At 36.6% G+C, this 72089-nt stretch overlaps 2 protein-coding genes and 1 pseudogene across 2 annotated transcripts; 2 read left to right on the top strand and 1 right to left on the bottom strand.

Moving 5' to 3' along the window:
* The first annotated feature begins 5745 nt into the window (after window positions 1-5745).
* LOC121493353 (proteasome subunit alpha type-3-like) lies at window positions 5746-6598 on the top strand. Its single transcript, XM_041759137.1, has one exon. It carries the CDS (start codon window positions 5801-5803, stop codon window positions 6485-6487), a length of 687 nt encoding a protein of 228 aa, XP_041615071.1. The 5' UTR covers window positions 5746-5800; the 3' UTR covers window positions 6488-6598.
* Window positions 6599-37510: 30912 nt separating this feature from the next.
* LOC121492679 (ferritin heavy chain-like) lies at window positions 37511-39718 on the bottom strand. The gene is made up of 2 exons (XM_041757864.1): window positions 39651-39718; window positions 37511-38107 (listed from the first exon to the last, which is right to left on the bottom strand). Exons 1-2 carry the CDS (start codon window positions 39716-39718, stop codon window positions 37666-37668), a joined length of 510 nt encoding a protein of 169 aa, XP_041613798.1. The 3' UTR covers window positions 37511-37665.
* A 30605-nt stretch (window positions 39719-70323) lies between these two features.
* Window positions 70324-71324, top strand: LOC121492678 (annotated as a pseudogene).
* Window positions 71325-72089: the final 765 nt, after the last annotated feature.

The raw sequence follows: 72089 nt of genomic DNA, 5'->3' as shown, positions 1-72089 counted from the left end.
TAATGTCATACAGTTAATACATAAATAAATACCTTCCATATATTTCATCATCTTTTAATATTGGGGACAGGAAAAGGATTCAAATCTAAAATTCAAAGGATGGTCCTTCTGAAAGGAGACCACAATCTAGTAAAGAGAACTTACGGAAAGTAAATTACAACTCTATACACAGTTCTTCAAAAGTAGTTTGAGGAACAATAAAAATGCCTCAATTAACTGACCCAAGAAGACTAAAAGGAGAATTCAGAGAAGAGGAGGCACTTTTGTTATTTTATATAGCAAGTTGAAGTTTTAAAGGGAATAGCATTTCTTACTTAGGAAATGGTGGAGAGTTTGGAGTAGCCAGAGCATATGGTTGAGTTGGACTCTCCAAAAAATTAAGCTCATTTATTTTTTATGAACTTTATATAACAGGTTAAGAATTTGAAGCCTTTTTCTATAGATGTCCTTGATTTAGGAAAAAGATACACCCAAGAACATTTAGGAAAAATAATAAACTAGACTTTGGAACTAATTATTTTTGGACAATGAAAGAAAAAGAGATAAATACAAATTTAAATTTCTATCTTGGGTGACTAAGCAGATAGTACTATAATAAATAAGATTATGAAATTATGGAAGAGTAGTAAATTTGAGGAATATATGGAGCTTGAGCTATTCAAGAAAATAATATGTAATGCAGTATATCCAGCAGCCACTTGTCAAAGAAGTTCTTGGGCTCAGAAGAGACTGTAGCTATAAATACAAATTTTATATTCTATTTGTACCATTGTCATTTTGTTATGCTTATATAAATCATACAATATTATGGAAAACATACATATATTTATAAAATATATAAATAGGAAATAAAAGTTTCTCCTAATCCTATCTGTTAATAAGTACAGGGATAATCTTGACATATATCCTTTCAAAATTGGGGTTATAATGTTTATTCTTTTTTTGTTTAGCTTTATGTTATAAGCATATTTCCATGCCTCTACATATTAATTTAAAAATAATTAAATGCTACATTGTATTAGACAGAGGTTAGAATTATTTAATTCCATTCTATTAGATATTTTAGGTGTTCCAGTTTGTTATGGTAAGATATTGTTATATTTACTATCTTTTTCGTAAATATCTTCATACATCTCTGATTTTCCCCTATTAGTTACATTTATAGAAGTGAAATTAATTTATAAAATACATGAAAATTTAAGGGGATAAGTGGAGGGTTTTAAATTGCCCTCCAGAAAGTTGGTCCTATACTGCATTTACTTTTTCAAGCTGTGTATAGGATCCATTTTACTAGATTTAATTGTAATTGTAAAGTTGAACTTCATATTTTCTAACTCTCTTTGAAAACAATAGGCTTTTGAATGATACTGAAAAAAATGTATGACTATGTAGCAATAGTCTCAAGTTTTACAATTATATTAACACTAAAAACAGATTTCTCTTAGAACCTTGAATAAATTAGGAATATTTACTGACTTACTGGGTTACTATGAGTCAGTGAGAGAGTTGGAAATACAGAGATAGTATACATGTCTATAAAATATACCATTTATCAAAATACTATTATTTTTTAAATAAAAGGAAAAATATAATAATAATGTTAACAATTTAATTATACTTAAATTTATTTTTCAAAGAAATTCCACAAGTTGTTGAATAGGTAAAGCTGAAAAGATAAGTAAGCTTTTAAGTAGTGGAAGAATTTTCATAATAATACCTGATACAAATGTTAAACTTGATATCTGAAATCTGAATTTCAAGAGAGTTTAGAAATTTTATGCTAAGCAACTGCTAATACAAAATTTTGTACCTTAAGAGAATGTACTCTCTTATCACATTGAATTTTATACTGCGTATGCCTTTAGTAATTTTACATATTTTTTGAATGCTTGTAATTGTGATCTCTAAATTCAAGGGACTGATGTCACTCTTCTATATTTGTAATGAGTATTTATCTTGAATTACAAGATTGCAGATCTTTTGTCATCAGTCTCCTGGATAACTCAAACCTCAGGAAACGAAGGTCATTTGTACAAATTAGAGAAATTATAACCAGAAATAATAAAAAGAGTTCTGTGCATGATATAGGAGCATGTTGTCATTGATTCATTTCTCTTGAGATTTCTAATTTATTAGGAAATTGTAAGGTTTTCCTTCTTTTCTTTTTTTTTTAGCTTCTAGCTTCATTTTTAAATTAGAATTAATGCCTTATCTGCTTTCATTCAATGTATCAAAATAAACACTGAGCAAGAAACTTTAAAGCAAAACAGAAATTCTTTTATCTTTTTATTAACTTTATGTCATTTTATTTTTAACTTACATCCCCAAAGAAAGCTCATAGTCTTAGTACATTTCATTAATTGGATACTATGTGTCATTTAGGAATCTAAGCGATATACATACATTAAATCACACACACACACACACACACACACACACACACACATTCAAAGAGTTTAACCAAATTGTCCAAAGTCACATAGTGATAGTAAACCTGAGGTTTGATTTGAGTTTTTCTTACCCCAAAGCCCATGCGATAGCCATGAAGTGAGAGCAGGATTAACTCACTGGAATCTGAGGTACTGGGCTGAGAACAATGTCGATCTAAATGAAAGGTTTGGGATTGCTAGGAATCAAGCATCTCCTCAAGGCATCCAGCCTCTACCACGTTAAGAAAAAAGCAGAGAGGGCTAGACAGCCAATCCAAATAATCAGTGCTTTCTTACAGAATTTATTTAGTTTGGCTTTCTGGTCTACCTTTTACTCCATTGCCAATTTCTATCCAGTTTAATCTGTCCTCTGCCCCTGCTTCTTTCCTGACTCATGCTTTCATCTGTCCTTATCAGCTACATTCTGCTGCACCCCCCTCCTTCTCTGGAATATCATGAGTTACCTGGATTATAATACTGAGTCCTAGTGCTGTTACCAGGGTTTTGGAAATTTGGATTATTTTATAATACCCCTATTTTTTAATGAAGAATTTCCTATAAATGAGAATTTATTTAAAACTTTTGTTGCTTCTCCATGTAGAGTTTCTCTTCTTTTAGGCACCGTTAATTAAAAACAGGGATTCCTGGACTTGGAGTGGAGATAAAGCAACTGAGAAGCCCTCTTCTGGACTCTAATCAACAATAGAAAGGGTTCCTTTTAGAATTATCCCTTAATGTCTCAAATATCCCATGGAATCTTACATTTGTTTTTTCAGAAATCAAAGAATTGGGTGAAATTAAAATCAGTAAATATCTATGTAGTGATCCATGAAGGAGAAGCATAATATACTATGAAAGTCCAAAGACCTGGTTTTTAGTTTTACTACAGCCAATCTTAATTCAAACACTCAACTTATGGAAGCCATTAATGTTATTTGAAAAATAAAGGAGGTAAATCATCCCCAAAGTATGTAAGAGTCATAATATTATATAGCAATATGATTCCAACTAGCAAGGAGGGAATCTAAAGATTACAAGTATAAAGGAGTGGGCTGATTAGCCAGGCTTCTAGTGAAGTAAATGCACCAAGTTAATATAACAAGACAGTGTGCTTATAACTAGATCAATTTTATTTCGTTTACCCCTGAAGTTTCAACTTGGTGTTCTAAAATTGTTTTTGTAATCTTAATGACTGTGTGTGGAAAATATTGAGAAATGCTAGCAAAGCTCTCTTAAAGCTCTAGATGAAAAATTTTTCAAGGAGTCTCAAACTTGAGTCCCCAAGCACATTTGATCATGCGTATCTCATTTTTTAGTTTAAGCAGTTTAAGGTAGACTTTTTATTGATTAGAAGTATAAATTTGATTAAGCAAATTTAAATCTTTTTAATAGAAATAAAATACCATAAAATATAAATATAAATGGCAAACTAAAGTGTACTTTATAATATGCACAGCAAATAATTTAACAAAAAATAATGAGAAAATATTAAAAAATGCTAGTTCATAAAATACTAGTATGTCCAAATTCATTAGTAATTGAAGAAATGAAAATTTTAAAGAATAATACACTATATTTTCTCAGTTTGGGAAAATTTAAAAGTCTAATAATAATGGATCTTAGCAAGGATATGAGAAAACTAATACTTTCATATTCTGTTGGAAGTAATGTAATTTAGTACCATCTTTCTGGTAGACATTTTGATATGTATTACTCTGAATTAGCATTCTCTCTGAATTAAGAATTTCACTTCTAGAAAATTGTGGTGTGTGTATATGTGACATTTATGTGCAATATTTTTGCTATAATATTGTCTAGCATCTGGAAAATTTGGGGAAAAAAACCAAGATCCAAAAAATGGGTGGATTAAGTATTCCATCATATATTAGAATACTAGGCACACAGAGGGGTGCCTGGCTGGCTCAGACAGTAAAGCATGAAACTCTTGATCTCAGGACTGTGAGCTGAAACTGCACATTGAGTATGGGGCCTACTTTAAAAAAACAAACAAAAACAAACAAACAAACAAACAAAAACTAGCCTTGGGGATTTTGGGGGAAGGATATTGTAGTTCAGCAGATAAAAGAGTAAGTACAAAGGCTTGCAAAAAAGGATGTGTTGGTGTCTTCAAAAATGGCAAGGAGGCCAGCGTACAAAAGAATAAGCAAGAGGACAAGTGGTAGGGAATGATAAGAAAAATGAAATAAGCTATATACATCATAAGGCCTTCTAGGACAAAATTTAAGGATTTTTACTATCTTGACTAAGAGGCAAATCAGTTGAAGGTTCTGAGCAAAGAGGTTACATAAACTGAAATGCATTTAAAAGGATGGTCCTGCCTGCTGTGTAGACAGTTGACTGTAAGGATCAAGGGAGGAAGAAAAGACACCAGTCAGGAGAAGTGATGGTGGATTGAACTAGAGCAGTAGCAGTGGATGTGAAGGGAAGTATCTGGACTCTGGACATATTTTGAGGGTTGAATATGAGGTGTATGAAAAAGAAAAAATTCAAGGATGACTGAAACAAGTAAATATTATTGCATGCATTTATATATATATATTTGGATAAAAAAAGGATAAAGAGTTGTAATAAAATGTCTTAGCGGTTATTTGATAGCAGAATTTTTGATTTGCTATCTTTTTCTTCATAAATACAAAATATTTTTAATATCTTGAATCAAATATTTTGAACATTAATATTTTTATTAATATAATTCACTATTTAAATTATTAATAATTAATTGAATTATTAATTTAGTAATTAAATTATTAATAAATATAATTTGATATTTATATTAAATATAAAAATATTGTGAAGTCACTTTCCTTCAGATTGTACAGTTAGTTCATCCAAGTTGCTGGTTATGCATCCCCTTTCTTTATGTTCTTGAATATTCCCTAAAAGGACTTATAAACTCCAGAAAAGATAAGCATTTGACAACTTTAGTGATATTTCACTATAGCAAAAATGATGACAAAATAATTGAGAGGTAGGTATGACCTTCCTTTGCATTCATTTAACAAAAAGAAAAAAAGAAAAAATATTTTAGAAGTAGATTTTTAGAAGGAGAAGGTTTGTAGTGGCATCATCTTCAAATAGTCATTTCCATGCTGAAATATTTTGTCTCACTGAAGATTAAAATAAATTGATAACCACAAATAAATAATTTTATATTCAGCTGCCTTGGATATTGGAAAATACTTCATTCTCTTGAACAAGACATATCCAAATTCATGTAGGTTGACTACTTTTTGAGACAGGTAAGTCATTATAGCTTAATTGTGCATGGACACTGTATCTCATTTTTTTCGTGTGCCCTGTCAGCCTCTACATTCTCTCCTGATGGGAGAGTTTTTCAAGTTGAATATGCTATGAAGGCTGTGGAAAACAGTAGTACAGCTATTGGAATCAGATGTAAAGATGGCGTGGTCTTTGGGGTAGAAAAGTTAGTCCTTTCTAAACTTTATGAAGAAGGTTCTAACAAACGACTTTTTAATGTTGATCGGCATGTTGGAATGGCAGTAGCGGGTTTGTTGGCTGATGCTCGTTCTTTAGCAGACATTGCAAGAGAAGAAGCTTCCAACTTTAGATCTAATTTTGGCTATAACATTCCATTAAAACATCTTGCAGACAGAGTGGCCATGTATGTACACGCATATACACTTTACAGTGCTGTTAGACCTTTTGGCTGCAGTTTCATGTTAGGGTCTTACAGTGTGAATGACGGTGCACAGCTCTACATGATTGACCCATCAGGAGTTTCATATGGTTATTGGGGTTGTGCCATTGGCAAAGCCAGGCAAGCTGCAAAGACAGAAATTGAAAAACTTCAGATGAAAGAAATGACCTGCCGTGATGTTGTTAAAGAAGTTGCAAAAATAATTTACATAGTACATGATGAAGTTAAGGATAAAGCTTTTGAACTAGAGCTCAGCTGGGTTGGTGAAATAACTAAAGGAAGACATGAAATTGTTCCAAAAGATATAAGGGAAGAGGCAGAGAAATATGCTAAGGAATCCTTAAAGGAAGAAGATGAATCAGATGATGATAATATGTAACATTTACTTCAGCATCTATTTTAAATTTCTACTATATTCCCATGTAACTCTTTAGCCCTGTGGATTCTTACCTACCCAGAGACCAGTTTTCATTAAACTTTTGTCTTCTAACAATTGAAAAAAAAAAAAAAAAAAAGGGCACCTGGGTGGCTCAGTGGTTGAACGCCTGCCTTTGGCTCAGGTCATGATCCCAGGATACTGGGATTGAGTACCACATCAGGCTTCCTGTGAAAAGCCTGCTTCTCCCTCTGCCTATGTCTCTGCCACTCTCTATGTGTCATTCATGCATAAGTAAATAAAATCTTTAAAATAACAAAACAAGGGGATCCCTGGGTGGCGCAGCGGTTTGGCGCCTGCCTTTGGCCCAGGGCGAGATCCTGGAGACCCGGGATCGAATCCCACGTCGGGCTCCCGGTGCATGGAGCCTGCTTCTCCCTCTGCCTGTGTCTCTGCCTCTCTCTCTATCTCTCTGTGACTATAATAAATAAATAAAAAAAAAATTAAAAAAAAAAAAATAAAATAAAATAAAATAAAATAACAAAACAAAACAAAAAAGAAACTTATTCTATATGGACTTTTTTTTTATATATATATATGGATTGTTTTTGAGAAGACTTTTTTCCTGAAAGGACTTTTAGATACTGTTAAAATTCCCCCCAAATGACTTCCTTTTTCTGATTTCTTCCTCCAATTATTTAATTTTCCACCTTGAAATATGTTACCTACTTTAAGCACCTCTAGAATATGTTCCATAAGTACATAGCTCAAAAATATTTGTTGTGGTGGGCTGACCCTAAGACGTTTTTCAATGATCTCTGCCACCTGATATTTAAGCCTCTGTGTATCCTTTTACTCTTGGATATGGGCAAAACTAGCAACTGGCATATGGCCAATAGAATTCAGGAAAAATAATAGAATACCATTTGTGTGATTAAGTCACATAAGAGAATAACTTCTGTCTTGCCAGCAGAGTTTCATTTGTTGGCTTTGATAGAGCTATATGGAGAAGTCCACATAGCAAGAGACTAAGAACCATTTTGGCAATGTCTAGAAAACAACTGAGGCCCTAAGTCCAACAACCTACAAGAAACCTTGCCAACACCCATGTAAGCTGGTAAGTAGATCCTTCCCCAAGAGCTTTTGGATGAAACCCTACCCCTAGGTGACATCTTGATTGAAACCTTGTAAGATTTTAAATCAAAGGCCCAGCTAAGTCAGGTCCAGATTTCTTTCTTTCTTTCTTTTTTAATATTTTATTTATTTATTCATGAGAGATACACAAAGAGAGAGAGAGAGAGGCAGAGACACAGGCAGAGGGAGAAGCAGGCTCCACGCAAGGAGCCCGACGTGGGACTCGATCTGGGGTCCCCAGGATCACGCCCCAGGCTGAAGGCGGCGCTAAACCGCTGAGCCACCCGGGGCTGCCCAGGTCCAGATTTCTGAAACTGAGATAATAAATGTGTGCTGTTCTAAGCTGCTAACTTTGTGATAATTTGCTACACTGCAGTAGATACTAATACATTTGTGAAATAAATTAACATGCCCCACTTTCCCATCTGTAAAGTAAGGCAAAATTAAAATAATTATATTATGGACTTCGGTCAGAATAAAATAAAACATTTGAATGTCTGTCATGTAGCAAGGGCTCAATAAATATTTGTTATTATAATGGGGTGAGTAACATTTTTTCTGTTTTGATTGCTATCTGAAATGTCTAGAGCTGTCATTTCAGGGGAGTGAAGATTAAACCAAAAGTAGAATAAAAGGCATCACACTCCCTGATTTTAAAGCTATAGCAATCAAAACAGTATTGACACAAAAATAGATCAATTGAATAAAATAAAATAGAGATTCTAGAAATGAACCCATGTATGCATGGTCAATTAATTTATGACAAAGGAGCCAAGAATATACAATAGAGAAGGGACAGTCTCTTCAATTAATGATATAGGAAAATTGGACAGCCAACATGCAAAAGAATGAAGCTGGACCACTATCTTACATCATACACAAAAATTAACTCAAAATGGGTTAAAGATTTGAATGTAAAATTTAAGCCATGAAACTCATAGAAGAAAACAGGCCACAAGCTCCTCATCACCTCATATCTGCAGGTTAGCTATTATCCAAAAGACAAGAAATAACAAGTGTTGGTGAAAATGTGGAGAAAATGTGCACTGTTGGTGGGGATGTAAATTAGTGCAGCCACTATGGAAAATAGTATGGAAGTTCCTCAAGAAGTTAAAAATACCACATGATCCAGCAATTCGATTTCTGGGTATTTATACAAAGAAAACAAAAACACTGACTCGAAAAGATATATGCACACCCATGTTCATTGCAGCATTATTTACAATAGCCAAGACATGAAAACAACCTGTGTCCATCTATGGATGAATAAATAAAGAAATTAAAATACACACACACACACACACATACAGAAATACTATTCAGCCAGAAAAAAAGAAGGAAGTCCTGCTATTTGTATCAACATAGATGGAGCTTGAGGGCATTATGCTAAGTGAAATAAGTCAGACAGAGAAAGACCAATTCTGTTTGATTTCACTAAATGTGGAATCTAAAATACTAAGTTTATAAATACAGAGAACAGATTGGTTCATACCAGAAGTGGGGGAGGGCAGGCAAAATGGGTGAATAGCATCAAAAGGTAGAAATTTTCAGTTATAAAATAAATAAGTAATGGATGTAAAAGATACAGCATAATAACTATAGTGAATAATACTGTATTGCATATTCAAAAATTTCTGAGAGTAAATATTAAAAAGCCTCACCATAAGATAAAAATGCTAACTATGTATGATGACAGATGTTAACTAGATTTATTGTACTGATCATTTTGCAATATGTATATACGAATACGAATCATTATTTTGTACACCTGAAACTAATGGAATGCTATATATTAATTATACCTCAATAAAAAGAAAAAGTAGAATATATTTCTGTACCAACTAAATTTTCTCCTGTATTAGTTATGTAGCAATATACCAGACAGCAAGAGTAGTAATGGAGAACGTTACAAGATTCAAATCCTGGTCCTGCATTTGTGAACTATATGAATTTAAGGAAACCACTCCATCTCACCAAGCCTCAGTAAATGATGGGAGTAACTCTCTGTACTTGCCTCACAGGTAGGACTGAATTGAATAAACTATGTAAGCACTTCTAATTTCTAATTCAGAGTTAGCACTCAATAAAGAGCAGCACATTTTCTCATTGTTTTCCTGAATATCTTTGGTTAAAAATTTTTGTAATTCTGGAACTCAAAATTTTCAAAAAAAAAAAAAAATCTAATGTGGAGAACTGGGACCATGTTACTGTGTAGCCTTCACAGTCACTTAGAGCTGACACACCTTGCCCTATCTCCTCTGCATTCTATTTCTTTGCACCTAGCAGTCATCCTTCCCTAAAAGATAGGGCCTCTTTGAGTCCATTTGTCACCATCCAATATGATGTCAACCCATCTTAGATGCAGGTGGCCTTTTGTATAGTTAATCTTAGCAACTTATTTAACACAGTGAGTCCCAGTTTGAAGAGTATGTGTGAGTTCTATGGTTTACCCTTGTGTGAAAATAAAAACATTGCCTTCAGGGTTAAGATTTCATATCCAGTGATCCCTGGGTGGCTCAGTGGTTTAGCTCCTGCCTTTGGCCCAAGATGTGATCCTGGAGACCCAGGATCAAGTTCCACATCGGGCTCCCCTTGCGGAGCCTGCTTCTCCCTCTGCCTATGTCTCTGCCTCTCTCTGTGTCTCTCATGAATAAGTAAATAAAATCTTTAAAAAAAAGGAATTGATAACTTATGTTTAAAAAAAATTTCCATATCCATAAAAATGAGATTATATCTATCTCAAAGAATTTTGGGAATAATTAAATGATGTCAAATGCTATGCCTGCCATAAAACAGTCATTCAATGAATGACACTGGTTGTTTAGTTGTTGATATCAATATTATTATCATGATTGCTATTATTATTTTTACAGTCACAGTACTTAAAAGTGGTAGAAAAATATTTGCAAATGAATGAATGTATATAGTCTTATTGCTGTTCAGGAAGTGTCATCTGGGTTTCTTGAGAGAGAACAATATTTTTACTGGAAATGTGAATGTGTACATTGGTAGCATTCATAGAACATATGGATGGTTTCAAATGGCACCTATTTGTAGCTTTGATGACTATGTAACTCAGCCATGTGGCTGAGCATAGTGGTGAGCCCTTGAAAATGCAGCTGGTTCAGCCCCTTTAAATACAAATGGCAAGAGAAAAATAGAAAACAGATTTATTTATAAACCATCCTACATAGACACAAGGTGCAGTTTTGTTTTTGTAACACACCCGCAACTCCTTAAATATTTATTGTCAACCTGGGGAATCCATGTGTAGACTGGAGACGTATTTAGGCCTTTAATATGCCACCGCAACAGGACCTGCTTGAGGCTGCCCATCTGGAAGATGAAAGTTTAGAGCCAATTTTAAAACTTTTTTTTTTTTTTTTTTTTAGGATGGATATAATTGTTTCTAGCTGATTTTTACCATGACATATAAAAGTGAACCTGGGACTTTTTTATTTGGGTGTTAACATTTAAACCAGGAAGATAATTTTTTTCCAGAACACCTATAGTAAACTCCTGTACAGCCAAGCCCAATTTAAATTCAATTCTATAAAGTCAACCAGGGAACACTGTATAAATCAAATTGAAGAGACATATTTCCCTATTTTGGCACCAAAAGCAGAAAAAAAATTATGTATATAATAGTTAAATTTTTATTCTCATTTCTTCTCTTTAGACTTAATAGATTGGTTTAATGTGTTGAGTCTCTGCCAATTGAGTGAAATTCCTCAGAATTTTACCAAATGAATTTCTAAATGTAATGAGGCAGTGTTACACTTCTCTTTAAATCATTGTTTTAAAATGTCTTTTAAAGAAGTTAAACACATATTATAGAATTCAAATGCCATAGCACTCATCAGAACCAGTCCATTCCTTTAGTCTATCACAAACACATCTACTATGATTTGAAGGATTAGTCTTCCTTCCCTCCCTCATTCTTTGCTTTCTTACTCCCTTCTTCCTTCTCTACCTCTAATCTTATCTCCCTCCTCACCCCCTTCTTTCCTTCCTGCCTCCTTTCCTTTTTTTTAAAGAAAAATTTTCATGAGCTAGTATAAAGTTGATGTTTAAGTGTGTACAATGTCTAAATATTCAATCCCTTTCCTCTCAATAGTTCAAATTATATTCTTCCAGAGATATTATTTAGGTGATTTCTCCCTCAAATAAAATTATCCAAAAAAATATTGTACAGTATTTAATATGAGGTGAAGAAACATTTATGGAATAGGGAAGTGGGGAGAGGAAGAGAATGAGAGCAGAAGTGAGAATAGCAACTAGATTGAGACAGAGACAGAGACTGAGAAAAAGAGATCATGAAAGCTCTAATAGGGACATTTTAAGTCACTGACAAAATCCCAACCACGTTTTAGAGCGCAACCGCAATGTTTAAGTGCCCTTTACCACCTTGAGAGTCCGTGCAAAAATACTAATAAGCAAAATTAGTCTCTAAAATGATTTTCAACAATCTGAATTTTTAAAAAGCAGTTTTACTTGCTTCAGAATCAGCTTTCCAAGAAATGAAAAGAAACATGTGACATAGTTCACGCTCTCTCTCTCAATCCTAGGGTAGTCACTTTCTTGAAGTTAATGCTGGAATTGTTACAGGATTTCTTTCCTGTAAGTGCCCATGGTTCTTGGTCACACCACTTCAAAGAATGAAGAGGTAGGCCTGACAGAGTGGTGGGTAGCAAAGCAAGGTTTAACTGAGTGATGGCAAAGTGATAGAACAAAGCATCTGGAAGGGAAGAGACCCAAGAGGAGTGCCACTTTCTAAGTCTAGAGGTTTTTATGGGTTTGTTGGCCAGCTGTTTTAATCTGATTAACCCTCCCTGTGCCTGTCGCACAATCAGGTTTTTGTCACCTATCTATCATGTAGGAAAGGGTGGAGGGCTCCTTCCAGGGTGGTGTAAAATCCTTTTAAGGGTGACTTCCTCTTAGGGTGGGGGCCCCTTGTCCCTGCCTGCCTGCCTTCCAACTATCCTTCATCAGACTCAAGCAGTCAATATTGCCTGGTAAAATCTATAGCAGTAACAGTAGATGGCAGGAATGTTGCTCTGAATGTTACCTCTTTTTGAATGAAGCCTGATGTTAATAGAATGAAGAACAGGAGCTAATCAATATCTGGTTGCAGATGTGTACAGCCTCTCTGTGTACTTGGCAGCTAGGACAATTACCCAGAAGAATCGAGTAAACAGGTCTCCATTCAACTATCATCCCAGCTTTCACATAGTTTAAAGACATTGACCATCATTAGCATAACTCTTCATAGAACTCTGTGCTAGTTCCTGAAATGTACCTGCAATTGGAGAACCATATAGAAGGGCAATGATTACCCTTACTGGAGAGAAAATTATTAGGAAAACTATTTTCAAAGAATTCACGTGGCTAGATTCCTCTCTCACTGCATTCCTTGTGTAATCTTGAAAGAAATATGTTTGCACCATGTCTCAAGTCTTTTTCTCCCATCATCATTCTGTTTTTCTTTTCATTTTTTTTAAAGATTTTATTTATTTATTCATGAGAGACCCAGAGAGAGAGAGGCGCAGAGACACAGGCAGAGGGAGAAGCAGGCTCCATGCAAGGAGCCTGATGTGGGACTCGATCCTCGGTCTCCAGGATCACACCCCGGGCTGCAGGCGGCGCTAAACCACTGCGCCACCGGGGCTGCCCTTTCTTTTCATTTTAAAATATAAAATGGTGCACTGTAGTTCAGTGTTTTGGATGATTCTTTGGGCATTACTACAAAACTATAGAAGTTAGTATCTTTCCATCTTAGAATTGTGAGCTGGTAATTATAAACTTTGTAGACCACCTCTCATTGGCCTGAGGCTCCTAGTACACAGGATAAATTCATTAATTTTCTATAGGGCAGTTTCTAGAGATTTGGAGTTTTCCTAGTAGATCTAATTTATATGTGTAACAAATAAACATTTATAATCTTTAAGCCACTCTTTTATTGGGTATTCTGCTTTATTCAGCTGGTCCTGTCTGATTCAGCTGGTTATCAGGACCAGACACAAATAGTCCCTACCTTCCCAGGGAGGCAACACTTGATTTGTGTCTTGAACTAGATCTTTGGCCAGATGGAGCTTGGTTAGGGGCAGAGAGGTTATTGTGACTATGAAGAATAAAGAGGCATTTTAGGCAGAATAAACACTATGTTTAAATGTACTACAAGTATATTCAGACTCAAATCATTAAGGTTTGCTGAGGATGCACCTTAAAAGGGGTTGTGGTAGACACCTCTCCCTGCTTCTCCATCTGGCACTATGTCACAGAAGGCTGACCTCCATGAACCAAACCAACAAACTGCCTTCTGGTTTCTGGTTGGGCTTAGTCAATAGGAAGCACCAACAGAACATCAGAGTAAAGAAAAGAGAGTAAGGTTAACATATTTATTCAGTTTTTTTTTTTTTTTTCTTCTTCAGGCCCACTCAAGGTTGGCTGAGATCCTCTATCACAGCTCCTGTCAGGTGGCCCTCTCTCTTTGGGATCTAGTGACTGCTCTGTTTCCTATGTCCCTTTAAACTTAGAGGGGGTAACAGTATATCTTGTTACTAGCCCAAAGAATTTATACTCTTGTGACATCCTTGCTTCTCATCAATGCTTCTGTAAATGGTGTCTTTAATGAAGGATAGTTGGAAGAAAGGCAGGTAGGGACAAGGGCCCCCACCATAAGAGGAAACCACCCTTAAAAGGATTTTATACCACCCTGGAAGGAACCCTCTACCCTTTTCCATGTGAGAGATAGGTGACAAAAATCTCATTGAGTGATAGGCATATGGAGGGTTAATTAGATAAGACGGTCCACCAAGAAGGCCATAAAAACTCCAAGATCTAAACACCAAATCGACAACCATTTCAGGTCCCCTCCCTTTTCAAGAGCTTTGTACTATTGCTCAATAAACTTTACTATATTACTCAATAGATTTTTGCTGCCCATCACTCTGTCTGGTCTACCTCTTCATTATTTGAAGTGGCGTGACCAAGAACCATGGGCACTGAAGGAAAAGAAATCCTGTAATATCTTTATTAAACATTCCTCACAACCTCAATTTCGAGTATGCAGTTTGTTTCATTTCCTGATAGAACTCTGACCAATAAAGAGTTCTACTTGCTTTATTTTCCTAATTTAGAGCACTTACTAAAAACAGTAGGAACAAGCTACTCATAAAGGTACTTATATCTCAAAATACCTGGAGGGATTTTTTGTAAACACAACAAGAATTTTTTGAAAATGACTGAAATCATCATAAGAAAACTGTGAGAATCTTATCCTCTGGGTACTTTCTCTGTTGGTGTGTGCCCAGGGCCAAATGCACACTGTGAGGGAATGTCACATGTCATGTTGGAGAACTTATTATTGAGTCCCTGCAAATCGCATCATTCAGTTTGTTTCAAGAGATAAGTCTTACCAAATGATTTCTATGGAAGACTTTCTTGTTATACTTTACTTGTTATACTTGTTATACTATATACTTTCCTTGTTAACCCCTGAAATGGCCTTCTTGGTTTTGCTCAGAACTAGAGCCATATTCTGTTTGCCTCCTTTACCATGTTGCTGGAAAGAAGGGATTTTCTTCTCTTATTTTAGAAAGAATGATTACATTCTTGCAATCAGAGATGACAAGAGATTTTCTATTGCTCAGCATTCCACAGTTCTCATGAACACCATTTGGATGCTCCATTCACTGACAGTAGCAGCAGAGGTAAGTTAGGCTTATACCATGTACATACACGATGGCACTGGTGTGTGAGAGTACCTCAGTGTCAAAGAAAGGTTATATGTAGCTGAAGATCAAAATAAGCATGATTCAGGAGTCACAAAAGATGAAGATGGAGATAGAAAGGTGCTTTGAGGAACATACCTGATTTACTGGGTTTTTTTGTTTTTGTTTTTGTTTTTTTCTTTTTTGTTCTTTTTTTACTAAAGTCAAGCAGTAGAGATTTAAGTCAGGAACCTGATCATGATGGAGCAGGAGCTTCATGCATTTACAAGAATCCAGGTATAGTGATTTTTAAACAAAAAGGATGGACAAGAATCCAAATAATTATTGAAATATTGAGAGCCTATTATATGCCAAAAATGTTGAAGAAATTTATCAACTTGCCTTGTTCTGCCATTGTGCAGTTTCTTTTAATCTTTAAAACCATTTGAAAATTCCTTTTCTATGTCTATGTCTAAGTTTATCAAGATTTCTGCCCTGGGCAGGAGCCAGTCTTCCCTGAAGCATGGATTCACATGCAGGAATACTGACAACTGGGTTTAAAAAAAAAAAAAAAGTTCACCCAGAAAGAAGAGGAAAATAGCAATTAAGTAGATAATCACCAATGTCTGGAAGAATAATTAAAAATCTAAAAGACCATGAAAATATAAAGGATTATGCCTGAGAAAAGAAAATACTAGAAGAAGAGGCAAGATTTCAAATAATAATTTGGTAGAGTGTAAAAAAATTTCCTGGATAATTCCCTAGAGCTCTCTATTCAAGTAGCATGTTATCTTCTTTGGTAGAAAGAAAGAAGATGGTGGCTAGGGAATATTTATGTCCCACATCAAAGAAGAATTGAATTTATTTTTATTTAATTTCTTGTCCTGAAAGATACTCTGCAACTCATCCAACCATGGGTCAAAGTGTAATCCAATTTTCTCACTGAGCTCATTGACAAATCTTAACAAGATTAAGACTTTAAGGCAGAAACTTCTCTGATGTTTCAAAAGGCAATAGCTTCTGACTGATTTTCTTGCACATTTGGCCATTCCCTGTCTTGTTAAGTTGCCATTTGTTTTTAAAAAAATTTTATAACTTGTACATTCTCGGTCTTTTTCCTTTTCAGAGGCAATGGTGCATTCTATTTGCCCTTTAGCTGACTGAAAGGCCAGGTGGCTGGATATGTGAAACTATATTCTGAAAAGTCTCAAAGATACTATAAATATTACAAGGAAAATATGTAGCATAGATCTGCCTAACAGCAGAATCATGGATTGTTAAATCTAAATTCATGAGTATAGTATAGTATACTGTGAGTACAGGAAATATAGGAAGAACATACACGTGAGTTGAAAAGTTCATAAATAACAGAAATAAAAGAGGGCAGCCTGGGTGGCCCAGCTATTTAGCGCTGCCTTCAGCCCAGGGCATGATCCTGGGATTGAGTCCCATATCAGGCACTCTGCAGGGAGCCTGCTTCTGTCTCTGCCACACACACACACACACACACACACACACACTCTCTCTCTGTCTCTCTCATGAATAAATAAATAAAATCTTAAAAAAAAAAAAAAAAACAAGTAAAACAAATGAATCACCAAAGTAATAATTAGTAAAAGTTATACATATGAAAAAGGGAAACTAAAGGGATCTCATGAAAAAACTGAGTTTTTTTCCTCTTTTTTTCTGCTTCTGTACTTGCTCAGACCTGCACCCTTGCCCAACTATGGCTTATAGTTAGTTGGTAAGATCAAGGAGTTCATGATTTCTTTGGAGTCTTACAGCACAAGAGATAGCATCTAAGGAGTGACTGGGAGAGTCCTTCATGTATGTTTTCCAAGACCACTGACTCCAGACACTTTAACACCAAGACCCCGGGATCTAGTGCTTATGTAACTTTTGGAGGACACCTGAGCATTTATTCTTGTTTCATCAGTTCCTGGATGCCTGAGAGGACATGTACACTAGACCACCATCCTCAATAAAAACCTCAGACCTCAAGTAAAGATGTGACTCATTCTCCTTCCCTTTCTGAGTCTTCCAGACACTCTGTCGGTATCTGCTTTCTCTCTATCTTCAATAAACTCTGCTCTCACTTCCTCTCAGCATACATTTGGATTTTTTTTTTATTTTTATTTTTATTTTATTTTATTTTTTTTTTTTTAAAGTTAAGGAACTTTTTTTTTTTTTAATTTTTATTTATTTATGATAGTCACAGAGAGATAGAGAGAGAGGCAGAGACACAGGCAGAGGGAGAAGCAGGCTCCATGCACCGAGAGCCCGATGTGGGATTCGATCCCGGATCTCCAGGATCGCGCCCTGGGCCAAAGGCAGGCGCCAAACCGCTGCGCCACCCAGGGATCCCTGGATTTTTTTTTTAAAGATTCATTTATTTATTTATGATAGAGAGAGAGAAAGAGAGAGAGAGAGAGAGGCAGAGACACATGAGGAGGGAGAAGCAGGCTCCATGTCTGGAGCCCAACATGGGACTCAATCCTGGGACTCCAGGATCGTGCCCTGGGCCAAAGGCAGCGCCAAACCGCTGAGCCACCCAGGGATCCCCCCTCTCAGCAGCATACATTTGATTTCCATTCTACACAGCCAAGGGCTTTCATGGCTGCTCCTGTGGGACCCCCTCTGGGTCCCTGGACCCAGCCAGCCTGCATCACATACACTAAAAAGATAGTTTGCAAGTTGGGAACTACTTAAATCAAAACTTGGGTATAAAGCTCAGGGGTATACTATTATAAAGCAGATGATATGGTGGGCTAGCAGTGACTGTTTATTCTTCACAGGGATTGCTTATAATATCAGAATTTTCTTAAATGATAGGAAATTGTTTAGTAGTTATCTCACATCAGTTTTTAGGTAACCAGTTTGAGTTTTGCTTATAATTTCCAGAGACATAAGCAAGAAATGACCTAGGCTACGCTAGTCTTAGAAATTAAGCTTTATTTGTACAACTAAACTCATTTTGCCTACTCAAGGAATTTTCAAGGCTGATCTCTGTTGTTGTTGTTGTTGTTGTTTTTTAACAGCATCCTGTGAGTATAGAATGATCCTATATGCAAGTATGAACGTATACTTTCATCTAGGAAAGTAAATATCTTGTAAAAGCTGTCTTCTGTCATTATCTTTCAGTGAGTGGCATGTGGGAAGATCAACCTTCTCAAAGGCTTCCCAAAAGCCTTTTGGTATGTGTGAGTATCAGTCAATTTATAGATCCATCTCCAAATAAGGAAGCCTGGGTTCTCTGGAGACGTGGCCCAGTTCTAGAAGGATAGCTTCAAGTAGCCTGTCTGCCTAGGAGTAGAGGTTATCTAATATTAGCTTCTGCCTAATGAAAAACAAATTGCCCTAGCTGTTAATCACTACATAAAAGACTGGCCTCATGATGCAGAAAGGATTTTAAATTAGTGGTAGTTTTATTTGAGGGAAGTATACAATTGTATTTCATCCAGATTAATCAGAATTTCAAATATGATTAAATTATTCTTTTCAACTTTTCTAGAAGAATTTGTTTTTCAAATCTTTTGATTTTATAGAAGTTTGAGAAATGTGAATGACTGTGTGGTCTGTAATTACAGATGGTCCCCAGCTTACAATGGTTTGACTTATGATTTTTCAACTTAGCAATGGTATGAAAGCAATATGCATGATACAGTAGAAACCATAGTTGGAATTGTGATCTTTCCCTGGGCTAGTGATATGTGATAGATACTCTCTCATGATGCTGGGCAGCAGCAGTGAACCACAGCTCCCAGTCAGCCACATAGTCATGAAGGTAAACACTGATATGCTTAGAACCATTCTATGTTCATACAACCAATCTGTCATTCATTTTCAGTATAGTATTTAATAAGTCACATGAGATATTCAATACTTTATTATAAAATAGCTTTGTATTGAATGCTATTGCCCAATTGTAGACTAGTAAAAGTGTTCTAAGTGCGTTTAAGGTGGGCTAGGCTAAGCTATAATGTTCGGTAGGTTAGGTATAGTAAATTCATTTCAACTTATGCTGTTTTCAACTTCCAAGAGGTTTAATCAGGATGCAGCCTTATCATAAGTAGAGGAAGACCTGTATTTTAATATTATTAGGTAGTAAAAATGAGTGCTATACAAAAATATAAGGAAATATCTCTCTTCCTAATCAGAAATAACCCTATTAGGGCACCTGGATGGCTCAGTGGGCTAAGTATCTGCCTTTGACTCAGATCATAATCCCAGGGTCCTGGGATAGAGCCACACATCAAACTCCTAGCTGAGTGGGGAGTCTGCTTCTATCTCTCCCTCTGCCTATCCCCTCACTTCTCTCTCTCTTGCTTTCTCTCTCATCTTTTAGCAGGATGGTCCTTAGCCTCAATGTGCTTGAAATCCTTCCAAACTTCTTGTTGTGATTTAGTTCTAATTTCAAAGTATTGTGGTCTGAAAACATGCAGGGGATGATCCCAATTTTTTGGTATCGGTTAAGACCTGATTTGTGACCCAGTATGTGGTCTATTCTGGAGAAAGTTCCATATGTACTTGAGAAGAATGTGTGTTCAGTTGCGTTTGGATGGAAAGTTCTGTAAATATATGTGAAATCCATCTGGTCCAGTGTATCATTTAAAGCTCTTGTTTCTTTGGAGATGTTGTGCTTAGAAAACCTGTCGATTGTAGAAAGTGCTACATTCAAGTCACCAAGTATAAGTGTATTATTATCTAAGTATGTCTTAACTTTGGTTATTAATTGATTGATATACTTGGCAGCTACCACATTCGGGGCATAAATATTCATGATTGTTAGGTCCTCTTGTTGGATAGATCCTTTAAGTATGATATAGTGTCCCTCTTCATCTCTCACTACAGTCTTCGGGATAAACTTTAGTTTATCTGATAAAAGGATGGCTACCCCTGCTTTCTTTTGAGGGCCATTTGAATGGTAAATGGTTCTACAACCTTTTATTTTCAGGTTGTAGATGTCCTTATGTCTAAAATGAGTCTCTTGTAGACAGAAAATAGATGGGTCCTGCTTTTTTATCCAGCCTGAAACCCTGTGCCTTTTGATGGGGTCATTAAGCCCATTCACGTTCAGAGTTACTATTGAAAGATATGAATTTAGTGTCATCATGATACCTATTCAGTCCCTGTTTTTGTGGATTGTTCCCTTGGACTTATTTCTTTTACAGAGTCCTTCTTAATATTTCTTGGAGAACTGGTTTGGTGGTCACATATTCTTTCAGTTTCTGCCTATCTTGGAAGCTCTTTATCTCTCCTATTCTGAATGAGAGCCTTGCTGGATAAAGTATTCTTGGCTGCATGTTCTTCTCATTTAGGACCCTGAATATATCCTGCCAGCCCTTTCTGGCCTGCCAGGTCTCTGTGGAGAGGTCTGCTGTTAATCTAATATTTCTCCCCATAAAAGTTAGAGATTTCTTGTCTCTTGCTGCTTTAAGGATCTTCTCTTTATCTTTGGAATTTGCAAGCTTCACTATTAAATGTCGAGGTGTTGAGTGGTTTTTATTGATTTTGGGGTGGGGGGGGGATCTCTCTATTTCCTGGATCTGAATGCCTGTTTCCCTTCTCAGATCAGGAAAGTTTTCAGCTATGATTTATTCAAATACATATTCTGGACCTCTGTCCCTTTTGGCGCCCTTGGGAACACCAATTAAACGTAAATTTTTCTTTCTGAGGCTGTAATTTATTTCCCTTAACCTATCCTCGTGATCTTTTAATTGTTTTTCTCTTTTTTCCTCAGTTTCCCTCTATGCCATCAACTTGTCTTCTATGTCACTCACTCATTCTTCTACCTCGTTAACCCTCATCGTTAGGACATCTAGTTTGGATTGCATCTCTTTCTCTCTCTCAAATAAATAAATACAATATTTGAAAAAGAAAGAAAGAGGGGATTCCTGGGTGGCTCAGTGGTTTAGCTCCTGCCTTCATCTGGGGCATGATCCTGGAGTCCCGGGATAGAGCCTACTTCTCCCTCTGCCTGTGTCTCTGCCTCTCTGTGTGTGTGTGTGTCTGACATTAATAAATAAATAAAATCTTTTTTAAAAAAGAATAAAAAAAGAAAAAAAGAAGAGAAAGAAAGAAGAAAAAGAAGAAAGAAAGAAAGAAAGAAAGAAAGAAAGAAAGAAAGAAAGAAAGAAAGAAAGAAAGAAAGAAAAGAAAGAAAGAAAACCTTCTTGCCCAAAAGAAAGTAAATTGGGAGGAAAAAATAGGGCCTGAAAAGATGTTTTGGTCTGCTAGCTGGGACCTGAAGGAGACTGGTGAAAGATTCTAGTAATTTGATTAAATGTATACATCTAAGAATGACTGCCTGGGTTAAAATCCCAGCTCTATAATTTTTGGGATGTGTGATTTTGAAAGATGTTTTAACATCTCTGCACTTTAGGTTCCTCTTCTGCAAAACAGTAATGATAGAATTGGGTGACTGTGATCATTAAATTAGATAATATAGATGAAAACACATGACTCAGTGTTAAGTATTATTGTATTACATCTCTCTTCAAGTCCAAAAATTTCCTTCCAACTTAGTTTTTGTAATTTCTAATAGAGATATTTTAATTCAGAAAGTGCTTTACATTTTCTGCTTGGTATGGCCATGCATTTACTGTTTTACAGGAAATAGGAAGCAATAGATTAGCCCCATTCCATCAGTAAATTTTATTAAGGTCCTGGTATGAGACAAATTCTGTATTTGACAGTAAGCAGAAAAGAGAGAAGTCACAAAGGAAACCAAATAAGCACTGTATGTGTCTAGAGTTTGCATTATAGCTTGATCAATACAATGAATACACATGAAAAAAATAGGCAATAAACTAGAATTACAATCTGTGACTACATTATACCTCTAATATTTCACCTTCCTATTGAAACCATGCCCCATAGGGTTAGTGAAGTTGAAACTAGTAGGAAGTTTAAAGCTTGTTTTGCAGAAAATTGTTTCCTTCTAATCTAATTGTGTCTTTTCAGACCCTACTAACAAATCTGTTACTGGTCTCTACAGAAGCTTGAACTCAAAGTCAACTGATATATCTCCAGCCTATGAAGAAGCAAGGCCCTGCATTCCAAGATGCCATCCAGTTTATGCTGGTTCAGCTCCTTGAGCATGCCTATAGCCTTTTCTCCTTGTCCTAAGATAAACTCCCCATGTCAGGGGCCAGATTTTGCCTCTTTCTGATGGTAGGTCTTCACTTCAAAGTGAACATGGGATATATGTTACATATATGTTTGTTTGCTCAATATGCATGCTCCGTCTGTCCTCATGAATAATCATAAGTTTCCCTGCCCTTTTCATCAATATGCATGTAATTCAACCCCTTATAATTTAAAAGAAAAAACAACTTATTCTCTCTTCCTTTGGGGAGGCAGATTTCAGGCTGTGTCCTTCAGTCTCTTCATTTGGTTGCCCCTTAAATAAACTCCTTTCTGGCTGCAAGGAGGCAGGAATCTTGATATCCTTGATATCTGAGAATCTTGATATCTCAGATTGACTTTGCTGTGCATCAGGCAGGTGGATTTGGGTTCAGTTACACTATGATCAAAAAATTACCTATTGGTGTCTGTCTTCCCTTGAGATTAAAAGTTCTTTGAGGGCAGCCATGAGGTCCTGCTTATCAGAGGTCTAGATATAAGAAATGTACTCTGTACACATTGAGTGAGAACAAAGGAACTGTAGTAGTCAGAGAAATATTCATAGACACAGTGGAAGAATGCTGGAGTGTAAAGGAAAGAAATTGAGATTCCTGACTTTAATTCTTTCACTGTTTATGAAAATGAGCTTTCTCCATGTATAAAATGAAAGGATTAGCCTAGATTAGTGACATTGGTGTGTGTGTGTGTGTGTGTGTGTGTGTGTGTGTGTGTGTGTTTTAATAGGGCAAAAACATTCTTCATATGAAATCTTATGAACTAAACTAGAGTTGAAAACCACAAACAGCCTTTGTATTGTCAAGATCGGCTGGCTGAATCATTGTTAGAGCTGAATCCTGAAGGACAAATGGTAGTTAACCAGGAGTAGAGTTTAGAAATGAGAGAAGATTGTTTCAAAGCCTAGAAAGAGCTTTGAATTGAATCCATTAACTCTGGTCAGATTTAAAAGTGAAAAGAGGGAGTGAAAAGAAACAGGGCCTATGAAAGTAAGCAATGCCAGATCATCATCAATCCATAGATCATGTGAAAAGCTTTGGATTTTATCCTTAAGGCAGCAGGTATCCATTAAAGAGATTTAAACAAGACAGTGATCTCAAATTTGTTCTTCAGAAAAACCACTCTGGTTATACTGCAGAAAAGGAATTTGAGAGAAGCAGATTTAAGGCAAGGATGTTATTTAGGAGATAGTTGCAGCAATGTGCTAATACTACAGCCATGGCTAAATCCAATTCTTTGCCAACTCCATTTCTGTACTCAAGATGTCAAATGTGACTGGGGATAAATACAGCTAAGATAACTGATCTCCCTCTAAATTCATGAAGATAGTTTCCAATGGGCTGTTAAAATGCTGCTTGGAATTATATCCATTATCCTTTATGTCCACTTACCTTTTCATTGTCCTAAAAAGCCAATATCCTTCTTTTTCCCCCCTCTCTTCAAACTCCCCATACCTCCTTCCCCATTTTCACTCTCAGCTAATGAGAGCTATTTTCTTCTTACTTCAACAAGAAATTGAAACAGTGGGAATCTTCCATATTCCTGCAACTGCACCAAACCTCTTACCTGCTACTATCCTTTCTTCTATCCAGTTACTAGAAGTGTTTCTTTGCTCCTATCTAAAGCCAATCTCTCTAGTAGACCCCTTCTCTTCTCACTCCCTTTAGGACATCACTTGAGCAATTCTCCCATCTCTTTCCTCATTAGCTTTCATTTTTACTAAATCATTTTTATCATCATTCAAATATAGTGTTATTTCTTCAAAATTAGAGAAATCCTTTCATGACTCCACTTTCTTTGCCAGCTACTACTCTGATTTTTTTGAAATTCCTTTTTGCAGAAAATTCCTTGAAAGACTTGTCTCTTCTACCTTTTCCCAGTTTCTCATAGCCCTTTTTTCAATAAACCCACTCTAATCAAACTTTTGCTCCCACCACACCCCTAAAATCATCATTATCAACATCATTAATCAATTTTTCATTGCTTCTCAGGTACCGGTCTTGCTCTTGCTTAATTTATCAATAAAAGTTGACTCAGGGAATCATTATTTCCTTCTAGAAAAAGTAAAGATTATTAACTTGGTTTTTGGAATAACATGTTCTCTTGATTTTCACCCTACCTCATTTGCTTGCTCCACACTGGCATCCTTTTTTGATTCTTCTTTCTCAACCACTTAATATTAAAGCACTTTAATGCTCAAATCCTAGGCCTCCTCTCTATCTATAATCTCTTGGTGATTGTATACAATCCTATGAGTTTAAATATCTTCCATATGCTAACAACTCCAAAATGTATACCTTCAGCTCAGTTCTTTCTTAAGAACTTAATGGCTAAAGCCAGAGTACCTCATTTGGCTATAGTAATTGATTTAGGGATGAGCATGTAAAATAAGCTATCAATAAACAAGCCTTAGTACTTGTTCTGAGAATTCATGTGAATAAATTCACATGTTTTCCACTGGGTATATGGATTTGGGGCTTAAAACTACAGTAGTCCACATTTGCCAAAAGCCTACTCTGTGCCTATTTTTGGAGACAAAATAAAAAGAAACCAGATCCTAAAGATGGATCTTGATGACCTTGTTTGAATTCCAAGTGAAGTCAAATCTCAAGCCAGATCTGCTCTTGGAACATTCAAACCCATGAGTATAAAATTCCCTTTTGAGTTGGGATTTCTATTGCTTGAAAACAGATGCATTCAATCTGGCACACATACATTTTCTGTGAATTAGATATTCTTATCTCTATTTTATATAAGAGGAAAAACCATGCTATGATACCTACATGATTTTTCCAAAGTCACTCATAAAGTAAGTGGTGCCACCCAGACATGATCCAGAGAGTCAAACTTGGGACTTCACGTTCATAATTATAACTCCCTATGAATAAGAGTTTGAAGATATTGGAATTTAACATTCTATGTGAAGTATCATTTTAAAGTGTGTGTGTGTGTGTGTGTGTGTGTGTGTGTGTACTCTAACTGTAATCACTGCTTTAGAACATCTAACAGATAACCATATTTTCTAAAAAAAAATACCAAAGAACTGATTCTCATTCATTATTTAGCTTAATTTCCATTGAAATATCCTAGTGTCGAAATCAACTTTACTCTTTGATCCATATCAACTTTAATTCTATTATACACAGAAAAATGGACACAAATATCACCTATGGGTTTTGTGTTCTTCTTTTTTCAAATATGCAAAAACAAAGAAGCTAGTTTCATAATGTGTAAATTTTATGAGGTAAATTTATCTTCTTGCCACTGAAATGATGTAGTATAAGTGAAGAAGTCACTTAAATAAGCACAGAACAAGGAATCCAGGAAACCTAGGTTCACACACTGGTTCTTTCTTTCTAGTATGTGACAGCATGCAAATTCTTTAGTGCACTGCAGACCTTTCTCCTCGGTAAAGGACTGTGATGAAATGATTAAATAAGAAAATAGACACCTAAAATATAATGCCCACCCTAAACAAATCAGAGTATTTTTCCCCTTTGTTTTTCAAAATTCTATCAGAATATAAATTTCTTTCAAAAAAAGATTACCAAAGATTTCCCTATTTATTTCAATAAATGTTGATTTTTTAAAAGATTTTTAAAAATGTATTTGACAGAGAAAGAGAGAGAGCCAGAGAGCACAAGCAGGGTGAGCAGCAGGCAGGGGGAGAGTGAGAAGCAGACTCTCTGCTGAGCAGGAAGCTGGACTTGGGGCTTGATCCCAGGACCCATGGATTATGACCTGAGCCACAGGCAGATAGATGCTCAACTGACTGACCCATCCAGGCACCCCAATAAGTGTTGATTTTAACAAACAATATGATTCATCACAAGATATACCCTTTTCCCAGTCCTTTTTAAGAAGATGTTAGTCTTATTGACAGAAAGCATTGGAGTGTGTGGATGTTGAGCCATGAGGAAAGGCTCAGAAAAGTCCTGGACAGAAAAAGAAGTCAGTCTGGCACTCAAAAGTGACCAGAGATATAACAAGAAAGAATTTGCAAAATTGCCTCCATTGGCTAAAAAATCCACTCCAAACCTTGCACTACAAAGAATTCAATCTGACATTGTTTAATATCCTATGGAGCGAATGGGAAACTTATTGCATCTGCTAGCTTATCTCGGAATGGGAGTGTTTTTCTTTAAGAATTCTCAGAAGGGAGTCATTCTTTGATAATTGAACACCCTGTGGTGTTGGTCAAGTGGAAACAGTATGCAGAGGCTTCAAAGAAATGAAAGCTCTGAAAACAGAACCAAAGCTTTTCTGGCAGTGATGAGAAAAGGCATCTCTATGACCTTTTAAATAATGAAAACCAATAGTTTAGAGTGAGTTCAGGCAGAAATCCCTGAACAGAGTGTAGAGGAGCAAAATTTGCCACCCTAAGTTGTGTCTCTTTGGCATGTGGGTTATTTTAGGTTGATTATTTTTAAGAAACAGAAGGTGCAAGAACTTTTGACCTCCCTAAGTGCCGAAAAAATTTTAGATAGAGAACCTGCTCCAGGAAGGGAGCTATCACTATAGATAACTACAGTATAATTTGAACTAGGTGTGCTAGACAGAGAGGAGCTTAGCAAGTTCTATTTATTAAAATTCCTTTCTATGTCCCATTGTTTCTATATGGCCCAGCAAACATTTGTTTACCAAACATTTACTACATTTTTATCTTCCTGTGAATTGATTTTCTTCTCTTTGAAGTCCCTCACTCCCACCCCCTCTTCCTTAGTTCAGGATGACAGAATACCTCATTTTGCCAGACTATCTTTGGAATCTCTCATGTTTATGTGACTTCCCCATATGTACATAATTAAATGTATTTTTCTCTTCTAGTCAGACTTATCAAAAAAAAAAAAAAGTGAGGAAGGAGCAAAGAAAATCAGAACTGCAAGAGAAGTTACAAATGATACCAGAAATATAAAGGATTCTAAGAGACTACCATGAAAAATTATGCACCAACAAATTGGACGGCCTAAAAAAATTGATAAATTCTAAGAAATATACAACCTTCCAAGACTGAACCACAAATAAATCTAAGTAGACTAATTACAAATAATTAGATTGAATCAGTAATTTAAAAACTCCCTAAAAACAAAAGCCTAGGACCAGATGGCTTCATAGCTGAATTCTACCGAACATTTAAAGAATAGTGAATATCCATTCTTCTCAAATTATTTCCAAAAAATGAAGAAGAAGAAAAGCTTTCAAATTCCAGAAAAGGACACCACAAAGAAAAAAAAGAAAAAAAAAAAAAAAAGAGAAAATCACAGGCCTATATCCCCAATGAATGTAGACACAAAAATTCTCAACAAAAGATTCACAAACCAAATTCAACAATACAATAAAAGGATTATATGTCACAATTGAGTTTAGAGCAATGCAAGGATAACTCAACATCTGCAAATCCATCAAAGTGATATATCACATTAACCAAACAAAGGATCAAAATCATATGATCATCTCAATAGATGCAGGAAAAGCATTTGATAAATTTCAATGTACATTTATGATAAAAATTCTCAACAAAGTGGGTATAGAAGGAATGTACTTCAACATGATAAAGGCCATATATGGTAAACTTACACTTAGCATCACATTCAATGGTAAAAAGCTATAACCTTTTCTGCTAAGATCAGGAACAAGACAAGGATGCCCACTCTCACCACTTTTATTCAATATAGTACTGGAGTCTTAGCCAGAGCAATTAGGCAGGGAAAAAAAATAAAGTCTTAGAAATTGGAAAGGATGAATTAAAGCTGTCACCATTTGCTGATGGCATGATACTATATATAGAAACCCCTAAAGACTCCACCAAAATAACTATTAAAATAAATAAATTCAGTAAAGTTGCAGGATACAAAATCAACAGAAATCATTTTCACTGCTATACACTAATAATGAGTTACCAGAAAGAGAAATTAAGAAAATAATCCCATTTACAATTGCATTAAAAAGAATAAAGTACCTAGAAATAAATTTAACCAAAGAGGTGAAAGACTGTACTATGAAAACTATAAGCCATTGAAGAAAGAAATAGAAGATGATACAAATAAATAGAAAGATATCTGCACTCATGGATTAAAAAAAATTAATATTGTTAAAATGTCTATAACTACCCAAAGCAGTCTATGGATTCAATGCAATCCTTATCAAAATACCAATGGTATTTTCAAAGAACTAGAACAAGGAATTTATATAAAGCCACAAAAGACCCTGAATACCCAAAGCAATTTTGGGAAATAAGAACAGAGCTGGATTTAAAACTATATTACAAATCTATAGTGATCGAAACAATATGGTACTGGCACAAAAACAGACTTATAAATCAATGGAATGGAGAGTCCAAAAATAAGTCCACACATATATGGTCAGTTAATCTGTGACAAAGGAGGCAAGAATGTACAATGGATAAAAGAGTCTCTCTCTCTTTTTTTTCTAAGATTTTATTTATTTATTCATGAAAGACACAGAGAGAGAGAGGCAGAGACATAGGCAGAAGGAGAAGCAAGCTCCTTTTAGGGAAGCCTGATGAAGCACTTGATCCCAGGACCCTGGGATCACAACCTGAGACAAAGGCAGACATTCAACCACTGAGCCACCCAGGTGCCCAAAAAGACAGTCTCTTCAATCAATATTTTGTTGGGAAAACTAAACATGTAAAAGAATTAAACTGGACCACTTTCTTACAACATATAAACCTACAGCATATAAAAATACATTCAAGATCGATTAAAGACTTGAATGTATGACACAAAAACATAAAAACCCTAGAAGAAAACATAGGCCATAATCTCTTTGACATTGGTCTTCAAAATATCTTTTTGGACCACTCTTCTCAGACAAAGGCAACAAAAGCTAAAATAAACAAATAGAACTACATCCAAAAAAAAAAAAAAAGGCTTCTTCATAGCAAAAGAAATCATTAATAAAACAGTCGATCTACTGAATGGGGAAGATATCTGCAAACCATATATCCAATAAGAGGCTAATACAATATAGAGATAAAATATAAATGAACTTACACAACTTAATATTAAAAAACTAAACAACTGGATTTATTTATTTTTTAAAAAAAGATTTTATTTATTTATTCATGAGAGACACAAAGAGAGAGGCAGAGACACAGGCAGAGGGAGAAGGAGGCACCATGAAGGGAGCCTGAGGTGGACTCGATCCCGGGCCTCCAGGATCAGGGCCCAGGTCAAAAGAGGCACTAAACTGCTGAGCCGGGCTGCCCAACAACTGGATTTAAAAATGGGCAGAGGACTTGAATAGACTTTTCCAAAAAGACATGAAGATGGCCAATAGGCTCATTAAAAGATGCTCAACATCATTAATCATCAGGGAAACGCAAGCAAAACCAATGAACCTCATACCTGTCACATTCGTTATAATCAAAAAGGCAAAAATAACAAGTGTTAGTGAGGATGTAGTGAAATAGGAACTCCCATCCATAGTTGGTAGGAGTGTAAATTGGTGCAACCACTATGGAAAGCAGTATGGAAATGTCTCAAAACATTAAGAATAGGGCAGACCCAGTGGCTCAGCGGTTTAGTGCTGCCTTCAGCGGGGGTGTGATCCTGGAGACCCTGGATCGAGTCCCACACCGGGCTCCCTTCATGGGGCCTGTCTCTGCCTCTCTCTCTGTCATGAATAAATAAATAAATCTTAAAAAAAAAACAACAACATTAAGAATAGATCTTAGCTTAATTTTCCTTACAACCAAAATTAACTAGTACAATTCTTCAAACGAAAGCCAATAGTGCCATTTTAGTTCTTTCTACTCCTGAAAAAGAAGCCAGATACCTGCATTTATTTCCTAATTTTAACATGATGGTGGAGAGAAGAGAGTGTGGGAATGAAATGCAAGCACAGGTTTTGTCACAAAATGGAATCACTGCTTAAGTTCTCAGCCCAAGATGCTAATTTAAAGAAAAATATAAATTTTCAAGAATAAATCAGGATAATAAGGCAATCATAAACAAACAAAACAGTAGTGTCTCCTGAGTGTCAGAATGGAACCAAAGTTACCCGAAAGAGTTAAATCTTTTTTTTTCTGCTGAATAAGTGTGAGAAAATTTGACATATGTCTCAGTGACTTTGTTTACCTTGGATTATAAATATATCTCATTAGGTTGCTGCAATTAGGTTTTTCACAATTAAATCATTGATCCATAGTGTCAAAACATTAATCTTTTTTGTTTCATTATATGTGGGGCATTCTGAATATTATTAGGAATATTCTAATAGAAATAAAGTTTTACTTATATTTTCTCCTTTGTTGATATTCTTATTGAAGGCAGAAATAAGAGAAGTGTTCCCATCCCTGGCATATAATAACACATTACATTTTAATATCCCTTTGGAATGCCATTGTCCCATCAGAAGCAGCATTTGGACATCCATGAAGGCCTATGAGAGCCTGCACTACTTGAACAGTAAATTGTTTTCGTCCAATTATCTGAAAGTAGATGAAATATTTAGCAACTAATCTGAAGACAGCTGCTGTTACTAATAACCACAACTCCCTAGAGAAAGTCAAACCAAGCTCTGGTCTCTATCGCTAAGGAGGTTCATCAGTGTCAGAGCAATATCAATCAATCAACTGGAAAATAGCTATTGAATGATAAAGCATCATCATAAGCAACAGACACTTTTTTACTGAGGTCACTATGCATACCCTAACAGGCAAAAGGGCTACAAAATGACTCAATAACTTAATATCTAATTTTGAAATTCATTTATACTTGTAAAGTCCCTGCCAGAAAAGTATGAAACTTTCTTGAAAGGCTTTCTCTTTTCTTTTTACATTTCTAAGTTGGCTTCTCAAGGCAGCCACTATCAAAGCTATAGGAAAATAAAATGGTAAGAAATTCTTTAAAAGTACCTTTCCAGGAATACTATATATTGATTCCATAAAGAAAAGCAACAAGGTTGAGCCTTCAGCTAGCCATTTCACCACCATGAGATAAGGAATAGAATGAATATTTTGTACTAAAATATTTCATGGTATTTGCACTTATTGTATGCATGCCATCAAATTATATACACTTACCTGAAAATAACTAATGACTATTTACATTTTAAGGTACATGTATGACTCTCACATCAATCTGAACAGGGCAAAGAATAGCCATTAAAAATTGCACTGAGACTAAAAACAGAGATATTTAACCATCCATTTAGCATATGCCAGAACTAAGAGGCAGACTGAACAGTGGTTTTGTTCTTTACAATGTGAACTCCAACACAAAAGCTAATTTTACCTTTCATCACCTAGAAAACAGTATTATATTCCCTTCACATTGGCAAGCACACACCAAACATTCAAATCAGCAGTCGGCCCCATCCAATTATGCAGAGCACAATTTGCAGCAGCTAATAAGTAAAATCTGCAGCCAAACCGCCAGCTGCCGGACCAGAAAATACAAGTCACAAGCTTTTTTAGGTGGTACCAATCTAGTAATTATTTAACCTTTGCTGGTTGAACCATACAGACAAGGTATTTCTTGAACTTGGAAAATAAGAATGAATTCTGTTCTATTCATTAGTATTCCCAAGAGTTTCAAATTGATAGATAAATAGGAATAATAATAGCTAACATTTCTTGGGCATTTCGTGAGGAAAGTACTTTACATACATTATCTCATTCCATCCTTACCACAAACCTATGAGGTCAGTAACCTCATTAAGCATATTAAGCTTAACTAATTTTCATTAGATCTCAAAGCTAAATAAGTGAGGGAGTTATAAACTCAATGCCCAACCTTTCAAACTTTGCCTGTTCTGCCTCATAAAACTGCTCAGATAAATAGGAAATCAAGTAGATTCCAACTAGAAAAAGTGATTCTAAGAATTCTGCTCCAGTACCTGAAACATTCAGCATTTAGATTAGGTCCACTATTTTTGCAGAATAAGTCCTTAAAATTCAAACAAGGTACCTGGAATGGATACATAGTTCAATCCATCTATCTGTACCAACGAACCTATGCTCTGAGAAGAGGCAAATATTTTAGGTAGGAAAAGGTACAGACAGGAAGTGTCCTAAGAATGTCAGCTCCTAGACAGGACATTCAGAAGAGGATGGATAGACTTTGATAGACAGAAGTCATGGATTTGAAATAAAAGTAGAGGTTAAGGATAGAGGAAATGGGACCAGGAAGCAGCAGGTGAAACACTGCAGGAATATGGAAGGTTAAAGTCAACCTCAGGTTTTTCTTTCAAATAAACACCTTTCGTGGAACAGTTAAAGACATAACCTCTCCATGCTGGGCATGGAGCTACTCAAAAAATAAGTAAATAAAAATTGTATAAATAAATAAATTAATAAATAAATAAAGACATAACCTTACCACTTGGTATCCTATTCTTGGGGAAAAAAAAAGACTTCTACAATTCCAATCCTTTTGTTGTTGTTGTTGTAATATGGAATTCATACTTGCAATGATTTCTGCTTTGATATATTAAAATCTTATCCAAGAGAGAAAGCATGACATTTGGTAATTACTTATTAAATTGATTAATTCAAAAATCAAATTATTCCAAATTATATGAAAATTAATATCTCATAGGTTTTCCTAAAACAAAATATAAAAATGGCAAATTAAAGCAATCTTTCCCATTCTCAATTGCTTTTACTCACATGAAGACAAAGTATTCATTTCATATGGGACAGTCTATGATCATTTTATTACACAATGAAATAAATTTACTTATACCTCATTAGCACTGTTTTATGAATTAGCCTTCTGACCAACTCAACTTTTTTACACTAATGTTGATATTCAGACTATGTGAAGCAGAGTGACATAAGCTGGGTAATATCTCTAGTACAGTATTAATACAATTTTCTTTTTTAAAGCTTATTTTTGTAAAATAGCTTTTAAAGTAGTTTATATTGAGATATGCTGGTTTTTTTGGGGGGGAGGTTTGAGACATACTGTTAATCCAATTTTTCTCACTAGTCGAATTTTCAGCATGAGAAAGTCCTATGCATAATCTATAAAGTTTTCATAGTAGTGTTGTCCTATAATGAGTTAAAGATTATATACAATGAAACATTTTGATAATACGGGTAAAAGCTTCCAATTCTGGATAAGAAAAATTAAGCACACAGAATTTTATTCAATCTTCAAATTAAAACTGTAACTTCATTTCTATAGAGAAATGTAAAGTAACATCACATGGCATGATGGAAAGAGCTCGGCTTTGATTTTCTTACAAGTGCAATTTCAAAACATGCCAGTCTCAAGTGACAGATATATTGAAGAGTGAACTCAAGAATATGTAATCATAAGCAACTATCCATTCTCCCACTGATCCTTCAAATCCTGTCCTTGGGCTAGTTTTTTCCCTGTCCTTGGATTTTACTACCCTTTAGTCACATTTCACAAAAGCAATGTCATTTTAATACGAACATGCAATCCCTTAAACTACACTACTTGTGTAGTGAAGAATTAATCTTACCCAAAGAGAAATTTGTCCTTTGCTCCTGGTTCCTGGGAGATAAATTCTAAACCCTTAGAATTTCTCAGATGGTAGGATGTCTCTGACATTCATGATGGGCTCCTAGACCATGTTAATGTGATGACTCAGTGTGGGTAAGGCAAATTCAATAGTCTTAAAATGTGATCTGGCCACACCAGAAAAATAACCATGTGATGAAAAAGTAAGAACTTTTAGCCAGTTGATATCAGTGGGACTTCCAGCAGGGTTGGGGCTGGAGGTCCAGTTCATGTGGGCCATGATGCAATCAGTTCTGCCTACACAATGAAGCTTCAGTAATGGCTCTGGACACCAAAGGCAGGTGAGCCTCCTGGATTACAATACTCTGTATGCTCATTGCCTCGAATCATCAGTGCCAGAAGAATAACATGTCCCTGAAGACATGACAGCTTCAAGTTTGTAACTCCCAGTTCCATAGTCTGCCCTTTGCATTTCTTCCTTTGGCTGGTTCTAATTTGTTATAATAAAACTGTGATCTCATGTATGGTACTTTCCTGAGTTTTTTGAATTGTTCTAATGAAATATTAAATCTGAGGGAGTCCATCGGAACCCCCACATTTGTAGCCAGCTGGTTGGATGTGAGCTTGGCCCTGGGGACCCCTGAAATTGCAGGTGGTATTTGAAGTAAAAACGTCTTGAGGGGAGTTCCCTCTGACTTTACAGTTAAGTAAACTCCTTACAGTTGCTCTGAGAGTCTTGGGTAGACGTGGCCATCCAAAAAACTCCTTAACCTCTTTAACCTCCAGTTTGACCTCACTCTGGTGACACAAAGCTCTTACTCCATTTAATTTTTTGTTCCCGGCTTAATACTCCTCCAGGGTTACAGGAGGAAGTGGGAAAATGAGGACTTCCTACAGGAAAAGTTTCTCTCTTTACCCTGCCAGCTCTAGCCCCATTTATTAGCCACTGTTTCCAACTCAGTTGCATTCAAGTCTGTTTTGCATATTGTCATCTGGTACTAGGATTCTCAGCGATTTTTTTCTTTTTTTGATAACTCTCTGGTTCACAAATATTGACTTAGTCTTTGGGATGGTTTATGACTTTTCCCCTCTAGATGACCTTTCTGGGTAAAGTCCTAACTTGACTTAAGATAAAGAAAAATGTCTTCCTCATATCCCTTATATATTATTGTTGAGAGAACCTTCTCTTTCTACTGTTCCATTTCTACTCTTTTATAAACGAATGCTGGGAGAACCCATTTTACATAATGAAATCTTTCAGCATGTCTGGCATATTGTGTTTTTTTTAAGCTCATATTTCTAGAGGCCTCCCTTGTATCAGTGTAACTCAGTGATCAACGAATGACCAATCAGAAAATTTCCTTAAATGCCTTGCTACCATGTTTCCCACTCTTTGCCAAGAGAATCTATATGGAACTTCATTCAAAACCTGATTTTTTGTTTGCTTTTTTAATAATCCACTCAACTTATTTTTAGTGTTGCTTTATTTTTATCTCCCTACTTGAAATTCTGTCATACTGAGCATTAAATCAATACCTTTAGAAATATTTGAATTATCAAAATTTAAGGAATCCTGCATGCTCTAATCAGTCATGTCATAGATGTTTTATCACTGTTGTGGAAGACAGATGGCCAAACTGACTTTGAAAAATTCACCTTTGGATTGACTCAAAATATATGAATGTATTAATCTGTAAGAATTTAAAGCAAACATATAAAGTGATAAAGGTTTCAGAATAAAAAATAACCCAGCCTAATTTTTGACCTAAAATAAATCCTAGTTATTTTACAAATAACTATCTGCAAGGTAATGGAAAAAACTACTGGCCTTGGAGTTGAGAAGTCAGATGGTTACCCAGGTCTCATGCTGTCAAAAAGCCATACTGAGAGGTGTTAGCTGAAGCATAATTAGGGATAACTAGGAACGGCCTTCAAACAGAGCCTCTAGCACAAATACACAACGTCTACATCAGAACCTGTGCATTCTTTGCCTTAGCTTCTGTGTCATGGCCTTTGATGCCAAGTAGTTCTTTGGAATGTTCAATGCATCTCTCCCTTTTCCATTCTCTCCTTTTCAGGACTTGGGCATTTTGTGTTGGTATGCTGAGTCTGGCCACATTCACTTACCATCCATGTGATTGCTTCCTTCTATCTTTAAATCCTCTAATCCAAGCACTTATTAATTTAAAAATTCTGTATATCCCATTAAACAGATACTATCTGAGCTTCAGCTTTCTACCAGTGAATGAATTTTTGTTAAGGCTTCCCACCCATATTCATGGGATGTTGACAGACTCTTTAATTGCCTCAGGATTAAGTGATATCAGAGAGGTTCATGGAATGTTTGCTATTATAAAAAGTATATTTAACAGTTTTATCTTCTTTCACATATTATATTTATTCCTAATGATGCAAAAAATGTATTACATTTTTATTTAAATTCTAATGCTTAGGCATATAATTAAAAAATGACCAAACATATGAATAGGCAGTTACTAGTAGTTGAAAAAAATGCAGATTACAATAATAACAGCTATCACAGCTCGCCCATAAGACTGTGAGAAATGTAATGGTAATAATCTCACTACTGGCAGGGATATAGGAAAAAAGGTGGAAATGTGAATTGTTGCAGGCTTTTTGGAAAGCCATCTGGCAATGTCAATTAAAAATTTAAAATGTACATATCTATAAACCCTGCAATCCCACTCCTGGGAAATTACTCCATAGAAATAAAAGCATCAGTGAGTAAGACTATATGCACAAGGATTATTATTACACATTTATCATGGTAAAAGCCTGAAACAAAGAGAATGCCATTCAGTAAGAAAATAGATTGTGACACATTTCTACCATAGGGTATTATACAACCATAAAAAAAGTGCACTAGAGCTCCACCAAATAGATTAGAAATATTTTGAGAAAACATCAAGTTGCAGAAACATATATAATATAATTCCACATTCATAAAACAAACTGTGACTACATAAAACCCTCACATGTATGTATGTATGTATGATTTTGAGCATGAAGGTGCCTATGAAACTGATTCATGAACTTTATAATGTGGATCACCTAGATGTGGCACAAAAGGACAGAAAAGAAGAGGAAAGGAAGAGAGAAATTTAGAAGAAAACAAAGCTTGAAAAGATAAGCGTTCATAAAGAATAATATATATATATTTGATAAGATCCAAATGTGTAATATTATACGTGTGTGTTTCTGTGTGTGCACATGTGTAGGCATAAAGAAATGCACTAAAGGAAATGATCATCAAACAGTAAATATGGTTTTCTCATGGTAGGGTGATTTCTGGTAAATTTTACTGTCTCCATATAGTTTTTTGAATTCTGACTTTGTAAATGCTTGTATAATTTATATAATATATAAAACATTTACCTTGTGAAAAAGAAATGTTAGTGATTATTAAAACCATTTTTCTATTGCTATTCTGTATAAATGTAATGCTCCTACATCATTTGGTTAAAAAGTAATTGATAAATGTAAATTGACTTATTGATGTCCTGACCGTGACGTGAGAAATCGTCACGGTCTGTTTTTTTTTTTTTTTTTGGGGGGCGGGGGGGTACCAAATTACTTTATTTGAAGGAATGATACAAATGAAAGAAGTAGATGTTTTGGTACAACTTATAGAAAAGGTAAAGGTAGCCCCAACATGCATGCACTGCCTCAGTGACCAGGGAAGTCACCCTGTGGCTATGGGAAGACAGCCTAAGGCTTAGCTCTCACTATCACTGTTTCCCAGGGTGTGCTTGTCAAAGAGATATTCTGCCATGCCAGATTCGGGAGCCCCCATCTTGCGCAGGTTGGTTACATGGTCACCCAATTCTTTGATGGATTTCACCTGCTCGTTCAGGTAATGAGTCTCAATGAAGTCACACAAGTGGGGGTCATTTTTATCAGTGGCCAGTTTGTGCAGTTCCAGTAGTGACTGATTCACGCTCTTTTCCAAGTGTAATGCACACTCCATTGCATTCAGCCCATTCTCCCAATCGTCACGATCTGGTTTCTTAATATCCTGAAGGAAGATTCGACCACCTCGTTGGTTCTGCAGCTTCATCAGTTTCTCAGCATGTTCCCTCTCCTCATGAGATTGGTGGAGAAAATATTTGGCAAAGTTCTTCAAAGCCACATCATCACGATCAAAGGTGTCCTGTACACTGTGTCATAGATTGCCCCCATTCCTCAATCTGGTTGTCCAGACAATAGCACTTGCTCATTTCCTTGACCTTCTCTGTATGTTCTGGTTCTAGTTGCAGATCTGTCAGATTGAATCCCTACCGTCCTAACTCTGGCTTCATCATCTATAATGTGGCTTGTGACCTATACCACCTATAATTTTACATAACAATTGGCATCTAGTTGTCACTTTGAAATTCTAGATAAATTTTGTCATAATGAATATTATTATTTATCTCTTTAATGCTGTTTACTACCACAGCAATAGTCTCATATTTTTCATTTCTCTGGACATAGACATTGTGTCCAAGTAAGTGAATCTGAAGCATCCATAAATGAGAAGAGTCTATGAATGAAAATATATAGGCAACAAATGCAAGATTTTATAGTGCTTAGTCTGAGAAAGAGAAAACTTAGAATGAGCATTATATGTGGATATAAGTACTTAAATCGAAATGGCATCCAGAGAACAGAGCTAGAATAAATAGAAATTACAAAGAACAGAATAATCCAAGATGGAACTTTTTTATACTGTGAGTTGCACCAAAATAGTCACTGGTATTTTGGGGAAAATAAGTTCAGCCAAAAAAAAAAAAAAAAACCAGTTCCAATGGAGACATGGTTTTCATTATCAAAAATGCAGTAGAAGGATTTCATTAGAAAACAAAAGAAAATTGGACCAGATTATCTCCTATTTCCTTTCCACTTTGAAAATTCTGTGAGTTCTGCTTACTGGTTTACACATGTGGTTATTTATTTCAAAGGCTGGTTGGGTGAACTCCTATCTACTGGAGTTTGGATCAGATGATCCATTTGGAGTCAAAGCACTTACATCTCCTCCTGCTCTCTGCCCCTCCTTTTGATGTCCCATATTTCAAAAAAATGCTCAAAAACAAGTTGGCCAGGAAATGTTTTCTGGTGGATCTGTCCTCATTTTTGGCTTTTATGTTACCCCACACCACTGAAGATCACTTCTGAATATCTGGCTGCAGCATATATTCCAGGAAATACATATCTGTTACCATGAAAAGAGTTTCAGATCTTAATATTTTCTTCATTTCTTATTTTTTATGTCTAAAATCTGAGTTCAAAGTCTTAGAAGTAAAACCTGCTGTTAATCTTCCTGATTACTCTCTCTTGGAAATCTCCCTTTCTTACTTAGTTTTCCAGAATCAAAGTAAACTCTCGATGCAAAGACACCATTAGGCAACGCATAGTCTCCCAAAATTTCCTCCAAAAAAATCTTACTAGTTTCTTGGAAATTGTCTTCTTTCCTTTCAATGTCAGCCCTCTACACCCCCAAATGTGTAATGTCTTTCCCTGAGGAAGGCAAGGCATAAGCCAAAAAGAAAAAGATGACTGCCGATACCCTCATCAATCTTTCCCTTTGAATATTTTCTAAGATGTCCCAAGTTTTTATAATGGATCATCATTCTCCCTATGTGTGTGTCTATCTCTGTCTCTTTCAAGCTCTTCCTTACAATACCCCTTTTCTTTTTCACTTTCTCTCATTTCTCTACCTACCGTGGCTTCTTATGGCTGAATCCTCCAAGAAGGGTTTTTGAGATTTTGCATCTAAGTACAGGAACCATATTTTAGGGCATTTGACCCATTGCTTCATGGGAGTTTTCTTTCTTCAATTCTTTTTAATGTATCAACTTAACTAGATAGTAATCTCCTTAGCAATTTCCAAATATTTCTTCTACAATCATCTGAGTATGATGTTCTCTAGCAACCCTTTCATAGTTTTTTTTTTTCTTTCATAGTTTTTATCTACTAAATAAAGAGTGGCTCTATTTGACGAGTTATATACATGAAATACTTCTTTGGAGTATTCTGTACCAACTTTATTGGTATATATTTATTCCTGTATATTCCTGTATATCATCATGCTTTTAATTTTCTAATATTTGGATTAATATTATTATGTATATTATTAGTAATGGCCCATTACACGCATTTAATTCACTTACAAGTAATGACAAATACAATTTTATGCTTTATGTTTCTCTATAAGCTGTGGCTTAGTGGAATACATTCCAGGTATTAGAAAATTGGTGAATTAGAAGTAAGAAGAGAAGAATTTAACACAGAAGTTTCCCATCAGAAGGGAAGATCGTATCCTGAGAGAGAATATTCTAAAGACGTAAGGTGTGGGGGCACTTGAGTGGCTTAGTTAGTTAAGCGTCCACCTCTCGATTTTGGCTCAGGTCATGATCTCAGGGTTAAGAGACAGAGCCGGGCTCCCTGCTGAGAGTGAAGCCTGCTTAAGATTCTCATTCTCCCTCTCCCTCTGCCCTCTGCCTCACCCAAACTTGCTCTCTTTCAAAATAAATGAAAGAAAAAAAGAAAGAAAGAAGAAAGAAAGAAAGAAAGAAAGAAAGAAAGAAAGAGAAAGAAAGAAAGAGAAAGAAAGAAAGAAAGAAAGAAAGAAAGAAAGAAAGAAAGAAAGAAAGATGTAAGGTGTGAAGAAATAGGACAAAAAGTTGAGGAAGTTCTGGATTTAATAAAAATTAAAATGTTTATATTAGACTCTAGGGCTGAAACTTGAATAAAGATAAGGAGCCATAAAACAGTTTATGCCAAAGACAGTCTACAAGGTTATGAGGTTACAGTAAATGTGTCTAAGTTAGCTTCTTTGTTAAAGTGGAGGGATCCTATCCCAAATCCATAAATTAAAATGAAATATGAAGAACTTATAACTTTGAGGTGCTTACTGAGCATCATTTGCCCATGAGCTACCAGTTCTTACTACAATTTATCCTTTGCTCTTATGAAATACTTAGACATAATTTTATTTTAACTTACAGCGCTATCCAATTATTTCTATATCTGGAAAAGCACATAGCATGAAAGACAGTTTTCAAAGCCCAGAACATGAAATAGGCACAGTTTGGTTTAAATGGAGGTGGCCTTTTTTTCTTCATCTTTATAGATGAAGAAATATATAAATATGGGAAGGAAAGAGACTAGCTATAAGGGGGAGAAAGAAAAAGTAATTTTGGGAAATTACTGGGAAAACTATGTCACTAAAAATGTTTAAATAATTTAAAAAACTTTACAGAGTTTGAAAATCTCCTGGACTTCATGTACCTTTTAAGTTAATTCAGACTAGCTTACAATGTTTAATTGTATCTCTATAAGTTTTTTCCAATGGTTATTATACAAATCCTTAAGATATAGCAGCTTTTGAAATCTTACAGAAATAAACAAGATAGAAATCAAGCAAAAATTATAGACTAGAATAACCAACAGAGGACACCTGGTGGTGGTCAAGAGTAGTGCCATGTTCTTTCGTAGTTTTGTGCCTCACAATTCCACAAGAGAACTTCACCATAAGAGATTGTCAGGTGCCTGCTGGGCCACTTTCAACTGAGCAAGAGGTGCCACAAACATAGCACCCAATTAATGAAATAAAATTTAATATACTGTTTGATTTCTATATACACTTGTCCTAAACCGTTTAAAAATGTATAGTGTGATAGACAACCAAATTGTATTATAAACATAAACTTGCTAAGAGATTACATCTTAAGTTTCAAATCAATATATTATCCACCTTAAGTTTAAACAATGTTAAATGTCAATTGTATCTCAATAAACAAGTTGTTAAAATGTATAGTCTGGCTGGGAAGTGGTAAAGTGGAACCTGTAATCATACAGTAGATAATTCTATTAAAAGCAAACTTGCCTCATTTTTAAGGGCTAGATCAATGTTAAGTATTTTTTAAAATAATGTGCACTTAATAATTCCATAAAACAATGTTGTCATTGTTATTGTCTATCATTATGTCTATCATGAAACTACAGAATGAGTAGGAGGACATAGCCGAGGTCCTGGAAGGCAGAAGCAGCAGACACGTAGAAAGAGAGGTGATACAAAGTGTTAGAGGTCCTGAAACAGGATAAATACAGTGAGAACACAGAGGAAGGGGCCACTAGTTTGACAGGCTGGGGGAAGTGAAGTCAGGAAATGCCTCAACGGAGGAGGCACATTTTTGTTTGTTATCTTAGCACCATGTGCTGTGTTGGTCAGCCTTGTTGAATGCCTCTTCACTTAGAGAACAGGCAAGGAGCGATGTATTGTTACTCCTCACTCTGGCAGCATTAGCCTTACAGTCTGACTGTGGAGACTTCTCGTGACGTTTTCAAGGCCTTTTTAAGACAAATTTAGCAAACTTTCACTGTATTCCAAATATATAGGAAGAACAGACTTTAAAAACATATTTTAAAGCTCATATATTTGGAAATGAAAAAAGCAGGAGTCTGGGATCCAGATGAATAGAGTTTTTGCCATAGCTCTTCCACCAACAGTCATGTGTTATGAAATCATTGCAACTCAGTCTTAATTAGATTTTATGTCAAATGAGGCTTTGGGACATGGCGCTGTCTCAAGTTCCTTCTAATTCGAAGCATTAAATCACATACACACAGCGGCTCATCTGTGGACATCAAATATGTCCACAATTCCTTTTTTTTAGTTTGTCTCTCAGTCGCTGGAGCCTAATTCCCCTCCCTTTGAGTGTGACTTAGTGCCTCACTTTTAATGAATAGAATCTGGTGTGAGTGAGTGTCCGACCTCCCAGATTAGATAAGAGGCATTGTAGTTTTCACCTGGCACTCTCTTTCTTAGTTCACTCATTCTAGGGGAAGCCAACTGCCATCTCATAAAAACACTCAACCAGATCTATGAAAAAGCCCTTTATGGTTAAGAAATTGAGGCCTCCAGCCAACAGCCATAAGAGGGAGCCCTGGTTCCCCAGGTAAGCCTTGAGATGACTTGAGCTCCAGTCAACATCTCCGCTACAACCTCATTAGCAACCCTGAACCAGAAACCTTCCACCTAAGCTGCACCAGAATTCTTAACCCACACAAACTGAAATAATAAGCATTGCTATTGTAAGCCTCTAAATCTAGAAGTAGATTACTAATACACCATCCTTCAAGCCATCTCTTCCTTAGCTCACGACCTAAAACCCAGAACTTCTGGTATTCAAAACTCAGTGGACAACAACACAGATGCAGAATTATTTTTTTCTCTTTAAAGGTTTGAATATTTATTTTTTCTACCTCCATCCCCACCATAAGATGGAAATCTTAATACTCTCTCTCTAGACCTTCCTCTGTGTAACAGCATTATTGCTAAAAGGCCCTAGTTGTCATTTGTAGTTTACACAGCTCTTTTAACTAGTGTGTTCAGTCTTTATAGTTTAAGAAAGCAAATTTGGGAAATCACTGAACATCGCCTCCTCGAAATTCTGTCACCTATTTTCTGCAGCTTCAGTCAAGCCAGTATCAACTACGTAGGGGTGATTGCACCCCCTACAACTTCTCATTAGCAGGCATAACTCAAGATTCCAGAACATAGGGCAAGAGGCTCAGGTTATTTTATTTTTTTTCACATGGATACAGGGACTCTCTGTAACATAACCACAGAAAGCTTCAGTTTCCCAAGGTAATTATAAACACTGAAATTATTATTATTATTTTTAAAATTTTTATTTATTTATTCATAAGAGACACAGAGAGAGAGGCAGAGACACAGGTAGAGGGAGAAGCAGGCCCCATGCAGGGAACCCGATGTGGAACTCGATCCCGGGTCCCTGGGATCATGACCTGAGCCGAAAGCAGATGCTTAGCCACTGAGCCACCCTGGGATCCCTAAACACTGAAATTATTAATGGCTCTGGATTAACAAGACAAAAATAGTGCAGTATAAAGAGTATCACCTATGTAACTACTGGTCCTATGATTGAGTCACAGCATTGCTATTACTTGCTGTCTGACTACAAACAATTTGTTAAACTGCTCTAAGCTTAAATTTCCTAACCAGGAAAATGAGAGCATTGATAATCTGTTTTACATAGTGATTATAAGAAGTTAGGAATATACTGAATGTGGAAAGTCCTCAATAGAGTATTTTACACATTGTAGTCATTGCTGTTTTATTATATTGAGCCACCCATGAACACATACAAATTACTTAAAAATTGGTTAAATTCGTAGGTCTAAGACACTTGTAATATTGCCAAATCAATTTCTTCTTTCAGGACAACAGAAGTGTAGAGACTCCAGAAAGCTGCATTTCACGGTTCTACCACCAAGCAAACAAAACCATGGGCAAGTTGTTTATCTTCAAAGACCAGTTTCCACATCTAGAAAATGGGTAAATGAGTTAGAGGATTTTAAAATAGCTTTTTCGGTGCAAGTAATTGTAAAATAACACTTGTGGTTAAATGGAGAAGAAAGATTTTTAAAAGTCAGAAAAATAATCAGCATATATTTTTACCTACTATATTAAGGAAATAATTTTTACTTTGCATTCATTTCATTTGAAGCAGTATGTGAAAATGTTCTTATCTGTTTTGATAAGTAGTAGCCAGATGGTGTTCTAAAGATACATTTTTTTTGTAGTTTAATGCAATTGAAATGAGTTTGCTAGTCACCTCTTGAAACCTATGGAGCTTTAAAATCAATCATTTAGAATATGAAGATCCTACTGATGCTATTAAACTCTATGACTTCTAAATGTTAAAATCACCAAAGAACCTTTAATTTTACTGGTAATGACATATACAACCTTTTATAGGATATTAAGTATTCATATTAAATCATAATAAATATTCATGCTGAACCATAAGCCACCTGATATTGCAAATGGTCATTTATGTTGTCATTTATGTACCAATGTCAGTTCTGATAGGATAATGTTTATAATTTATTAAGCAATATGTCACAAGAAAATGTCCAATTCCACACTATTTCCATATTAGTAGCAATGAATGTTGCCAGGGCATGGGGAATATAAATTATTTCTCAGTTTGAACATGACGCTACTACAATAAAATGCCCATGGCTAAAAAAGTCATTAGCATGCACTATAGAACAAGCTTGTCATACGTAATACACACAGACACATACATACGCACACACACACACACACACATACACACAATTAGGGCATTTGGTATTGTACACAAAAAGAAATAAAGAAATAAAAAGCAGTGAACATCAAAGCTAAAAGTCCTCTGATTTACAGCAAGCACAGCAGGGATGAATGGGAGGCTTGCAATTAGATGCATAGGGAAAGGTTAGCTCCTTTAGAGTAAGCCAAATATTTATCCTTTATCTATAAGGGAGCAAGGTTCAAAGTCAGGTCAGCCAGGGAAACTTGGAACTTAAGGGAACTAGAAAACAGATCTTTTGGAAAAAGCTATTGCTTCCAATGGATGACTATGTGACTAATAAAAATGGAAGGCCTCATTAATTTTATTTAACTGTTAATCACCAGATGTTCTGAGCCATATGGAAAGAAATTTAATTTAATGTTTCCAGAGTTGTGATGTGTGTGTGGTATGTGTGTGGGGTGGGATGTGTGTGCTGTACCAATGTGTGTGCGAGTGAGGGAGTCTGTGTGTGTGTGTGTGTGTGTGTGTGTGTTAAGTGCAATACAAATAGATATTTATCTCCTAACAAAAGGAATTTGTTTTATCAGGTCTTTTATTTCAACCACAGAGAAAGCAGCACTGTCATATTTGTGATAACGCCCTAGCACCATACAATATTTTTCAGTTTACAGCATATTTTTACAGGTACTATTTTATCTGGTTTCTAGTTTGCACAACAATGCTATTATAACTAGTTTATTACAGAAGAAACTCAGGTCCAGAAAGCACAGAGTCACAAAACTCATAAGTGCAAGATCAGTGCTTGAAACAGGAGATCCACAGTCTCCACCAAAGTCCGTAAGAAAATGTGGAGAAAAGACATAAAACTGAAATTTTCCTGGTGTTGAGAAAACTGTATTAGGTTACTTCTTACCATTTCTCATTTAAATTATTCATCTTCTTCATCTTGTCTACCTCCTTCCCATTGTTACTATCTAGAGATTGAAAATATGGTTCAGTCATTCACTCAACAAAATTCTTGGTATCTACTATATCTCTGGAATAGACACTGCCAATATGTCTATGAGTAAAAAACCATGCCTAACTTCAGGTTGCATTTGCTTAGAGTCTGCTAAAGGAAAGTCAATTACTTTTGGTATTACTATCCCAGAGGGCATTCAGAATTCCTCTAATTCTGGAGGAACAAAGGCAGATACGCTAAGACAGCCTGGTACCATGGGGAAGAAACAGTTTGTGATGTCCTGTTTTTAAAACTCAAAGTTTAATGTAGATTTTTATTTACATTCTCATTTTCTTCCCCCTTTTTATTTCTTCTTTCCTTTTACTTTTCCAAATACCAATCAACAACATTTTCTACCTCATGTAACCGAAGTATATGTTCAGTGATCCAGGCTTTTTTAGGAGACCAATCGCCAAGACTGAAATTTCTTCTTTAGGGAGCCTCTAGTGGTGATACCTGCAACTGCAAAGGATTTGACAGTTTACTGTGAAGTCAGGGTCTCTTATTGATGAGGCTTGAGATTCCTTTCCAAGTCTGAATCTTGGTAGTTTAGGAATGCCAAACTGTAGGGATAGTTGCATGTATGGGAAGATTTCCATAGAGTGCACAGAAATCTTAGCTTAAAATCATAGTAAGAAAGAGTCCAATAAGCTGGTTTAAAATTAAACTTCAATCACTTTACTGTAATGACTGTCATGGTATTATCTGCTACCAAGGCATCCCAGAGACTCCAACCATAAAGCATCTGTGCTAGCTACCACAGAAACTCCCATTATGCCATTGTCTCTAACCCTCTGCAGGCTTGTGGCTCTCATGGTTGTGTAGAACAATGAATCTCTGGGAAACCATACAGCCATTCTTCTTTTGGGATCTACTACCCACCTGGGGGTGCTGAAAAGAAGAAAGATATGTATGTCTTCCATTCAAGAAGCCCAGAAATCCTACCATCTCCCAGTCTCAGAGATTCATTCTTTTCCTGAAGGAGATTCTCCTTCCTTCAAGTTTCCTTTCAATTCGTCCCTCTCTCCTCACCTTCAGAAGCCTACCCCAGGGACACCAGGGTGGCCCAGTGGTTGAGCATCTATCTGCTTTTGGTTCAGGTCGTGATCCCAGGGTCCTGGAATCAAGTCCCACAATGAGCTTCCCACAGGGAGCCTGCTCCTCCCTCTGCCTCTCTCTGTGTGTCTCTCATGAATAAATAAAATCTTAAAAAAAAAAAAAAAAGAAGCCTATCACAATCTCCCTGGAAGAAGTAGAGTACAAAAATTAAAAGCCAGTTTACAATGTGCCCTGCATTCTTGCATGTAAATTCTGTTTTCTTTCATGCCACAGACCTCCCCTCAAACAAGGAAGCATGGTGTCTGCCAGTTTTTGAAGACAAGTTATGGAAATTATTATGGAAATATGGAAAGAAAAATGTAAATTACTGTATTAGTAATCACCTTACATCACTACTCTTGGCAGAGATACAGCTGGACAGAGTTTGCACCTCAGAATGCTAGTGTGTCATGGTCTTGATGGGCTACAAACTGCATGGAGTGAGTTGGATCTGGTTTTGGTAAGGAAAGGGAGTTCTCTCTAAGGTCACAGGCAGATTTTTAGGGTGATAATGATGGTGGTCATTGGAGGGTGGGTCATGTAAAAAGACAGGTAGTCACAGTGAGGTGTGAGCTGACATCATGGGAGACAAAGAAAACAGAAAAGGCAAGGTTTTTGATAAGAGCCCATGGCATAAGTCATTGTAGGTCCTATGACATCTGAGGGTTCAGGCTTAAGACAGGTCAATAGACACTAGGATAAAAGGCCTTAGAATTCATTTGGGGTTAGAAAAATAATAAGAGAAGAACATGAAATGGCAATTTCAAGACAAAAGCAAAGCTGAACATTTGGCTTTGTATTTGTTCCCACCAAAAAGACATGTAATTAAAGTATACAGGTTATGGCCTAAGTAAGGCCTCCATATGTAGACCTCAGGAGAAAATTTAACCTCAGGAAAACCTAGATATTGCAGTATATACTACCATAAATACTTCAATTTTCCACAAGATACTTATTTACAAAGAAATCCATCTGTATGAGAATGAACTTTTAAATCTCTTCCCTAAATACATGTACCACTCAATGAGAGGTTTGGCCAAATAAAGTTTGAGTTTATAGATGGTAGACTCCAAATAACTGGCAAAGATTGAATAATAGCCTGATGAAGCTAAAATAACAAAGCTTTGATTTTTCTCTCAGTTATCGTTCTGTTTATCAATTTCCTTCAATTAATATGGGCAGCAAGCATTTGGTAGTCTAGTGGTGAGCACAGTTGCTTTCTCGATAATATGGGTAAGCTTAATGTATTAGTTTGCTAGGGCTGACATAACAAAATGCTACAGACTCAGTGGCTTAAACAGTAAGTTCTCTGAGTTCTGGAGGCCGGAAGTCCAAGATCAAGATGTCATCAAAGTTGGTTTCTTGTGAGAACAATTTTGTGACTCAAAGAAAACCACCTTCTCCCTGGGTCCTCACATGGCCTCTTTCTGTGTGGCGTGGCATTCCTTTTCTTTATAAAGACACCAGTCCTGCTAAACTTGGGGCCATCTTCATGACCTCAATTAACCTTAATTAACCTTAATTACCTCTCTAAAGTCTCTATCTTCAAATATAGTCAAATATAGGGCTATGGCTCAACATATGAATTTTGAGGGAGTGGACACAATTCAGTCCATAACACTTAATACAAATTTTTATTAAAATGTTTTAAACTTTGAGAATATCACTTCAGCTTTGACAATGCTATTTTCTGAAGGAAGTGGTAGTTAAGAAGTTACATAGAAAAATATGGTTCTAAAAAAAAAAGAAAAATCTGGTTCTGGGTTGTGTGGTAACCTTTTGACCCCGTAGAATTTTAAATTTAAAATAAATGAAAGATTTAGAGTTAGATTTATCTACCATTAAAAGTGACTTACCCTTTGCTAATTCAGGTGGAAGGTGCTCTAGTGTAGATGCTAGACAAGGAACCAAACCACACACTTAAATTTGGGTAGACTTAGAAAAAGAGGAAATGAAGGAAGCAAGATTCTTTGTACATATTTTAAAATTCTAATTTCTGAGTGGGTCAGTAATAGTAAAGGTAATTTGATAGACTTTTATTCTGTGAGAGCAAATATTTTATTATAACATGACGGGGTTTTGCTGTTATTATGCATAGCTGTCAGCAAATTTGATGTTCTGTATCATTTGAGCAATGATGATAAATAGCATGCTTTAGAGTGTGGACTGAGGGACTAGACTGCCTGGATTCAAATCCTGCTCTTAACAGCTTGTATTAAATTACTCAAACTCTGTGTCCTTCAGTTTCTTTATCTATAAGATGGTAGCCATGATAGCTACCATAAATTTGAGGTGAAAATTCAATGAGTTAAAGCGTGTAAAATCCCTAAACTGCTCTCCACCAATACTAACTGTTCAAAAAAATTTACTTCTATTGCTGGTTAAGTATCATGTGAAAATGATAATATGGGGAGTTCTATGAACACTCTTCATTGCAAAAACAACTATAAAAAATTTTTAATACTTTTTAAAGTTTCTAAATTATTCTAAGGGCATATAGAAAATGAAGAAACATTCAATTAAAAAAAAGTATTATATCTCTGTAAAAACAACCAAACTGTGTGCACTTGAGCCATGACTTCCACTTCAAAATGGAAGTTCCACTTTCATGACTATGACTAAGAAATGGAGATTCCTCTCCCCCACTTAGTCAAGGGCTACAGTGTCTCCCAGAAAGGGTCAGGCTGCCAGTATTTCTTATCCCCTCCAGCTCTGTGTTACAAAGGCTAAATCCAGGCTAGTGCAGATGAGAGGTCAAGGGTCCCTTTTTGCTACTTATCTCTCACTTGTAGGTCAGAGGTTTTACCCCAGATGCAGCAAGCTGAGAATACTGAGACCTCCATTGCCCTTGCTCCAGCAAACATGTAGGACAGAGATTTCACTACAAGAAGATCCCTACTTTATCCTGCTCATAAAGCTTATGAGCAGCTTAGCTCATAAGACAAGCCACTCTAAGACAAGTGGCCACTATCCTGCTTCCAGTTCCAGAACAGTAGTGTAGGGATTTTGCTGAGGGGCAAGGCTGAACATAAAAACAGTCAGTTCTGATGTTTTCCCCATGGTAATTACGTTTATTTGGAATAGAATATGAGGAAATTCAAATCTAAGTATATCATCAAAAATAATGGGGAGTTTGATGATGAGCAATCATGAGGAGCCTGGTAACTTTGTGAGAGCCACAAGCTAAACTGTAGATCAATGGACATTTTCCAGATATAACTAGGATAAAAACAGCTAAGGAGAGCCCCCCACCACCTCGGGGTTGGAATAAACCTCATAGGCTGGCCTCAAAGACTACCCTGTAAAGGAGACTGGATTTAAGTGGATCAGAGTGGTCTAAAATCAATCAATCAATCAATCAATCAATCAATCAGAGTGTTAAGTAATTTATGCCAGGCACATTGTTAAAAACAATAGAGCAGGTAGTATGAAATTGGTGGAAGCTAACAGCTGGATGTGATACCAACAGAGACAAACAGCTTAACAAAGATATCCAGAAAAGAGACAGCATAAAAACAGTCTTGCTAAAATCACTGTCATCCCAGGATGACTGTGAGCACACCCAAGACTGCATTCTCTGAGGAGTGACATCACAGGCTGATCACTGAAGGGGAAACAGACTTCACTAAAATGATTCAGCCAATCACTAAAACATTAAGCAAGCAAACAACAAAAGACCTCAGAAGAAAGGGATCTGTTTCCAGAATTGTTATATTACCTAAAAAGTTCAATTTTCAACAGCAAAAAAATTTTAAACATGCAAAGGAACAGGACAGCGTGACCTAGGGGTAGGGAAAAAGGAAGGCAACAGAATCTACCTTTGAGAGGGTCCAAATGTCCAATTTAGTAACCAAAGCCTTCAAGTAGCTCTCATGAATATGCTCAAAGAACTAAAGGAAACAATACTTAAGTAAAAGAAGGCATAATGACAAGTATATAACTAAAATGAAAAATGTATTAGCAGAACTGGATAGTAGGTTTGAGCTAACAGTAAAGAATCAGCAAACTTGAAGAACCATCTCAAGAACAGAGGAAAAAAGAATGAAGAAAAATTAACAGATTTTCAGAGAATTAGAGTATAAGTTCAAGTGCACAAACATTAGTGCAATAAGAATATCAGAGGAGAGAGTGACAGAAACAGACAGTATTTGAAAAAATAATGGCTGAAAAATTCACAAGTTTAATGAAAAACATTAATCTACACATCCAAGAAGTCCAATGACCTAAATGCAAGAAATTTATATCCAGACATATCACAGTGATAACGTTTAGAAGCAGAGAGGAAAAAAAAGTCCTGAAAGCAGTAAAGAAAGAGACTCATCCTATATGAGGGAGCCCCTATAAGCTAAGAGCTGGCTTTACATCAGACACAGTGGATGCCAGAAAGCAGTGGGATAATACATTGAAAAGGCTGAAAGAAAAAAAAAAAACTATCATCCAAGCATCTTACATCTAGCAAAACTATATTCAGAAATGAAGGCAAAATAAAGTCATTCCCCTGTAAACAAAACTGAGAAATTGTTTCTAGTAGCCTCACTCTAAAATCTTAGAAAGGCATGAACTATCAAAAATGACTTAAAAATAAATTGTAAAAATCTGATAAGATCTATAATGAATAAAAAGATTGAATTAATAATGAATGTTTCCACAAAAAGAAACTCAAATTCAGATGACTTGACTGATAAATTTTACCAAATATTTAAAGAAAAATTATTTTCAAACTGTTCCAAACAATAAAAAAGGGAACACTTCCCAACTCATTCCATGATACTAATATTACCCTGATGCCAATACCATCCAAGAAATTCTAGACCAATACAGGTATCCCCAGTTTTGGGAAAATGCTCATTATGTCACTTTGCTTTTGCAAAAGACCTAAATTAGTGCCTGTTTTTGCTAACAGAAAGGAATCCAAAGAGGATTTTTGCTTTTATGAAAATATGGTGAAAAGCAAAAATAGCATTCGGCTATTGTTTTGCAGGGAACTATTCCTTATAAAGGCAGCATGCACCCAGAGAAGTAAGAGTGCCATCACCAAGCTCCCACCTCAGGACTACACTTGGCATCTTAGCATAAAGCTGCTATAGCTCTGATCTGTGTCTGTGAGCATCTATCTGTGCTTTATCTTAATTTTTTTTTTTTTATGCATCAGTTAACAAGATGTGTCCCAAGGTATCAGAAAAGCCTGCGAAAGGTTATTTTTCAGGTCTATGAATGCTCAAACATTTTTCCATATAAATTTTTTTTTACCCTTTTTACTTTCCATATAAATTAATGGTAATTGCTTGTCTGCTTTATGCCATTTCAGCTTATGAAGGATTTCATAGAAACACTCTACTTTCAGAAAGTGGGAGAAATCTGCACCTCTTATGAATATAGAAGTAAAAATCCTTCAGAAAATGTTAGCAAACTAAGCACAACAACACATGAAAAGTACTACATACTATGAAACAGTGGAATGTACCCAAGGTTGGCTTAACATTCAAAAATCAATTAATATAATATAACGTATCAATAGAATAAAGGACAGAAACCTCATAGGCCTCTCAGTAGACATGGCTAAAGCATTTGACAAAATTCAATACCCTCTCATGATGAAAACCACAAGGAATAAAAGGGAACTTCCTCAACCTGAAAAAGTCTCCAGTGTCTAGGATGAACCTAGGATGAACCAGAGACAGTAGTACCCTGATGTCCTACTTTAGACCAGGATCCTTGTGGGTCCATTTCTCTCCTTCAGGGTGTTGTCCAACTCTATCACCATCATCACAAAGTATGAGGTTGACTACAATAGTCATCCAGGGAACCCTTGGCTTAATTTTGGAAGGGTAACCTAGTGACAGGATAACTCTTACTAGTCATCAGCATGGGATTTCTTTCATGGTGTCACACAAGAATGAGCTACCACAATAGGGCTAAATTACCTATACTGAGTGAGCCTCACTCATAGCACACATTGGACAATTAGGGCTCACTGCTACCAAAGGCCAGCTCTGATCTTTGAGCTTGAGCCATATGTGTAGGCCCATAGATTAGCTCTCCTCTCCTATATTTCAACTGTTGTTGACTGCAGCTTCCTTCTCTGGTTTACAACACCCAATGACAGTGTTAATAGCAGATTTCCTTTATCGTGAGGGCCCCCTCATCCTGGTATCCAGGGCAGTTATCCCATCTTTTCTGTAGACTTCATGCCTAATGTCAGGCTATCCTTCAGGTATCCTTCAGGGTATCCTTCAGCTGCATCCATCTCCTATGAAGGCTTTCAAAAAGGCTTTCTTTACAATGCCAATCAACCTTCTGATTGATATCCTTTCTTGCCTATAATCATTATGGTGACACTTGCTCTCCCCAGTTGGCTTTAAGCTATACCAGAAAAAGGATAAACATTTCTTGTGTGAATGAGGTAGTTCTTGCTCGATCCACAGTCCTTTTACCTGTGTTCCCCATTGGTGGCACAACGTGGATGACAGGATGGTAATCAACATTTAGAGAGATCACATTCCAGGATTATTGTGATTATTGCTCTAGAAAAGACCTGGTTCTAAATGTATGCAATAAAATAATAGTAATTTTAACATGACCAGGAAACAAATTATTATTTACATGTTCCTAGGTACCCTGGGTAAGATTTTCAAGTATGGTTTTCATCAACGAAGTGCAGTAACAACTTTTGAGAGAGTCATTGAAAGCCAGTATTCACTAGCAGCTCTACAGTGAGATAAAACTTTCCTGAATTTCTCAGTGTTCCTGTAAAGAAATCTAGCCTCTTGATAGTTCTCAAAGGCCATGAGAATAGATCTGTAGCCATCTGTCTAGTTAAATGATCTGAGATAGCCTAGAATAGGTTCCTATATTAAGCCCCAGGTTTCCAGGAAGACTGAAGGCTATCTCCCTAGGTATTTACATTTTAAGGAAGAATGAATAACAACATAATAGTATGTCAGGTTCCACAGTGGTTCATATTGCTTGTATGCATTATTGCTTCGGGAAGAAAATCACTTAATTCCTGCGAGCTTCAGTTTTTCCTCTGAAAAATGGGCATAATCATGCCTACCTTTCAGAACTGTACAGTCTCCAAAACATGTTAGTAACGTATCTGACATATCATCAATAAATGTTGAGCCAATTAAATGTCAGAGTTTAAGTGAATACCAGAGTTCACAGCTTTTTAGTGGCCATGCCAGAATTAGAATCGCTAATTGAGCACTTTCTGACATGCCCCGAGTATGAGTCTAGGCATTGAGTTCTGGACCTCCTATCTGCTCAGACCAGACATGTTAATATCGCAACTGTGTGCAATACTTCTCAACCCTGACATTATATTGGTAATTTAAAATTGTCCATGACCAGTGTACTTATACCACAAAAATCAACAAATGCTATAAATCGAGAATTTTGTTTATGGGGGACCCATTATTAAATATTCACCAGCATACAACTAATCTAGGCTGGTAGGTCTGGAACTCAGTGCATCAAAAGCACTTACTGTTTGGTTCAGTCTAATGAATATGCTGTAGGCAGCACTTTGAGAGGTCCCTAAGGATTTCAAGTCACAAATATCCATTTATAGTTACTATGGTGCCCCATGTGTGTTTAATTACCTTGTGGCAACTTCCAAATTGAGTGATTCTTGCTCTATTACCTTGTGGCAACTTCCAAATTAGGTGATTCTTGCTCTATGACTTCAGATATCTCTTTTAAAACTCTTCTAGTATTTGTTTTCTGAATGTTGCCTTCTCCCACATTTCTTGAAAACAGAATACAAAGCTTAAAATCGGGGCACTGATTTTTTTTCCCCATCTCTTTTCTGTTGCCGGTTCAGTGAAGCTTCCACCCCAAGCCAAATTAATTGTTCAGGGCTCTGTGCTCCTTACATTTTGCTCAAACTGTTAATATCACACTTATCACATTGTATTACCATCAGGTTTTTCCTGCTTCTTTTCTTGGCAAGATCGTGAGCTTCTTAAAGACACCCCCCCCCCCATTCACGTTATCACCACTAGCACCTAAAATGCTGCCTGGTTCACAGTAGGGCACTCACTAGCTCTATATTGAGTTTAGTGGGGCTGGCTCGGAAAAAAACAGATGCAGCCAGTTTATTTTGATAAAAATACCTCAATTAAAAGAGGGCTACATTTTGGAAAGCTAATAACAAATTATTTTTTAGGTCACAAACATATTTAAGCAGTTCCTTCTACAATGAAATTCAAACCACATAATAAATGCAATAGAGGAGGAAAAGATAGAACAGTGAGACTTTTGGCATAAAGGTACAGAGGCAACGCACTTGAATGAGAACAATTCAGTTCTCAGTGTTTTAGAACTACTGGCCTGAAGAGACTCTAGCTTTCTGGTAAAATGAGGATAACAATCTTACCTAAATGCCAAGGCTGATGTGAGAATTAAATCAGAAAAACGTCCCTGGAAGTTCCTTATAAACTATAATACACCACACAAATAAAAAGTATTATTCTACCTGCCGAGACCTACTTTGTAGAAAAGTTGAAAATTTCTAGCACTTCTATGACTATGAGATCTTGTCATAGTTTCAGTATTGTCTTTATTTTTTATTTTTATTTTTTTTCTTAAGTAGGCTTCATGCTGAGCATGGAGCCTAACATGGGGCTTAAACTCAGGACTCTGAGATCAAGACCTGAACTGAGATCAGGACTGAGCTGAGATCAAGAGTTGGACACTTAGCCAACTGATACACCAGGTGCCCGTGAGTATTGCCTTTAGAGGCCTGTTTCCCCATGCCAGGATAAACACTCACCCCGAGTTACCACTGAATAAACCTAGTTTCCTATCTTCCTTTCAGGTTTTGGTGTTTTAAGAAGCACCTGAATCTGATCTGTAATATCATACTAACTAGTTGGTACTGCCATCTAGTGACTTCCATAAACCAATCAGCTAACTCCATAAAATTTAATTACACAGATATTTAAACAAATCAATGCATAAATATTCAATTTTATGAAAGTGCCCTTTGTTTCTCATTTACATGAAGTTTGTGTGTGTGTGTTTGTATGTGTTGTGAAAGCTGTTATTGAAAAGAATTTTTTAGATAACATGCCACTAATACCTAGTTGCATAGCTGCGCTATAGCATCATAGCATTCATTATTAATTTTGCACTGTCCTATTTCTGGCAGAAACCTAAATCTTGATATCCATATTAGTGGCATTTCTTTTTCTGCATCAGCAAAGGAAGAGATGCTTTGGTGCCATCACAGGTAGAATTATTCTGGATTTATTAAAACATTGCTAGCATGTCTTGATGCCCAATGACAGTGATCAAGCAGCTAGAATCTGAACAAACTGCTGTACATCCTCTCTGATTTCTCAGACATGTCTGCCTCTTGCACAAAGAGCACTGCCCACAGAAACAGAATGGGGTCTTGTGCCATGTGCTGCCTAAGAAATACTAAGAGCAATGTGTGGTCAATGGCTCACATAATAATGTCAGGATTCAAATAAATAAAATCTTTAAAAAATATATTTAAAAAAAGGGGGATCTCTGGGTAGCTCAGCAGTTTAGCACCTGACTTCGGCCCAAGGTGTGATCCTGGGGTCCCAGAATCGAGTCCCACATCAGGCTCCCTGTGTGGAAACTGCTTCTCCCCGTGTCTCTACCTCTCTCTGTGTGTGTCTCTCATGAATAAATAAATAAAATCTTAAAAATATATATATTAAAAAAAAATGGTGCCAGGATTCAGCATGTGATGTGGGGCCTGCAGCCTGCATGTTACTTAAGGCATGTGCTTTGAGAGATCATTCCCGAGAGAGCTCCTAATGAGAAAAACAAACCTCTGTTTGCCTAAACCTCATAAATCTGGAATCTACTTTTAATCACCCTTTACTTATATCCCACATTTTACCCAGTGATAGCTCAAAAACGTATTGCATAATTTTTTCATTATCACCATTTTTTCTAGATGTAGCACTGTATCATTACCTACATTTAAAAAGGAAAAGTTAAAAAAATTAAAAAAGAAAACCAGATTACCTAAATACTTAAGGGATTGTGCTTTGTTTTTTACTCTGATTCACCAGAGAAAATCAGATGGATCCCTCTCTCTTGTGTGCTGTTAGCACTGTACCTTACCGTCTGGAAGTATTTATTACAATAGTAATTAATTTTGGTTAAACATCTGAAACATCTGCAACCCTGCCTGAATGAAGGCAGTTTAAGAGCAGGGATACATAGCATCTGCCTAGGCCCTCTCTCCCTCCCCAGAGCTCAGGGTCTCCCTGCGTAAAGTAGGCACTCAAAGGAAAATGTATTGAATGTAAAATAAATGACCAATGTCTGAAGAGAAGTCTTAAAATTATTTCTTCTGTACATGATCTCTACAGATTACAAACCATGCTACAGAAAGTCTATCTCTGCCATTTTTTTCTAAACCTTATTTCTATTAACCCAGCTTTTTCACTAATGAGCTCTTAAACCTTGTAATGCCATTGATCCCTCTGTACTCTATTTCCTCATTTGTAAAATCAGAATATCATAGCGAAAGAGGGATAGTTTCTTTTATCTCTTCCTTCTATTAATTATGTTCTATTTCTTCTTTATAGCTTTATTGCCTTGGCCAGAACTAAAAGAACAATGTTAAACAACAATGATGATGGAAGAAGGGGGACACTGGGTTTTTAAAAAACCCGTGTAAAAGGCCATTTGAAGCACACCAATGTTTCACACTATGTGTTGTCCAAGTTCTTTCTGGGGAGTATCCTAATGGTTCTAAGATATTCCAAACTCTTAAAGTCTAAGATCAAAATGAACAAAAATGGATAGAGGAAAAGCATAGTTCCTTTTAAACAAGCTGCTCTTTTAGCACTTTAAAACTGAATCTTGAATTATAATGCAAAAATAAAATCATTTGAGTGCAGGCAATTAGTTGAAAAGGAGAGATGATCACATAGCCTTCTGAGGTAATAATTTGCAGGAAAGCCCATAGATTCAATGTTTTAAGTACTCTTTTCATATTTGATCAATGTAATCTTCTTGTTCATTTTAATGATGATGTTAACATTAGGCTGTCTGAATCCTTTGATTTACTGCTAATTGTCAATTTCCAAGCCATGCTCAGCAGATGCTCACGCCTGCATTCATAGATATAATTATGTGAACCATCTTTTTAGCAGTCAAGGCCATTGATTTAAAATGTAGGTAAAATAGTAGCTTTGGGAAATAATTATTTTCAAAATCCAGGCATTCTTTTTAAGATTAAAAAAAATCTATCTAACAATGTAGAGATGAATGCTTTGCCTTTATAGAACCATCCTTAATGTTTTCCTTCCATATGCTTTTTCCAAATGTTCCACCAAGGGCCTATAAACTTTAAATGATTTTCTCTTTGTCAATTGCTTCACAAGGGAGGCCAATTCTTCTCAGCAGCCCCTCCAATCACTCACCACTTCCAGGAATTTAATGAGACTCAAATTCTTTCATAGGACAACCACCCTGGTCCTTGCTCGATGGGCACATGTACAAAGTAACCATGGATCAAAGAGAGGCCATACTGCAACAGCAAAGATTAAAAATGAACCCCTGATATAGAACCTTTCCCAAGGTGACCAGAAGGCTGAGATGGGGATCTTTCAATCCCGGAGGGAGCAGCCATTTTTGTCACAGGAATAGATATATATTCGGCATATAAACTTACTTTCCTTGCTCAAGATGTCTTTGCCAAGATTACAATCTGTGGAATTCTTATTTATCATTGAAGCTTCTCACATAATAGAACTTCTGACCAAGGAAATAATTTTATGGTGAAGGAAGTTAGCAATGTGTCTTGCCCATAGGATTACCTGCTATAGATAAAGACAAGCAGAGTAACATCAGCAAGAGAGCAGACTAGGAGGTCCCAGGCCTCGTTTCTCATCAAAAACTATCACTTAACTGCTTCCAGAGTGAAAATAACTCTGAAACAGTTCGAGAGTCCAGTTTAGAAGCTGCGGCAACCTGGTGAAGCAAAACAACAAGGATAACTGTGTAGAAGAAGGTAGAAAAAATAGCTTCATTTTACTCACATTACCCCATTCCTCAGGCACAGCTCAGTGGTAAGATGAACCCTTTCAGCTGTCAGATCCCCCATGGGGAAAAGGAGAGCAAGAAGACACCAGCAGTCCTCCCACTGCCAGAGACCCACAGTATTTACTGCTGAGGAACCCCCCAGTCTTCATCAGTAAGAACCCCAGTTTTTGGAGCCACCAGGAGCTCAAATTGCCACATCTCCCCCTGGTTGGAGATATTGTATGCCCTCCCAACTGCCACCACCATGTACCACTCCTGTTGACACTGTTTTGCACCCCCAAGGACTAGGACCACCACATACCCCTAGACCTGGAACCCCCACACATCTAACTGTCCCAGAGCCTACATGTGCTTCTGGACAAGGTGCTATCATGCCCCCCCACCTCAGAACTGGTGCCCTTACATTCTCCTAAATCCAACACCCACAGAGCCTGTGTGCCCCCTGGATGGGTGTCACTGCCCACCCCATCCTGGTTGGCACCCTCATACCTACCCACTGATATAAGTCCTTCCCTACTAAAGCCAGTATGTAAAGTCTACAAGGAGGTAACTGCTACTTCTAGTGAGCAGACACCAATACAAAGCCCTCAGGAACACAGAAAATCAGGAAGAAAGATAACACAGAAGGAAGAAAAGAAGCATCTACTAACAGACCCCCTAAAATGGAGATCTATGAATTGCCTGACAAATGATTCAAAATGATTATTTTAAAGAAGTTTAATGAGCTTCCAGAGAATACAAACAATTCATTAAAACCAGAAAAACAATATATAAACAAAGTTCAACAGAAAGGTAGAAATCAAAAGACAAAATAAAACAAAAAACCCCACAGAATTTAGTTTCTGATAAGGGTTGTCTCTCTGACTTGAAAATAGCCACTTTCCAGATATATGTAACATGGCCTTTCTGTGTATATGTGCAGAAAGAAAAAGAACTCTTCCATGTCTCTTTCTCCTCTTATAAAGACATCAGTTCTACAAGTTAGGGCCCTACCCTTATTGACCTCATTCAACATTAATTACCTTCCTAAAGGCCCTATTTCCAAATAGAGTCAGATAGGAGGTTAAAACCTTAGGGGCAGCCTGGGTGGCTCAGCGGGTTGAGCGTCTGCCTTCTGCCCAGGGCCTGATCGTGGAGACCTGGGATTGAGTCCTGCGTTGGGCTCCCTGCATGGAGCCTGCTTCTCCCTCTGCCTGTGTCTCTGCCTCTCTGTGTCTCTCATGAATAAATGGGTAAAATCTTAAAAAAAAAAAAAAAAACCTTAACATATATATTTTAGGGGGCTACAATCCATGCCATAACACTTAAAGCACCCCCTGCCAAATTCAGGTACTTCTCACATGCAGAATACATTCACCCTGAACTAATAGCTCCAAAAAGTCTTAATACATCCCAGCATCAATCCCATGTCTAAAATATCATCGGAATATCCTCTGAGTCATGTACATGTAAGACTTAAGGTGTGCTTTATCCTGAGACGCAATTCCTCTCTAGCTGTTACCTCATAAACCCAGACAAATTATGCACTTCCAAAATATAATGCTGGGACAAGCATAGGATAGACACTCCCTTTGTAAATAAGAGAAATAGGAAAGGAAAAGGGAGTGGAGGATGTATCTCAAGAAAGCCCAAAACATAGCAAGCCAAATTCCAGACCTTAAAGCTTGAGAATAATCATCTCTGGCTCGCTGGTTTGTTCTCTGAGGCCCAGGGGAGCAGCAGTCTCACTCCACGTTCCTGACCCCACCTCATCTCATCTCTTGACACCAAGGAAAGAGGCCCACTCTGTGAAACGAAGGAAGAAACAGCCTTACACATGGGCATGTGGTGTGAGTGGTCGTCCTCCTGATCTCTGAATTGCCTTTACAGTCATTCTTCCCTTTTCCTGCAGGATATGTAGTACACTCACAGATGGAAAACTCTATTGCCCCATCCTGTGGAACCCCTAAAATCCAAAGCCTTCCTTTATTTCAGATGATCTCTGTCCCTTTCAATTCAAACTAGCAGTGTCTCTACTGGTGTAATCTCTTCTCTAGTTCTGGCTTCTGCAGGCTGTTGATTAAGATTATGCACAATCTCTTTAAGAAGTTATTGTCCAGCCACACCCTTGGTGTTCTCTCCAGAACATATTTTCTCATTTTTTGTAATATGCATAGACTGAGAATTTTCCAAATCTTCACGGGTTACTTTTTATTTAAGAGTTCCTTCAATTTCTCTTTCTCCTCTCATACTTCACTATAAGCATTAAAGAGAAACTATGCCATAAGTTCAACAATTTGCTTACAAAACTAGTCATAAGGGGATCAGCAGTTTAGCACCTGCCTTCAGCTCAGGGCATCATCCTGGAGTCCCGGGATCGAGTCCCACACCGGGCTCCCTGCATGGAGCCTGCTTCTCCCTCTGCCTATGTCTCTGCTTCTCTCTCTGTGTGTCTCTCATGAATAAATAAATAAAATCTTAAAAAAAAAAAACTAGTCATAAGGCTAAAGACAAAGGAATTGTACATAAGCACTGTACTTATGTACAGAGGTAACATTTTCCCCACAGGGGTATATGTTAATAATTCTGAAACCATATGTATAATGTAACTGAATGATTAAGTAAATGATTGGCAATGGAGGGAGCCAGGTTTCTCATGGTTGGAGTAGGAGGTCACAGCCAAGCAATGGGAGTCTATATTGATTCACATGGCAATGAATTAGAGTATAAATTCATATTTAGCTTAATATAGATACAAATTCTTACATATAGCAATATTCATGAATGCATCTGGTTAAAAAGAAACAGCAGGTCTAAAATGGAGTCACTTTTGCTAAACCCTACCAATACTTAATACATAACCTAACTTCAGGTTTAGCCTCTTTCAAGAGTGAAATTTTAACTCAATCAGCCTGGAATTTACTGGTCAACACTAGTGAGGGAATCTATGCCATAAAACCCTGTTTTCCCTGAAAGGAAAATAACCTAACAAGGTTAAATAGAAATGATCTACCCTTTTAACTTCCTTGTCTCACCCTCCTGTCTATAAAAGCCTTCCACTTTGTACAACTCCTCTGAGCTCCATCTATTTACTAGATAAAATTCTGTCCAATTCATAAATCACTGAATAAAACCAATTAGATTCTCTCACACTTACTCAGTTGAATTTCTCTTAACAATATAGACACAGGTTAGTATATGCACACATATTCTGCTCTGTCAGCTGAGAGGACATAAAAGAAATAGCGTACCACTAGCAATGCACTAACCTGGTATTCAGGTGTTGGTTTCTGGTATTCTTCTCAAAAAGTGAAAATGAGAGTTCCTTGGAGAAATGGAGTGTTTTTTGGAGAAATGCCTTCCTTGTTAGACTAGAGCAGAAAATACATAAAATGAGCCCTTGAGCAACAGAGAAGTAAAATTGTATTGGATTATTACCCAAAATATAAAGTAAATATCCATAAATTCATATAGGTATAAATAAATGACTAGATACATAAATGGGGGAGAACAGACAAATCATCCAGGCAGAGTAATTAGAAATAATTTATATGGGTACTTTACCAGATGCTTCACTCTCAAGAAGGGGAGTATAATTATTCACTCTTTACATGTGTGCTGAATACTTCCTTCCAAAGGCTGCAGTATGAAAAGAGTGGAAGAATAATTTTACAGTGGAGAAGACTAATAAACACTACCTCAGCCAGATTTGAATAAAGTTAACATCAATCATGACAAGTCATGTGGATATAAGTTATCCTTGATAAAATATGATGAGAATTGCATTTGATCTCTGCTGTCTTCCTCACAAAAAGCCTCAACCCCAGTTTAATAGTAAGACAAATTCCATCTGAAGAATGTTCTGCAAAATACCAGATCAGTACTCCTGACAACCGTCAAGGTCAAAAACAAGGCTAGTCATAAACTATCCTAGCCAAAAGGAGCCTAAGGAGACATGTGGTATCCTGGATGGGATTCTAGAATAGACAAAAAGTCATTAAATAAAAATTAAAGAAATCTAAATAAAGTATGGACTTTAGTTAATAATAATGAATCAATAGTGGCTTTTTAATTATGACAAATGACTCAGACTAATGTAAGATGTTAATAATAGAGGAAACTGAGTATGAAGTATGTGGGAAATCTGTACTACCTTTGAAATTTTTTTGTAAATCTAAAATAATTCTAAAATAAAAAAGTGTATTTAAAATAATCATTTAATCCCTTTCTTCAAAATAAAGATATGTCTACCACAGACGGTTCAGTTAAAAAAGCATACTTAAAAAGATGTTACAATAAGCATGAAGGACAATAATTAAAATGATTCATCAAAACCTTTCCAGTTATTTATGAATGAGTATACCTAGAAATAGATTTGCCAGAGGTTTCTAATTCTGCAGCTGCCTTGCTGCATAAACTCAAACCTCTGCCAAGCTGGATGACCTTTTACTCTAGATTAGCATACTTAATTCATTTATGTATCCATGTTTAAGGGGTTTTGTGTATCTCATTATCTGCACTAATTATAAGATTTAGGACATTTAAAACATTTATGCTCTAAGGTTATCCATATGTGATATAATAATTCACTTCTTATCACTATAAATGGTGAAAATAAAAACCTTTGTGCCTTGAATTGGTGCCCCTTCTCTGTAATAGGAGTTTTGTTTGTCTTGTTAACACATCTGTATACACATCTGTGCACCTCTTATAAATATCGATTGGCCTTTTGAATGTTAGCCGCATGGAATGTTAACAACTCCACAATGAGTAAGGGATCCCTAATTCCATCAGGCCAAAATTCAGTGTCCCCTAAAATGCTAAATTTTTGCCAGATGGTGGTAAACCTCCCAACAGGGCATAAAGCACTAAGTCATTCATAAAGTTACATGGTCACTTAAATTTTGGGGGGGACAGGGTAAGTGGATGAATGAATAAATTGAGCATAAAATTATCAGTACTCAAGAGTCCTCAAGCACTGGAATAACTTGGAAACTTATCAAGATTTATCTTACTCGAACTTTTGCTTTTAGAATTCCTGATTCCTCAGAAAAATGTAATTTGATGAAAATGGGTGTTATTTGGTGATGCATCTATACTTAGCAAAAGAAAACATAAATAGAAATATAAGATGATTAAGAGAGATTAGTTTCAGTTTTGTGGTCACCAAGAAGGATGCAAAGATTATGCACAATAAAAGTAAGAAATAATATATGTGTACAATATAACAAATAGAAGGGAGCTTACTCAACTACAGTAATTATTGAGAAATGGTATAAAGATAAACATGCAATTATCAATTACATGCATTTAGATGACAATTGAAAAAGTGGGCTCACATAACTTAGGCGCTTTTCCCATAATGCTTAGAGATCATTGATCAGCCTACTCATCTGGGAAGGAGAAGAGTATAATTCAAAAGTGAGATAAGCTTTCCTCTATAGAGTCAAAGATTACAATTAATTATGAACAAACCAGAGGGTTTTTTCTTAAGGAAAAATTAGCCCAGCTCTCTGAGGCTTAGTCTTTTTACATACCCAGCAGTGTTAAGAATTGCTGTAATATTCAACAATTGAACAAAGAAACATCTTGGACTGGAATAGTTGTTCGCATTTGACACTTTTATTTTGTTTATTTGTGTTACTCTAAACTGGTTGTATATAAATTCATGAAAGCAAAGTTTTCCAATTATGTTGAAATTATTTGGCACTATATTAGGCAATTCTTTGAGTCTTTTTTTTTTTTTTTAATGATAGTCACAGAGAGAGAGAGAGAGAGAGGCGCAGAGACACAGGCAGAGGGAGAAGCAGGCTCCATGCACCGGGAGCCCGATGTGGGATTCGATCCCGGGTCTCCAGGATCGCGCCCTGGGCCAAAGGCAGGCGCCAAACCGCTGCGCCACCCAGGGATCCCAATTCTTTGAGTCTTAATTGCTGCCTTTCTCAGACCTTTCTTCTCCAGGTGCTGCTTTGACTATTCTTCAACCAAAGTCAGGCAGGTGAGCCATACATAGAAGGCTTAGCTCCACTGGTTCGTGGGATCTTGGTTTAATTCTGTTGTTCTTAAACCAGTTTAAACTACCTGGGGCTAGTGCCTCATTTTCCAATAACCTTTAGTGTTTCTTATCAGGAATGAGGTCTTATATCTGAGAATTGCCTTATCCATCATGTGTGGGAACCAGAATAGATTCACAACAGAAGAGTAGAGGGGCATTTCAGCTGAGTTCTCACCAGCATGCTCTAGGTTACCAATGAAAATAGGCCACAATAAAAAATCTCTTCTAGGTAATCATTCAAGATATTCTCTCACATCTGATTCCCAAATTAATAACTGAAATCATTTTCATAGCATCGGATTCCTAGTTCCATCTCACAAAATCTAGTTAATCTCTGGCTACTCACTCCTACTGGCTTCTTTGATACCCCTGGATAGTATTCTCCTTTTAAGACTCAGATATCTCCCTGTTCTGAATTCTCTACCCTATAAAAGAATGAAACCAATATCTGTATCTTTCACTAAGAACAGAGTAAATGTGGAGGAACAGAGAATTTAAAAGCTTTGATACAAGAAAATTATATTCTAAAATATATTGGCATTATTCCCAGAGAAAAAGATCAGCGTAAAGATGACTTTACATGTTAACAATTGGAATCTAGACTTTAGAAGAAATTAGTAATTAACATCAGAAAGCCATTTCCTTTCCTAGATTGGAGAAACAAAGGGATGAGTTAGTTTATCAGATCTCAAAATATAGGATCAAATGTACCTACAACTATAGCAGGCCTGTACAGAGGGAGCAGGAAACAGTGAAATGATAAGAGAGCTGAGTGTAAAAGGGCTCTGACTAACATAGTTACAGATACCCTGGTTTTTGGACATCTCTCACTTCATGATGACTAAAGAAGCTGAATCTTTTCTCAGGTCATGTCTCTTACTGGCAGCCATTGATCACTTTCTCCTTCAAAGCTTTCTGGTTTTCCCCCTGAGGCTTAATTGTGGCCACCATCCTGAATTTGAAATCCACAAACAAATCTGCCATCTATGTTATGGGTCAGTAGTAAACAGTTTACTAGTTTATCTACCCTTTACTCCTCACAGCCATAATATGAGGGAAACTAGATACTATAATCCAATTTCTTTCTAAGATGCCATCACATGTCTCTTCTCTCGTTTTCTTTATGCTAGCATGAAGATCACCTAATTTCCCTTAAAGTCTTTCTTTTAATAACCTGGAGTCTTTTTACACAATAGACTGGAGTTCTCTTTAAACCATCAAAATAATAAAATTAGCCTATTATATAAAGGATTGGCTGCCTGTTTTGAAAAGATATCAAAACTTACTTTTAGTTGGAATATCAAAAATTACTGGGTACACAGATATACAGCAGGAGTTATTAAGGAGTAGCCTTCAAGGTGTCTAGAAATTCCTTTGTTTCATTCTAAAATTTCATCAGGGAAAAAGTTATATTTTTTTCTTAAAGAATAGAACAAAATAGTACTTGTGCAGCACTTACAAAAGCATTCTTTAAAATTTTTCAGAAGCTACTATACCTCATCTAAAACTAGCTCTGTGACATTTAAATCATATTATGCTAAAAAATTTGCAATAATTTAGCTTAAAGAGAATTGTTACCATGTAGACAAAACAATAATAATCTGAATTTCATTTAAAGTTAATTTTCAATAATCCCATTAATTTTAACAGGTTAGGACACAACTTGTAATAGGAAGACCCTTGTTAGTAGAGCCCTTAGGCCATTGGTAGAAAGAGAAACTACTGCCTTCTAGAATTCCCCTTCAATGCCAGTCTTAGAGAACCCACACAAATGGAGTTGCAACAAATAAGAGATCACATTTTAAAAAAGAAAATCACAGAACACAAAGGAAATAAGCCACCAAGTATAAGAGTCAGCAGAAAATAAGCTGAGTGAAATAAGTCAATCGGAGAAGGACAAACATTATATGGTCTCATTCATTTGGGGAATATAAAAAATAGTGAAAGGGAATAAAGGGGAAAGGAGAAAAAAATGAGTGGGAAATATCAGAAAGGGAGACAGAACATGAGAAACTCCTAACTCTGGGAAATAAACTAGGGGTGGTGGAAGGGGAGGTGGGCGGGGGGTGGGGGTCACTGGGTGATGGGCACTGAGGGGGGCACTTGATGGGATGAGCACTGGTTATTATTCTATATGTTGGCAAATTGAACACCAATAAAAAATAAATGTATAAAGAAAAACAGACAACAAACCTGAAACCACGAAGTCATAGGATATTGTTTTGTTTTAATATTGAATACAAAATAAGTATGTTTACTATGTGAGAAGCAATTTTTAAAAAAATTGAAACCATTGGAAGAAAGAAAAGTAGATATTGAATCTACTCTCCAGCTTAATTTACGAAGTTTGGCATTTTTGGTTGAAAGCTTAGAAATAATTCTACCTATGCTGCAGAAAGCTCAAAAGGCTCAGAACTAATAAATCAGGAAATAAAGTACAGAGAAACAAAGAGATGGAAAATAGTGAGATACACTGAGACACAGAGAATCATGGTAGAAGGCCCAATCAACCTTTAAATGGAATTTCAAAAGAAGATATTGGAAACAATGTAAAAGGAGCAATATGGAAGAAATAATGCTGAAAAAAATGTTATTAAAGAAATCATTGTATAGAGGAAATGTAAAATCCCAAGCAGGATAAAAAAAATAAAAATCTACATCTAGATATACTGTGCTACAACCACACAGAATATCAAAAATAAAGATAAAATAATAAAGCCATTCCGGATGCCTGGGTGGCTCAGCGGCTGAGTGTCTGCCTTCGGCCCAGGACGTGATCATGGGATCCAGGATCGAGTCCTGCATCGGGCTCCCTTTGGGGAGCCTGCTTCTCCCTCTGCCTATGTTTCTGCCTCTTTCTCTCTCTGTGTCTCTCATGAATAAGTAAATAAATCTTTAAAAAAGTAGTAAAGCCATTCAAAGAAAAAAGTGACATTAGCGATAACTATAGGGAAATAGCTATTAGACTAAAATTGATTTTTCAACATTAGCAATGCAATCAGACAATATATAAATCCATATGTCAATAATCATAAAAATATAAGTACAATGACTTTTCATTGAATATAAATTAAATAAATAAACAAAAAGCAAATATATCCAGCTATGTGCTATTTATTAAAAAAAAATTGTAACATAAGAACACAGGGAGTTTGAAATTAAAGTTACAACCCAAAAATACTGATATACCTATATTACTGTATCAGGGTTCTCCATAGAAAGAGAACCAATAAGATATATAGAGAGGTACATAGATACACAAGATTTATTATGGAATGACTCGTGTAGTTAAGGAAGTCAAGAAATCCTACAATCTGCTGTCTGCAAGTTGGAGAACCAGGAAAAACCTGTAGCAGAATTCAGTCTGAGTGCAAAGGCCTGACAATCAGCTCTGAGAAGCAGTAGATGGACTTCCCAGCTCAAGAAGAGAGAGTAAGATTTCATCCTTCCTTTGCCTTTTTGTTCCATTCTGGCTTCCGAATGACTGAATGATACCCATTCACATTGGCGAGGGTGGAACTTGTTATTCGGGCTCCTGAATCAAATGCTAATCTCTTCCAGAAACACACTCACACACATAGTCAGAAATAATAGTTTACCAGCTATCTGAACATCCTTTATCCCAGTCTAGTTGACACATAAAATTAACCATTACAATTACTGTTAAAAAACTGACAAAGAGGGGATCCCTTGTTGCCTCAGCGTTTTAGCACTTGCCTTCGGCCCAGGGCATGATCCTGAAGACCTGGGATAAAGTCCCACATCGGGCTCCCTGCATGGAACGTGCCTCTCCCTCTGCCTGTGTCTCTGCCTATCTCTGTGTGTGTGTGTGTTTGTGTGTCTCTCATGAATAAATAAATAAAATCTTAAAAAAAAAAACTGACAAAGATATAAGAAAAAAGAGACTTTAAGATTGAAAGCAATGTCAAAGAATGAGTCACTGTAACAGAAGTTTTAGCATCAGGCAAAAAATAAATAAAGTACAATAAAATCATTATGCACCTAATAAACTAATAAAAACTGAAAAATCAACCAATCCATTGCTATATTGGTATATGTTTTATTATCCCTCATGCTTGATATATATGGACAGATATAGAACCCTGTACACAAAAACTATAGATTCCCACAGTATTTCAAACTTACTTTTGGAACATTTATAAAAACCAAGCAGGTATGAGAACAACAGCCACAATAAAAGGCTCAAATTTTTTCAAATAATATATATAATATAAAACATGGAGGGGGGATTCTTACAATCTGTATTTTATATATAATACAGATCATGTGAGAGTGGTAGAAATAAAACCTTGTAAAAGTACTTTGAAAGTAATTTGGCATTAGCTGATAAACTTGAAAATAAACAAGTCTCATGATGCAACAATTCCCCTCCTACATATACTTTTATTCATATGTACCAGAAAACTTGTATAGAAATGTTTATAGTAGCAGTATTTGTAAAATCAAGAAAACTAGGAAGAATCTAAATATCAATTGATGAAAGAATCAATTGTGGTATAGGTATACAGTGGGATACTATATAGTAGTGAAATGATAGCCATCCACATGTATGAATATTGGAAACATTATGTTGGGTGAATAAAGAGATATCAGAAAAACACACGCAGTATGACCAAGTTCATAAACAAAATAAAGCATTATATTGTTTAAGGAGACATATATATGCAGTAGAACTAGAAAAAATTAAACTAACAAATATAAATTCCAGTTAAGAAATTCCTGGATCTGGGCAGCCTGGGTGGCTCAGCAGTTTAGAGCCACCTTCAGCACAGGATCTGATCCTGGAGACCCGGGATCAAGTCCCATGTCAGGTTTCCTGCATGGAACCTGCTTCTCCCTCTGCCTGTGTCTCTGCCTCTCTCCTCTCTCTCTCTCCTCTCTCTCTCTCTCTCTTTCTCTCTCTCTCTCTCTCTCATAAATAAATAAATAAATAAAATCTTAAAAAAAAAAAAAGAAATTCCTGGATCTGAGGGTTCACAGGGGTTGTGATTAAGGAAGTATAAGGACCTTGATCAGAATGGTGAACGCTCGGCTCTCTGCTCCTCCCCATTCGACAGACAGCCGCGTCTTCTGGTGCAGGGCCAGCCAAGTCCCCGAGACATGATGGTGAAGGTCGGAGTGAATGGATTTGGCTGTATTGGGCGCCTGGTCACCAGGGCTACTTTTAACTCTGGTAAAGTGGATATTGTCGCCATCAATGACCCCTTCATTGTCCTCAACTACATGGTGTACATGTTCCAGCATGATTCTACCCACGGCAAATTCCACAGCACGGTCAAGGCTTAGAACAGGAAACTTGTCATCAATGGGAAGTCCATCTCCATCTTCCAGGAGCGAGATCCCGCCAACATCAAATGGGGTGATGCTGGTACTGAGTATATTGTGGAGTCCACTGGGGTCTTCACCACCATGGAGAAGGCTGGGGCTCACTTGAAGGGCAGGGCCAAGAGGGTCATCATCTCTGCTCCTTCTGCTGATGCCTCCATGTTTGTGATGGGCGTGAACCACGAGAAGTATGACAACTCCCTCAAAATTGTCAGCAATGCCTCCTGCACCACCAACTGCTTGGCTCCTCTGGCCAAAGTCATCCATGATCACTTCGGCATCATGGAGGGCCTCATGACCACCATCCATGCCATCACTGCCACCCAGAAGACCGTGGACAGCCCCTCTGGGAAGCTGTGGCTAGATGGCCAAGGAGCTGCCCAGAACATCATCCCTGCTTCCACTGGCACCACCAAGGCTGTGGGCAAGGTCATCCCTGAGCTGAACAGGAAGCTAACTGGCATGGCCTCCGTGTTCCCACCCCCAACATGTCAGTTGTGGATCTGACCTGCCGCCTGGAAAAAGCTGCTAAATATGACATCAAAAAGGTGGTGAAGCAGGCATCAGAGGGCCCCCTCAAGGGCATCCTGGGCTACACCGAGGACCAGGTTGTCTCCTGTGACTTCAGCAGTGACACCCACTCTTCCACCTTCGACGCCAGTGCTGGTATTGCCCTCAATGACCACTTCATCAAGTTCATTTCCTGGTATGACAATGAATTCGGCTCCTGCAACTGGGTGGTGTACCTCATGGTCCACATGGCCTCCAAGGAGTAAGAGCCTCCTGGACCACCAGCCCCAGCAAGAACAAGAGGAAGAGAGAGGCCCTCAGCTTCTGGGGAGTCCCTGCCCCAACTTAATCCCCCAACACACTGAGAATCTCCTGACCTCCAATTTATATCCCAGACCCCAAGGAGGGGGAGGGGATTGGGAAGCCCTATCTTGTCATGTACCATCCCCCACGCCAAAAAAAAAAAGAATGGTGAATCCTCTATTTCTTAGGCTGGGTATTGGCTTTTTGGGTGTTTGTTCTACTGTGAGTCATACTTATCAAGCATAGAATTTTATATACAAAATATTTCATAATTTTGACAGAATGAAATACATGCTGCTATCAATTAGTATATAAAAAGATGTTCAATGTCATCAGTCATTAAGGAAATGCAAGCCCAAATCACAAATGGATACCACTTCACACCTTATTTAGATAGCTATTATGAAAAAAGGAAGGAAGAAAAAAAGAACGGAAGGAAGGAAGAAGAAAGGAAAGGAAAAGAAAAGAGAAAAAGGAAGGAGGGAAGAAAGGAAGAAAAGAAAGCAAGCTACCATTGGTGAGGATGTGGAGAAATTAGAACCTTCGTGTATTATGGTGAGAATGTAAAATGTTGCAGCCGCTGTGGAAACTAGTTTCACTGTTCCTCAGGAAGTTAAACATAGAATTACCATATAATTCAGCAATTTTACTCCCAAATGTATACTTAAAAGAATTGAAAGCAGGGACTCATACAGATGTACACCAAGGTTCATAGCAGCATTATTTAT

Source organism: Vulpes lagopus, chromosome 6 (assembly GCF_018345385.1).
Source record: "Vulpes lagopus strain Blue_001 chromosome 6, ASM1834538v1, whole genome shotgun sequence".
NCBI classification, from domain to species: Eukaryota; Metazoa; Chordata; class Mammalia; order Carnivora; family Canidae; genus Vulpes; species Vulpes lagopus.
The sequence above is the reverse complement of the archived record's forward strand: the minus strand, read 5'-3'. Positions and strand labels throughout refer to the sequence as shown.

Bases quoted from the DNA above. Each gene is read 5' to 3' on its own strand.
- LOC121493353 (XM_041759137.1), top strand. From the start codon at position 5,801: ATGAAGGCTGTGGAAAACAGTAGTACAGCTATTGGAATCAGATGTAAA.
- LOC121492679 (XM_041757864.1), bottom strand. From the start codon at position 39,718: ATGGTTCCTGTACTTAGATGCAAAATCTCAAAAACCCTTCTTGGAGGA. The intron at 38,108-39,650 runs GTAGGTAGAGAA...TCTATGACACAG, and splicing joins TTCAGCCATAAGAAGCCACG to TGTACAGGACACCTTTGATC.